General features: G+C 38.7%; 3 protein-coding genes and 1 non-coding gene across 9 annotated transcripts in view; 3 read left to right on the plus strand and 1 right to left on the minus strand.

Annotated features, from left to right (window-relative positions):
* The first annotated feature begins 4,439 nt into the window (after nucleotides 1-4,439).
* Nucleotides 4,440-4,512, plus strand: Trnas-gga (transfer RNA serine (anticodon GGA)). Its single transcript has one exon. It is a non-coding gene; the product is annotated as a tRNA-Ser (tRNA).
* Nucleotides 4,513-4,696: 184 nt separating this feature from the next.
* LOC146453822 (structural maintenance of chromosomes protein 6-like) lies at nucleotides 4,697-36,609 on the minus strand. The gene is made up of 30 exons (XM_085096152.1): nucleotides 36,207-36,609; nucleotides 34,655-34,769; nucleotides 34,034-34,139; nucleotides 32,517-32,653; nucleotides 31,980-32,041; nucleotides 30,793-30,873; nucleotides 28,804-28,905; nucleotides 28,192-28,329; nucleotides 27,445-27,525; nucleotides 26,700-26,846; nucleotides 25,804-25,892; nucleotides 24,271-24,435; nucleotides 23,068-23,246; nucleotides 22,070-22,245; nucleotides 20,662-20,688; nucleotides 17,154-17,234; nucleotides 16,832-16,918; nucleotides 15,625-15,734; nucleotides 14,801-14,894; nucleotides 13,890-13,955; nucleotides 13,451-13,507; nucleotides 13,226-13,276; nucleotides 12,311-12,430; nucleotides 11,360-11,497; nucleotides 10,192-10,307; nucleotides 9,449-9,548; nucleotides 8,551-8,709; nucleotides 7,555-7,707; nucleotides 6,440-6,537; nucleotides 4,697-5,658 (listed from the first exon to the last, which is right to left on the minus strand). Exons 1-30 carry the CDS (start codon nucleotides 36,402-36,404, stop codon nucleotides 5,565-5,567), a joined length of 3,327 nt encoding a protein of 1,108 aa, XP_084952278.1. The 5' UTR covers nucleotides 36,405-36,609; the 3' UTR covers nucleotides 4,697-5,564.
* A 42-nt stretch (nucleotides 36,610-36,651) lies between these two features.
* LOC146453823 (uncharacterized) lies at nucleotides 36,652-50,070 on the plus strand. The gene is made up of 13 exons (XM_085096194.1): nucleotides 36,652-36,806; nucleotides 37,260-37,304; nucleotides 39,923-40,591; nucleotides 41,694-41,876; nucleotides 42,373-42,474; nucleotides 42,857-42,934; nucleotides 43,162-43,269; nucleotides 44,592-44,684; nucleotides 45,430-45,498; nucleotides 46,110-46,196; nucleotides 46,678-46,767; nucleotides 47,576-47,689; nucleotides 48,752-50,070. Exons 1-13 carry the CDS (start codon nucleotides 36,756-36,758, stop codon nucleotides 48,890-48,892), a joined length of 1,830 nt encoding a protein of 609 aa, XP_084952320.1. The 5' UTR covers nucleotides 36,652-36,755; the 3' UTR covers nucleotides 48,893-50,070.
* Nucleotides 50,071-61,718: 11,648 nt separating this feature from the next.
* The window catches only part of LOC146453824 (solute carrier family 28 member 3-like), a 32,766-nt gene continuing 22,395 nt past the window's right edge, over nucleotides 61,719-72,089 (plus strand). For 2 of the 6 annotated variants that reach the window (XM_085096229.1, XM_085096230.1), the window contains exons 1-5: nucleotides 64,256-64,547; nucleotides 64,735-64,881; nucleotides 69,018-69,400; nucleotides 70,066-70,207; nucleotides 71,260-71,451. In XM_085096229.1, the coding sequence (XP_084952355.1) occupies nucleotides 64,774-64,881; nucleotides 69,018-69,400; nucleotides 70,066-70,207; nucleotides 71,260-71,451 (825 nt within the window). In that variant the 5' untranslated portion in view covers nucleotides 64,256-64,547; nucleotides 64,735-64,773. Of the gene's footprint in view, nucleotides 61,896-64,255; nucleotides 64,548-64,734; nucleotides 64,882-65,182; nucleotides 65,322-69,017; nucleotides 69,401-70,065; nucleotides 70,208-71,259; nucleotides 71,452-72,089 lie in introns of those variants that run through there. The other 4 variants (XM_085096227.1, XM_085096233.1, XM_085096232.1 and 1 more) reach the window with 4 other exon arrangements.

Below are 72,089 nucleotides of genomic sequence, written 5' to 3' on the forward strand. Positions count from 1 at the left end.
ATTATGTCTAAACACTGTCAGCTGCTGATGGTGATAAGGAGGCGTCCCAGATTAGAAAACTATTTATCTACTTAAAATAGAACACCTATAGACAGAATTAGAAGCCCACTGATTGTCTTAAGCCGCGGCCTAAGTTAGGTTCTGTGTTTTGTCTATAAGCATTTGCAATTATTCTATTCTTTTTGTCCAACCAACGGAACCTAATCAATTATGGTAAAATAGGCGATGACCGGTAAAAAAGAATGACTTTTCGACCATTCTTCAGTCATTGTCACGTTCAACGTCCGAATTAATAATAATTAGCATATATTCAGTGGTAAAAGGTTGGAATGCTGACAACGATAGAAACTGAAGTGCTAAAATGTGTGAACAAAGATGTAGGAGAAAGAAAGTAAGAATTGGAAATACTCGTTAGAGAATAGACAAATACGATAGCAAAGACAATGGATCCAATAATGAAATTGAAAGCTTCGAACGTATTGAATCTGATTGAACATTGAGTCTATGAAACTTGTTTTTGCACCTCTTAATAACAACAAATTGTTTGCTAGGATCTTTTGGAGCTAGTGGAGGAAGAATAGCTTTTTCATGCTCCTCAATGCGTTGTTTGTACTCCGAGTATTTCAGTCGAGAAACTTTCCAAAAATAAGATTATTAGAGTCACCTCGATGGTCGATACAAACTCGGTATGTTGAAAACCATGCACGATCATGTATTTCGATCATCTTCCTTTTGCTATGAAATCGAAAACAACCGAAAAACCTCGCAAGACGATCTTTGATAAAACTGTAAAAGAAATGTTCACATTCTAAAGAAAGCATCCATAGAAAAACGATTAGTCAAGAAATTCTTCTCGGGACAAGTTTTTTTTTTCCTCTCTGAGTGACGGGACAACTTTGCTCATGTTCCATGCAGCCTGAGAATGAAAACGACAGTTTTCACACTACCCCAGACGGCGAAAATTTATTTCTGCCACCGCCCCCTCCCTCCTGGAGGCGAATTATCTTCCCTGCAAATTACAACATTTTATACGAGGATTGGTATGAAAGTCAAGATTTGGTAACGTGAAGGCTGCAGAAAATGTTCGGATGATGTTTATCGAAAAATTCATTTACACAGCAAAAATGCTCGCTTCGATTAATAATTATTCGTTTTCAAAGTATTCTCATTCGATTGCGGATATTTTGTTGGTAAACATCAAAAAGAATCCGGTACCAAACAGAAATCATTTGTCGTTGGGTTCCCATACATTTTTGGTACGTTGACCAACAATTCAAAATGGCGGCCAATGCGCGTGAAATGTGTTAGTTCTTTTTCTCCAGCATTTTACAAAATTGGAAAACAAAAATTCTTGTGTTTGAGGAGTGTTGGGAATGGAAGGGACAAAGGACCTAATTTTCTTTGAAAACGGTGTGATGATTGAAAAATAAATATTCTCATATAAAATTTTATCTATTGTTTCCAACTCCATGGAAACACGATACGACCTTGTCACTGGTAATACCCAAGCATCAATCTCGTTCCCCATAGCCTCCCACGCAGACGTTCTTAGGGGTTCGTCACGCGTTCCTGCCAGGAACGCGTGACGAACCCCTAAGAACGTCTGCGTGGGAGGCTACGTTCCCCTAGTACATAAATACTTCAAAAACTCATTAATAATTCATAAGCCCATTGGCCTATCAAATGGTCGATAATACATCACGTGCAGTATCTTTATATCGATAAACCTCCTCCTTATTAGTATGCGGTGTTTTATCAGCTGTCACTCCTCATGAGTATATGGCGTTTTTCTCGTATGCTAATTTCCAACGTTCACAAAAGCATCATTGTTATGAACTCTCTTGACACACGCTTTTCCAGGAATGTTCTTGAGGCCGTTCAAAAAACGCGCAGCACGTGTTTTGTCAGGTTTAAAACCACTCGGCTGCGCCTCGTGTTTTTAAATCCCGATAAAACACCCTGTTGTTATAAACATTACGTAATCTTTATTTAAACACGATAGGGGTCATATGTTTACGCCTAAACTAACCTAATCTACGATACTTTAAAATTTTTCAGATATAGCGAATACAATGGTTAATAGTAGACAAAATTCCGTTGTCTGTAACGTGTGGGTAGATGCAGACATACAGTCAGACTTAAAATCAAAATAGTTCTTAGTGCTAACCCGCTTCCTGAGATCGTTAAGAAGTTCGGGGACCTGCCTCTCTCCTTGCCATTGTAATTAACAAAATTCCATAAAGATGAGCCTCTATATGAGAGAGAATCTTTCATATATCTTGACTCGCACTTTGGTACGAGGAGACAGTTCTACTCTAAACTGTGAAATAAGTGTTAACGCGGTTTTGACATATAGTCTTGGACAGCGTATCAGGTAAAGACTCGCTATGAGCCTTAAAAAAAGTCTGAGAACGACCTGAACGTATAGTAAAGAAAAAAGGTGAGCCACTGAACGCGCCTAAGGCTCAGAAGCCATATCCTTTGGTAAATTATAGATTATACGTGCTGTCCTACAGTGTAGTCTCTCTATTGAATTAAAAAGGTCGGAATTACAATACCAGCCCCACAAAACTAAACCGTACTTTAAAACAACTGGAAGAATCACTTTAAAATAAAAGTCTTTTAAAATGCCTCTTATCAAAAAACGAGATCGTTTAAGCAAATCAAGTTGTTAGCGAAGGTTCTCTTTGTCTCAAGCACGTTGGCTACCCAGGTGAATTTCTGGTCCACTATCAGTCCTAATAATCTCGTCTTAGTGACCAAACGTAACGGCTGAATTTCCTAAGTACACAGCGGCGATGAGTCCCATCGGCGTCCCCTTTTTGAAAAGAATGACCTTGTTCTTGCTAGGATAAGGAGTCAACCGGTTGTCTAGGCACCAGGGCCCAGTTGCTCGAAGCATGGTTAGCGCTACCCCGGCTTAAATACCATAACAACCTATAGGTTTTAATACCTCTTAACCAATGGTTAGCACTAACCATGCTTCGAGCAACTCAGCCCAGTTGTAAAACTCTCGTAAGGCCTTATTTAGTTTCGCAATCGCCAAATCAGCTGTTTCACCAATACAAAATATGGTGGTGTCATCCCCGTACACGTAGACGGATCCGGTAGGTACCGAAGAAGGTAAATCGTTCGTAAATAACACGAACAGCGTTGGTCCTAGGACTGATCTTTGTGGGATCCCCATGGACAAGGGTAACAGTTCTGACTTTACACTGTTTAGCACAGTGAATTGCTGTCTGCCACTGAGGTGATTGCTTATTAGGTTAAGGAGAGAACCGGTAACTCCAAATTCGCGGTTCAGTCTCGTCAACATGGTAACATTTACAAAGGCATAATCACTGATACAGTGCAACTTTGGCTATGTGAATCAACATTGTTCTAAGTTAGCTTGTAAAGGTTTTTATATATTCAGTTTCTAATGAGAAATTACGCTATTTAAGTTATTTAAAAAAATAATAATTGCTCATTTTACAGTTGTGTGCTTAGTGACCTGGCCTTGGATTGGAAGCGAGGCTGGGGGTGACCTTGTCCAACCTGTATAAAGTGAGGCAAGCTGTTCTCGGACATGCAACTCGCAAAATATACGAGGCGAGGTATCGTTAAACCTGTCCCACGATTTTGCCGCCAAATCATTTACCTTGAAATGGTTATTTTGGAACTATCCAAACATCTTTGAGAAGTAAGAAGTAACGCGGACACCCAGATCACGAACCAAGGCAACTTGTCTCTAATGACCTACACACAACCACTTCACCACCTAGCCTTGCGCCTCTTTCCTATTTTACAACTAATTATCTGGGCCGGGTTGTTCGAAAGCAGATTAACGCTAATCCACGATTAAAAGTTAACCGAGGTTTTCATCTCGCTCATTAAAAGTGGTTTTTGAAAGATGCTTAAGACATGTCTAAGTCAAACCCGAGGGACAAAATTCTTGGCAGAACCTCAAATAATTAGTCATTAAACTAAAATCAAAGTTTGGGTGCGTTTCTTTGGGAATATCCGAATCCATATTTTTGAATCCTAAAACGGATTTTGCGTTTCAAGTTACTAAGATCAATGATCCAAGATCACTCGGATCATGGTGCATCAAAGAAACCGATGAATCCTTACCCAGAGTGGATTCGTCGGTTCCTTTGATGCACCGTGGTCCGAGTGATCTTGGAACATTGATCTTAGTAAAGAAACGCAAAATCCATTTAAGGATTCAAAAATCCGGATTCGGATTTCCCAAAGAAACATACCCAAAGTTCACGTTAATCCAGGGTTAATTTAATCGAGCTTTGAACAACTGGGCCCTGGTCCTTTGACTAGTAACCCAACCGCCCTAATTTATTAACTTTCGTCTGCCGTTCAAATATATGAATTTCATATATTTCACTGCCCTCTCGTCACTTTTACGGGTTTAATACGAATCCACAAAATGACCAGCTCCCATTGGCTGGATAGCTCAGTTGGTAGAGCACTGCACCGGAATCGCAGAGGTCATGGGTTCGAATCCCGTTCAAACCTGATTTCTCTTCGCAGTTGCTTAAGTGCGATGGTCATTTATCGTAATTCTGTTCGCCTAATGTAAGCATACTATGGCCCTGGGTGGTAATCAAGCCCACGTTTTTAATTTTTAACCGCGAAACAAACTTGTTAGGGCACAATTGCCAAAAAAGAAGCCAGGGGTAAAAAGAGTAACAGACGACAATCAGTTTGACAACTGTTTAATCATCCTTAAAACGCACATCGTAAAAACAACACATACGTGCTGTGTTTGAATCAATTTGCAATTTTCTCGTTATCGTGGTAAACAGAGGCCTTTAAAGGGACTGTGTCACCCCAGGCGCATGCGCGCGTTGATGAGAAGGCCCAACCTTTTCAAAACCCGTCTGAGTGTTCAGGAAGCTGTTTTCATCTGTTCAAATCGCGTTCATCTCCGGAAAGTTAGCTGAATTTATTATTTGCAAACGTTCTTTACTTATTACAGAAGCTGTTTGCTGCGATATTTTTTAAAGCTTTTGCAATGGCGGAAAAGCAAAAATTCCCCGACGAGTTGTGACTCTACTGTGCATGTGCCCCAGCTGACACAGCCGCTTTGACTGAGCCCTTCAGTGGTTTTCGTGGCAGTCGTCAGAACTGTCCTGGATTAGAAACCATTCGTCAAATGTGTTCAACAAATATGCTTTTTAATTTCGTCACATTGTGCCACTGATTTAATTCTTTCCCTATATATTCTTGCTTTGATGTTTTTATAAATTTGAACTTCCATTAAAAAGGAACTATAACGAAATGTACATAAACTCTGGATTTAAAAACTATAACAGTAACTATAATAAGCTAGTATGACTGGAAATTTGGGGCCGATTAATTGGTCAAAGTTTAAGTGTATATATAAATAGACTAGTGTAAGTATTCCTAGTCTGTATAACATTCTGTCTGTAAATATTCTGCTCCAGCTTGCCTGATTAAAATTGTAGTAGACCATGGTTTTGTTAAAAAACCTTCCCTAAACTTCGATTAAACAATCGAGGGTTAATTCCAATATGAATCATCCTGGTGGTCCGCGCTGAACTGCTTCATGACTGGGAACCCTGGAAGTTTAATGTCGTCTGCCCTCTTTCGGGATCTTGAAGTCTGAATATCCTCACACTTTGGCTGCTTCCTATGGCACTGTAAACAACAAAAAAAGATATAGATTTTACAGTAACTCAGAATTCTCGCGCGCTGATGGGCTCGTAGCTACTGTCCATAAGAGTACAGACAATAAAAATGACGTCAGATGTAACGCGAGCGCTTTCTCAACGGAAAATAAAGTCAATTCCACTTGTAGTTTTTCCATGTTATTGTACAAAACAAATCGATGGTAGTTTTCTATGGTCTATACTCTTACAGACCAACATTTGGCAGTGAAACCACTCGCTTGCGGCTCGCGGCTCCACTTGAGTTTTGAACATTTTAAGACGTCATTTCAAGGTGTATAAGAGTACTGACCATAGAAAACTGCCGTCGATTTGATTATTAGACAACTAGAAAAAATACTTGCTTGACCATTGCAGTGCAAGCTAAGTCAAAGGTCTTTCTTTAGGAACCAACAGAGCTTACATACAATATATTTCCGTTGGTCAGTGCGTTCATATCGTGACGTATCGAATGGGAGAAGAGGTCGATTGTGGATGAGATCCCACAGTGTGACCATTCAAATGAAAACCATCGAATTAATTTACTTTGAAGCTATTAATGACGATGTGTAGGATGAATATACATGTACTTTTTGATTCTGTGAATGACATCGTAAAATGTAACCACTCAAATGAACGCTTTTGAGCGGAACCTTCTGATCAAAATTTTCCATTTCGTTAAATTTTCCTTCGCCTGCGAGAGCTAAAAGAGAAGCCATTTCCTTTTCTGTACAAAAAACAAACAAAGTAGAAGGCCTGAGAATCACAGATACCTCATGTCTTGGGGCGTGAGAAGAATGAACTGTCTTTCTTGCTGTTCTTTTGCGACCTTTAACATCATTTCCATGCTAATCCGCCTGTTTACCATGTCCTGACGAAACAAAAGATAACAGAAAAGTGTGAATCGTGTGGAGAATTTTGCAGCAAGGGAAATGTTCGAAATAGCAATAGTTCATTAACATCCATTTAAAGAATTAAAATACAATGGATCCAAATAGAAATAACGGGAAAATGCAAAGATACAGTTAGGGTACAACTTCAAAATCTACTAAAAGGTAAAAGATACGTATTCTGTAGGTTGATTGCATGTTACGTCATGGCGGCCATGTTGGTGGTTACGAACAATAACCTTTTTTCTTCTCTGGGAGCTAACTGCCATTTTTATGCGAACTATGTAAGCAAATTTTCTTTTCTTTTGGCACCAACATGGCGGCAATGCAATCAACCTATATCGTTAAGATTAGAGGCGAAGTGCTCTTGAAACAAAGCTATTGCTGTGGCGTTCCGTTACAAAGATGGGCAATTGTTCATATGTTCTCTTATGCCTGAGGTTGAGATCGTGGTTAAACTCTGGTATACGCTGGTGTGTAGAGGGTGACTACTGAATGTCATTCGTTATATCATCCAGATCTCTGGCTGTAGCTACATCAAATGATAAAAGTTTAACGGATGCGTGGCACTTGTACTTATAAACAGTGAAAGGTAAAATATAGTTCTCGAATACGAGTGTTGAGTGCCATTATATTGAAATAAGTCCAAACGTTTCGGGCTTAGCCCTTCATCAGTGGAAAAGTCAAAGATTTACGTTAAAAAGCTGGCTTGCGCCATGAAGCTAAGGCAGGAAGGTGATCTTTATGGGGCGTGTGACAATAGAGTTGCTCTGAACCTCATTACGAAAGCGAGGCTAAGTGCACAGTTTTTCATGTAAAGTTTATAGTTTTGTTTGCACTTGAATGGCAGCCAATCTTCATAATAAAAACTATGCACGAAGCCTGGTTTTCGGAAGGAGGGGTGAGAAAGGACGAAAATAAAAAGCCTCTCAGCAGACCAGATACATCGTAAAATCCATCTCAGCTTATCTTCTTCTAATTGAATCTATCAAACTCACCATGAAAACGTCAAATTCATCTAGGCATCTAAATGGTGACTCCATAGCTTCCCAAAGCGCCATGATGAAGGATACAGTAGAAAAGGAACGCTCTCCTCCAGACAGCGAGCGCGTATCCTTGGCAACCCTTTTGGTGCCACTTTCAACGTTTACCTGGAGATACAACACACCAAGTTATCGATATCTAGAGCGGTTTGCAATTGGCGTTCGTAAAACCAAGCCCGCAGTAATCACTCTGGCCAATCAAAACGAAGGCTCCTAACATGATGACACTGTAGAACTCAAAGCAAATGCAATAGTCAACAAGCACAGGAAAAGGTGTGCGCCAATGATGTAATTTCCTTTTTTGTTTTCCTTCTAATTGGCTGAGAAAGTGGCACGAGTTTTTGTCAGTCATGCAAAGACGAAATCAGTGAAATGAGTAAGGTTGAAAACAACTCACAAACGTTTTCAACGCGTCACCAAAATTTCTTCAACTACACGTCTAAAAGCGACGATCTGAAACGTTACCCGCCTCCCTACTAAGCTGTTACGAGACAGTACATGTTACAGTTTAAAAAGTAAGTGCTTGAACAAAGACGGGTCTCCGCCGAAAAAAAAGCACATTTTATGAATATGGTATAAAAGCTGCGCATGTTGTCAAATCTTTCATGGATTTCTAATGTTGGATCTGCCTACATATCTGTATATGTTACAGATTTAAGCGAGTCGGAAGTAACAATAATAAAGGGCTTTTCAATTTGAAAGGACGCGAGCGCCTTTACTCAAGAACCTTAACTTGCGTTGTCCCATAACATGGGAAGGTTCATGGAACAACTGCTGATGAATTCGCAATCAGCTTTCTCCTTTGGTCTCTGTTCAACGCATTGATCTGAGAACACACAAACTCCAAATCTGTCCCTTCTTTTCAGAACTTAACCGTGTCAAAAAAATTGCTTGGCTATACTGAAAACCAGGTCAAACTGAAAAAAAAAAAAGGTACAGAAATAAACCAACCTGGAGCCCAAGACTTTCGTTGCCATGATCAAAGACCATCTTTCCGTTGTAACCTCTCTGAGAAAGCATCATTTGGAAGAAGTATTTCGCGCGAATAGCAATGAAGTGACGGTAATTCACAAACGCTTTTGCTCTTTCTTCCATGACTCCTCTTAGACGCTATAATGAAGAACAAAGGAAAAACAAACGACAAACTTACATCCAAACGATTTCACAATTGAAGGTTCAATATAATGCATTTTACTTTCCCAGTTTCAGAATTCCCGAAATTATTAAATACTGGATCATTGTATAATGCAATTACAGGGATTTGATTGGCTTAGCAGCCACAGTATATCAGCCATTATCCCATGCCCGAGAAATAGCGACCATTAAATTGTCTTCTGCTCGTTCATAGTTTTTGATAATTTAACAATTTTATTTCGCCCACGCTTGTTGGATATGAGATGATTATAGCAAATCGTTGGCTATCTACCATCTCATATCCAACGCGCTCTCGTGGAATAGTTGTTAATTATACAAAAAGGGTGGGTAAGATTTTCTCCATATTCGGATTCATGGAGGAATGAAAAGTTACAAAGAAGTGTCCTCTTTTACGACCTCTAGGTAATACTTTTTATAATGTAGGAGGAGGGCGGGGAGGGGTGACTCACGTAACAGTTTCCGCCAACTTACACCTTCCAATCCCAAATTTAATTGCACTCCTCCTCCCCCATAAGGTCCTGGCCGGTTGTTCAAAGAGTAGATAACTCTATCCAGTGGATAAATCGCTATCCAGCGGATAAAATGTACTCCAACTTATCCGCTCTTTAAAGAACTAGGACTTGGATCCGCCCCTTAGCTTCGCCAATCCACATGTATGTAGTAACGCATCACATGGCATAGAAAAAGGCCTTACCTTGCTGTACTTTTTCAGATTCTTCAGTGATTTGTTGATACCCTCGTAACGCGTCTTTGCTTCGAAATATTCTCTTGTGATATCTTCGTGTTTACCTTTGCTGAAAATAAATGATAAAAAAGAAAATAATAATCACTGTTCACAGATATGTGTTGTTTCAGCCACAACGACCAGAAACACTTGCACAACATACAGACAATTGTTCCTCTCTCCAACAGACACAGAGCTATCAGATGCATTTTTTCAGTTAGTGACACAGAAAATCCAAGTCCTCCCAAAAGGAGTCAAACCTATGACCTTCCGATTACTAGTTCGGATGCTCTACCACTGAGCTACAGGAGACCCGTGGGAGCTAAGGCCGTTAAACTAGGTTCATGGGACAAACATTCTGCATACTGTCAGGATTTGAATATCGATTAGTGGTATATGCGAAAGAAATGTGATGTTATATTTTAAGCCTTCGGTCAAAGACACAGGCACAGAGCTGTTGTTGTAAAATCAAACTGCCTAATCTGGCCTATTACGACAAACGCCAACAACGGAAATAACAAATCACAACACGAGACAAAACAACAATAACAACAACGAACAAACAAAAATTCTTGCAAATGCCAAGAAGTGGGCACTCTCGTCTTTTGAAAATGATTTGCATTAATGCGACAAAATTCACTGGGGTGCTTTGAGCAACATCAAAACATTTGGACATTAAATTTTACTGTACGTGAAATGAGTACTGTATTTACTTTTTTTCTTCTGTCTGTATTCGTCTGGTTTTTTGGATGATCTCAGATTCAAGGCTATTCACAGTTCTTCTGGTATTAACACGCTCACAAAACCGACTGGCTTGTTCGGTCTTTTCCTGTAAAGGAAGCAATTTTGATGACCATTTCAGCATCAATAATGTCGCCATATACAGTAATCAGACAGCATCATTTTTGCTACACAACAGCTTATTTCTAGCTTTGTTCAGAGTTACAAAAGTGGCTAAAACGAATCGGAGACCGGGTGTTTGCTAAACGTTATTTTGTAAAGATGTTTAGGTATACCCCTTTTAACTCCTGAGTCAAAGTAGTTCTTACTTTTGAGTCTGTGGATATATCCTAAGGTGCACTCACCCAAATGAAAGCTAGTGAGCAGTAGCCAGAACCTGATGATAATTTCAGGACATATAAGATAAACGATAGACCGAGTAGATTCATCGTGTCTTTAAATTTGAGCAGTGAGCAGTATTCTCCTGTGGTACTGATAATTATATTCATTATCGAACAAGTTATGTGCAGTAGGACATGCCACACCCTGCATTAACCCTTTAAGCCCTAAAAGTGATCAGAATGTAATTTCTCCTTACAATGTTACTAGTTGATTAAGCATATGGGTCATGAGAATAAACAAAACGGTCAGCAAAGATAAGCTGCCTTGATTTTTAAACAAACTCTCCCAACTAGAAGCATAAAATTACAGGGAGAACAGTGTGGAGAACGTGTATGTTGATATTGGGAATTAAAAGGGTCAAAGCAACAAAGTGCCAGAAAAAGGGAACAGAACACCATGTATACGTTAGGAAACCTTTCCAGATGTCATCACAAATTATCGTGAAAAAACTTAGGGTCAGTTAGTAAAAGACAGTTTAGACGGTGTTTAACAAAAACCACGTTCTAAGCCGTTTTCAATTCTGCCACCAATCAGATCTAAACATTGTCTGCTGTTGACGGTAGCAAGAAGGCTTGCATCCCTGACTAGAAAACTATTTATCAACTTAAAATAAAACACTTCTAAACAGATTTGGAAGCCCACTGATTGTCTTAAGCTGCAGCCTGAGTTAGACTTTGTTTAAATAACTGGCCCTTAGAATCTATTCCGTTTGCTCTTCTTCCAGAATATGTTCAATCAAACAGCGCCTAACACACTCACCCTCACGAGTTTCTGCATGTTTTCATGTTCTTTTTCTGCTTTCTTGATCAAATTCTGAAGTTCTTTTAGACGCGTTTCAAAGTGCTTCCTGTGGCTCTTTTGAGTCTCAATCTTTACTTCAATGTCGTGTTGTTGGGTCTGTAGGAATCCAAAAATTTTTTAAACTATATTCTAAGTAGTGAGATGTGGTATGGCTCTGTGCTCACAGGGTTAGGGTTGTCTTTCAGAGGTTCCACAACTGACTCCCGCTATTGATAATGATATGGCCTTGAAACGTAAAGTTGAGAGTATAACTGTTGGCCAAAAACAAAGTGGACTGTTTGACTCTTTTGAAGAATTTCTGATCAAAACCCTCCTCTGGGTCAAATTGTAGTTTTCCAATAAAGCTGGTATAAAAATACCTACCAATGCTGGGTATTTAACTCCCTTTCAGTAATATAAAATTATTATAATTATAGTCTGGGGCCTCACTGGTCATTACATGAATTCTACAGTCAAATAAATAAAATAAATAATAATATAAATTAATAATAAATAAATGGGAATTTCAGTGGCACATCCATGGAGTGGCTATTCGCCCGCTGTTTCCAAGTCAAATTGGAATTTGGAAATGTTGGTTTATGTGGAGGGAGGAAAACCGGAGTACCCGGAGAAAAACCCTCAGAGCAGGGACGAGAACCAGCAGCAAACTCAGCCCATATGTGGTGTCAACTCTGGGAATTAAACCCGGGGCACATTGATTGGAGGCGAGTGCTCTCACCACTGCGCTACCTGTACTCCCTTAAAATTCTTAATGCTCCAGAGTGGGGGAGGGAATGAAAATATGCCCCACATCCACAAGGGTCCCACCACCCTCCCCCTCAAGCTTATCAGTGATCAGTACATGATGCTCCTCTTGGACCAAGCTTTTTACAATGTGACTAAACTGCAGGATCAGAGTTCATTACCCACCCTAAAAGGATCTGCCTTCTCCAACAAACTCTGAATCTTTTCCTTGTGTTGCTGCTCCTTAAGCTGCTGTTTGCTCAGTGCATCCTGTGCTTTTTCAACCTCCTCTTCAAACACAACACTCTGCATTCACATAAAACACTTCTTTCAGCATTTGGTTAACTTTGAAATTCTACATGCATGCACATATACTTCATTACAGGCAAACGGGGTCTCTTCTAGAAAGTGGCCTCTGGGGGTCTAACAGGGCCTCATAGAGAGGGGCCTTGAGAACCCTTCCGAGATTACAAAGTGTCTTTTTTTTTCACAAAAATGGACCAAGATATTTCAACCTTTATTATTACTCATTAATTTTTTGCATTTTTCATCATTTTATATTTTGGGAGCTGTTACTTTTAAGAGATTTTTTGTATTGATCATATAACCAGCTCTCATTTGCCAAACAGACTCATTCAGGGAGGCAGTGTGGTCTAGCAGTTGGGGTGCTTGACTTGTAATCTGGAGGTCCTGGGTTCAAATCATGCCCTGGCCGTAAGTTGAATTGGTTTCTTGGTAGCCCCGAGTTGAACCCCTCGGCCACATTTCTAAATAGCCAGCTGGTTTGCCTTCTACCAGTTGAGAAACAAAGCATTATATTCTCTTTTAACCTTGTACTTGTTCCAAGTCTATTTCTTTTATCTTGAGGCTTGATTCGAAGAACTATCGTACAAGATTCTGCTGGTCTTGGTTAATTAAATTAATGGAAGCAACAACAAATGCATAACCTTATCCTTGAGAAAAAATACGGAAGCTTCATTCTAACATGACAATTAATCGACTGTATGTGAAAGTAGAACTAATGTGGAGCAATTTGGATTTGATTTTCCCAGCCAAATTTCCACTTAGCAAAGTTTGACTGAGACCTTAAATTATCTGTACCTGTTGCTCCAAGTCTTCCAGCTGTTGAGTATAATGTTCAACTTCTTCTTCCTAAAAACGGAAATTGGAAAAATGTGCAACCTTCATTGTCTCCAAAAATCAAGCTGGTAGACACATAAATTGAGCAAATTTGTTTCACGATTATCCAAGGATTTTGGCTTTGAACATGCACAGATAAATACCGTATGTGCTGTTTTTTTTTTGTTCAAACAATCTTTAACTTACCAATGTCGTCACATCTGGAAGGTCTTCCTCTTCATAATTTTCAAGTTCTGTTATTTCCTGTGTTTGATGTCAATAATAACTTAAGAACATTTTTCCACAATAAAAAGGTAGACACAAATAGGCTTTAAAAGAAAGCCAAAACGAGCAAAAAATGAAAATCAACTTGGACCCCATCAGTTTAAATCATGATAAAATAATAATTATTAATTGATTAAAAAACAGTGGAATCCTGTTAATAGGCCATGAAATTTTGGTTAAATCGAGGGTTGGTAGTAATAACGGAGTAACATCAGAATAGATGGAAGTAGAGGGGAAAAATAACATATTTATTATTACTAAAGGCTGAATGGTTAAAATGATCATTTATGCTACCCTTTTCGACCAGTCTCGTAAGTGTGTTCCACTTAATAAACAAATGAACAAAGAATTTCGTACTTACACCCAGACATTTGTTAACTGCTTCCTGTTCGCGAAATGCTTTTTGTTTTGCTTTTTGAAGCTCCCTCTAAAATGTTCAAAGAAAAAAAAAAACACCAACATTGATGTGAAGCTACTTCTCAACTACATTTAAAATGAATAATTGTCTTCTTAGCCTTCCAGACTATTTTACAAAATGATGTAGCAAAAGGATTAAGTATAGCATGGACAAATTCATGTTTGCGACTCAGGGGTGACTTTTTTAGTGACATAATTATAAAGTCAATTAGCCACATACATTAATTAATAAAGGATTAATTCAAACAAAAAGAAACAGCTAAAAAGCAGTGATTGAAAACTTGAAGCACAGTACAAGTACTTGTAAAGTATATGCATAGCATTCCTGAATGAGCACTAACACCATTTTTCAAGAAATCATACTTAAGGCAATGCATGGTCACACTAGGGCCACAGGCTACCTATGCTGCCACAGCTTAACCAGGTTTCTGTGGCAGGAAACAACTGCATGTAGGATAATGCTCCTCCCTAATGGATGGGATGAAAATCCTCTGCACAGTCCTCCTAATGGTCCACCGCCTGGGCGGGGAGAGACCATCTTAGACCAAAGTTTCCTGTCTAACGAACCAACAGAACTGGTCAAGAACTCTATCTACAGTGGAACCCCGATTTTACAATCATTGAACTAACAATATTCCCGATTTAACGATCAACATTCTGTGCCCCGAAAAAATTATTTATAAATCGGGAGTTTGTTTACAATGATATCCCGATTTAAACCATGATTTTGCTGTCCCCTTCCCACTGAGGTTCCACTGTACAGCCCTCAAGTCAGAGCCATTAAATAATACACCACTTGAACCCCGAAGTAAAGGGAGAGATATGAATTTTAATAAGAAGAGACCAGTTGCCTACCGAGCTGTCTCTGATTGTTCTATCCACTTCATTAAGGTCATTCTGACACTGCTGCTGTTGTTGTCTTTTGTGCTCAATCTCCTGCTCAAGACCCCTGGAAGAGCAACACTACTGTTCTTTTCTCAGTTGACAGAAACAACATGAGGAAGTTTGATGTGGATAATTAGTTTGTGGATCAAAGGCTAAACACATGCAATGGGCCAGTTATTGCAGGTCCACAACACAAACATTATACTAGGAAACTAAAAACAGTTCATAACCCTTGTGAAGTTACAAGCTAAGTTGCATGAAGTACATGTGGAGTTAAAAGATCAAGGGTCTTGAGGGTCGTAGGAGACTTGGACAGCTCGTGCGTAGTAACTGTTCAGAACATCTTTGACTGAACCTAGAGAACAGGTTTTTTTTTAATGTAGATCTAGGGTATTCCATATCTTTGTTGTTATGTTCCAGAAAGACCCATAAATTCACATTGTGCAGTTCCAGAAAAAATTAAAAAAATGAAAAAGTTCCAGAAAAAATACATACCCACCCCATGGAAGGTCATCGGAAATTCTAAGGGGGAGGGGGGGGGGGGGGTCTTAAAAGCCAAAATTCTAGGAGCAAAGTATGAAGCTAAACTGGAATTTCCTGGGGGGAGGGGGTGCAAAACCAAAAACCCTCCCTGGGGGGAGTGTAGATATTTTTTGGAACTGCACATTGTCAGAGAAAAACAAAAGAAGAAAGGCACAACAAGAGAATATTATTAACAGCATTTCTGGACTATAATAATTTTATTTATTAAGCTTAATGGCAAACTGAAATTTCTGCTCTTTTTTGTAATTCACCTGATATCTGCTTCAATATCTTTCTGTAAGTATTTGGCCTGGGTGGCCATGGAAGCATATGATTTTGCTGTCTTTCCTCCAAACAGCTGATCTCCGTTCATGGCATAAGCCTAAAACAAAAGTTGAGCTTTTTAAGATAAGATAATGGGTTTGTTTGACTTTGAAGATATGTCTTTCTATTGACATAATCTATGCCAGGCTGTCAGTTAGAGTCAGGCATTGTGGATTTCCTCTGGCAATTAAGGCTTACAAACTATTTAAGATGTTTCTTTGAGGGGGCGGGGGGGGGGGGGGGGGGAATGATAAAGACATCTCAAGGGTCGTTTACACAAACACAAAAAACACTGATAAATTGTATCAACCCCATAGAGCCAGCAGGCAGGAGACAATTCTTATAAAGGTTACAACTTTTTTTTAGAGTAAACAAGTTTCAGATGAAACTTCATCCAGAACCTGTTATCTGTACTGAAGATGGAAGACGTTTCGTTTGAAACATGTTTACCCTAAAAAAGCCATAACCTTTATAAAAGTGATAACTTTTTGTAAACCCATGCCATTCTGGGTCCATTGACACCAACGTACCCTGGTTTTAGTCTTGGCTCCACAATACTATGAGCATTTCACAAGCCTGTCCTGCAAAATGCCAACAGTAGCAAACTGACGGCATGCAGCAGTATTCACAAGGTTAAATTTGATTAAAAATTTATTGCACTCTTTAGTTACTCAGGGGTTTCATTATGATTTTGAAAAGAACAGACAAGAGATACATGTAAGTGCACCCAGGCAAGAGAGTTAACTGGGATAATGTTATTTTATGGAAAAAGTTGGTCGAGACGTTAATAAATAAAAATAAAATAAATGGCTTTATTTAAGTGTCGAACAGAAGTATTTACCCCTGTAGCGCTAATTGGGGACACTATAAACCAGTGAAATAAATATGCAAACTGAAAATACATTTGTTAAAAATCCCAACTGGTGGGAGGCAAAGCGTGGCCTTGGAGCGGGACTTAAACCTGGGGCCTCCAGATAACACGTCCGGCGCCCCTAACCACTATGCCACGCCGCCTCCCGACGTTCAAAGAAATTGGGCAAATAAAGTCGTGTTCAGAGGCAGTCAATTTGTCCAGTGCCTGACCCTTAATTAATGAAACCCCTGGTTACCCAAGGCAAGAAATATTTTTATTGTTGTAGAACAAAATAGACTCACCATTCTTGCTCTTGCTGGAGGTCTATAAAACATAACATCACGAGCTACTTTTGGGTCTTCTATGAGCAAGATTGTCTCAATACCAACCTAGAAATGGAATTTAATTATGCCTTTTATTTACACTTGCATTTGAAAAAAGGAGGGTTTGTGAACATTTTTCATATTAGTCGAACTAGACAATCAGGGGTGTCAGTGTTTTTTAGAATGGATTTGCTACATCACTGCACCCCAACAATACTTTCAGCTTTCCTTCTGTTTGCTTCCTTTTAATGAGCGTGCCTCCATAAAGATAATACATGTAAGACAACCTGTGCACACATACCTGATCAATAAGGCAGTTTGTTACAATAGGACTGTCAATTATCAGCATGTCAAGCACTGTTGGAAACTCACATCTTGGTTTCTGCAAACAAAATTATAAAGCACAGCACATTAACCAAAAATAATCAATTCTCTGCATGAGGATAGCCAATGCATGTAGAACAAAGTTGCTACACGTACATGAAGAGATATCATTTAAAAAATGCAAGTTTATAATGACTAGTGTATACGAGTATCCAAGGAAAAAGAACTTCTAAGTGTATATTGAAGACAGCAAGTCTTGTTTCAGGAAGCACTATAAAGGGTTTTTCAACTCTTGCTTTGCGGACACCTCACTATTACAGACATCCCAATAATATGGACAGCAGCTAAATCCCATGCAAAAATAAATTACAGACGTTTGACTGAAATAAATTCCTGCTATTAAGGACTGTTGCTGTTAAGGACACAACTCACGGTCCTGAGGGTGTCTACAATAAAGAGAGTTGACTGTATACTGTATTTACAATAATCTGTTCATGTTGTCCTTCAGCAGCATGGTTAAAAATATATAAAAACTGTTCAATTGAGGCCTTACACTGCTGTTTAAAAACTAAAAACTGAAATCCAAGCTTTCGCCGATCAACGGCATCATCAGGGATAAGAAAATATTCTGCGCACGCTATATATATATATATATATATATATATATATATATATATATATATCTTACAAAGAGAGTGTAGGGTGAAGGGTGAAATGTGTAAAAAATGTGACGTATGTGTGAAAGCTATAGAAATAAACTGCGAGCGTTATACAAGGTTCTAATGATGGATTGTAGTGTCTAAAATTAAATATTAAAATAGCAGTTCCACAAATTCAGTACATTCTTCTCGGGAATTGAGTGTCGGCTTGTATTTTCTGATATAAAATGCTTCGTAGAGGCGTAGATTAGCGGGATCGTTTTCGCTCATAATAATTTTGATGTTAATGCCTTTATGGTCGTTGTTCTGGCAGGAAGAGATGTGTTTTTTGACGGAAGAGCTATCGTTATAGATGTGTTCTCTTACGCGGTCATGGATGAAGCGTGTTGTGCTACCAATGTAATGTTGATCACAGCTGTTGCACATGAGCTGGTACACTGCATTTCTTCGTAAACACAATCCGGTGTTAGCGATGGGGCATTTGTCTCTGGTACATTTGCACTCCGTGGAGGTGTGGGATAGGGCTTGTCTGAGCGTGTAGGACTTGTGGGCAACGCGTACTGGGATGTTTTCCTTTCTAAAAATCACACAATCACGAGCATCAATATCGCATTCTACAGACTAGCAAACCAAATAAGATGGAAACGCCATCGCGAGTCAAACCCTCAAAGGTCAGATTTTCTCACCTATCCACAAACCAGACACATCTACAGACCCCAGTCTGAAGACAAACTTGAGAACAAGTTGCAGAGGATACATCATAAACTCCAAGTCACTCTCAAAGCACTACAGCCCCAACGGAAATGGTCAAATATTGACAAAACAGACAAGAAAACTATAAAAGAACTTAAAGAGAAGAACTACATATGCCTTCCAAGCGATAAAGGTACTGAATTCTGTGTCATACAACAGGACACATACACACGGGTCGCCCTTGACCATCTTAATGACGCCAACACCTACCAAAAAGTGTCCCGCATGTCAGCCAAGACAGTCGAAAATAAAGTAAACACAGCCTGGAAGAAGATCTGCAGACAAAATGAATTCCCTCCCTTTGTCCAAAAGAGCTTCCTTGCGTCAAACACAGACCTGCCCAAATTCTACCATCTCATCAAGACCCACAAAGCAGGTCCCGATATCAAAATACGACCTATTGTATCCAATGTCAACGGACCCACCCAACGGATTTCATGGCTTCTTGCCAACGCCCTCAAACCTACGCTAAAAAATGTCCCAGCCCATTTAGAAAACAGTCTCGAACTTATTAGATGCATCCAAGCTGGCGATCTCACCACAAACAAAGCGCTACCTTATCCATGTAGCCTCGATGTGGTGTCCTTATACACCACAATACCTATACAAGAAGCCATCACCAACGCTACAAACAGAATCCAAAACCCAGTACTCCACCTCTCCAAACAAGACGTCTCAGACCTCCTCCAAGTCACGCTAAACAACATGTACTTCTCCTTCAGAGATCAAGTTTTTCGCCAAAGTGAAGGCCTACCTATGGGTTCTAGCATTTCAAGCATATTGGCCATCCTATTTATGGATAAACTTGAATCCATCGCCCTCTCCTCGCACCTAATGATAAACCCTTACAAGAGATATGTAGACGACATCTATCTCCAAACGACTAATGAAGAAACAGCTGACCACTTCCACAAGATAATAAACAATGTGCACCCTAACTTGAAATTTGAAATCGAAAAACCACAAGCAACACCGAATGGCCTGTCGCTGTCGTTGCTGGACTCCAAAGTCACCATATCACAGGATGGCAACAGCTCTTTTGAATTCTACAAAAAGCCAGCCAAGAAACCACTATTTGTCCACTATCAGTCAGCCATGCCAACCAAATCCAAACTCAACTTCATTCGCAACGAGAGAAAACGCATTGAAGACAGATGCTCCTCAAACACATCCACAAAACAACACCTGGGAGCATTCGATGACATCCTTCGCCTTAACGGTTACCCAGAAAATAGTATAGAGCAAACTAAATGCCCACAAAATCTTCAACGCAACTCTCAGCCTACCGGCATGGAGTGGTCGTACCTTAAGATCCCTTACATTTCTGAGCGACCCAATCACAAGATCACTAACATTTTTAGAAAGGAAAACATCCCAGTACGCGTTGCTCACAAGTCCTACATGCTCAGACAAGCCCTATCCCACACCTCCACGGAGTGCAAATGCACCCGAGACAAATGCCCCATCGCTAACACCGGATTGTGTTTACGAAGAAATGCAGTGTACCAGCTCATGTGCAACAGCTGTGATCAACATTACATTGGTAGCACAACACGCTTCATCCATGACCGCGTAAGAGAACACATCCATAACGATAGCTCCTCCGTCAAAAAAACACATCTCTTCCTGCCAGAACAACGACCATAAAGGCATTAACATCAAAATTATTATGAGCGAAAACGATCCCGCTAATCTACGCCTCTACGAAGCATTTTATATCAGAAAATACAAGCCGACACTCAATTCCCGAGAACAATGTAATTTGTGGAACTGCTATTTTAATATTTAATTTTAGACACTACAATCCATCATTAGAACCTTGTATAACGCTCGCAGTTTATTTCTATAGCTTTCACACATATGTCACATTTTTTACACATTTCACCCTTCACCCTACACTCTCTTTGTATATATATATATATAGCGCGCGCGGAATATTTTCTCATCCCTGATGATGCCGTTGATCGGCGAAAGCTTGGATTTCAGTTTTTAGTTTTTAAACAGCAGTGTAAGGCCTCAATTGAACAGTTTTTATATACTGTATTTACAATTAACAAAAAGGCTATCACTTACATTAGCTGATACATCATGGACTTCATTCTGTAGGAGAAAAAGATGACTTACTATGTTTCACAGCACATTTATAGATAATGGTTAACAAATGAAACTGAAACCTTCTGCTCAAAGCTTGCACTTTTAAGTGAAACATGATTTCTCTAGCTGGGTGTCATTTTCTTTAACAAGTTTATGCATCTGGTAACTTGCTTGTTTATTAAAAATACAGTACTCAGTCAGAATAGCATTACTCAGCAGGCATGAAGAATAATTTTCAAGCCACTACTTGCAGGTATATTGTTCACACAGGACAAATTTATGTTTTGAGTGAAATTTGACAAAACAATGCATTGCTAAATGGTGGTTGGGAGCATTTTGTACTGTAATAAAGGCAAAGGTAAATACTGTATGATCATTACAGAAATTACTTTGATTCACAGAATTCTTATGACTGCCAAGTTTTTCACATCCAATTAATTCTGAGAAGGTATGAACACTGTACAACCATAACATAATTTGCAAAGTCCTCTGTTTTGGCCATCCTCCCATTAAAACAGCCATCTCGTTATAATACAATAATGTGTTATTTTGGGCAAAAAAAAAAAAACTTCATGCAGTCATTGTCTCATTTGAAAATACCATTAATGTGACCACACTGTCATTACATTACAAACAAACTTTTGTGGTCTATATATAAGTGGTTCAACTGATGTTAAAAGTAACATTACATCAACATCAGTTCTACAAGTATACATTTGGGTTTTCTTAAGTTTTTTAATCAGTAGGGCAAATAATTTGTTTTCCTTAGCTGACAATAATTTTTTAACTAACCTTGTGCTATGTCAAGTACTTTTGATGCACATAAAAGATCAAGAGTATAGTTGGTCAATTTGCCAGGAGCAGTGCAGCCCCTGTACTAACTGTGAAAATCAAAGGCTCCTGTGAGCCAACTTGTGACTGTAGAAGTAAATACTGGTAATCAGACTAAGAGGTAATATTTTACTGCATTAACCATATTGAAAACAACATTTTCTGTAATGTAGCATTTTCCATTCCAGAGTCCACACTTTGGTCAGTAATAGTTCAAGAACTTGTGTAGTTCATCAAATTGAGATTCTCAAAATCCCTAATATCCTCATTTTCAGCGGTCGAGTGTTCTAATTTAGGCTATTTCTTTTAATTTGGAACTTCAAAAACGTGTATTTTAAGTTGAAGGAAGAGAGAACTTAAGCAAGCCGTGACAGTATGCCATAATTATTTCCTTAAAGTTTACAGCCAAATGAGTGACTAATGGAATGACTAAGCAAGTGATATTTCCCATACACTATGATAACTCATTCATTGCGCATGCATGCATTCACTAGTTAAAAATCACTGTTAAGCCTGTCATTATTGTTTCTGTTGCTGTAATGTTAAAAACACAAACCAGAAATCTGCTGACAATGATTGGTGGTACATTGTCACTAGGGCACACTTGCAAGAGAAGCTGCTTTAGAACTTGTTGGTCATGGTTATCATGGCAACAGAATGCCCATCCAAGCCTTTTAATACACGACTCCACAGCTAAACCAAATCTTTGGTCCTTCAAAGCTAAATGGGCTCCTTAAACAAGAACAACAAGAACATATCACAAAAAGGTAAACTACTACATTAATAGAGACAGTGACTTCCTTGAAACAAACAAGGATGTTCTAGATAAAGTTTAGATTAAGACATTTGTAACTCAGTATCTTTTTCCTCCTTTAAATCTAGCCTTAAACAATATATCTACAGCAACTACTAAATCTGTATCTTTTTTTTTTACCTTGCATGCTATTTTTTTCTCAAACGTTTAATAATCGTTTCCAGCTACTCGTTTCAACTGTAATTGTATCAACCGTCCCAAAGTCTTCAAACATTATATGTAACAACTCTGTAATGATCGAGGAAGCCTTATTCTGTAAGCCCTAATGTTTCTCCTAAGGCTTCCTCACCACTTTCCCTGTAATATTTATTTTTCTACTCTTATTTTGCTTTTTTTGTAATGTGTGGTGAAATAAACAAACAATCTTCAAACAATCTGTTCTACAACGTAACACTTTATTTTTTGTATGTCATACATGTATGTCGAGTTGAAAACATGCGAGGTAAAGTTTGAAATCTCAGGCGGTGAGTGGCAAAATACTGGACAAGTAATGCAAGTCACTTGCCATTCAACCAAAACTTCTGGAAATTTTAATACTAAATTGAAAGGATCAGTTTGGTCGGCAGACGTACATCTATACTGCTATGGAAACTTCTTGCAAAGATTCTTGAAAAAAGCTCCTGATTTCAAACTGTGAGGTTTTTTGAAAATTTTAGTTTGAAGTTTTATCAACTCAACACTACATAAACTGTACCCATGCCCCCTTTGACATAAAGTAGAACAATAAAGTATTTCTCTACCAATGGGACCAACAGGCGCATGATGAAACTTTCCTCGTCTTGCTGCCTGCTCCACCCTTTGGCGAAGCTCAGGCACCCAAGAGCCAAACAGTTTAAGTTTGTTCTGACGGCTTCCTTGCAGATCTCTTAACTGCCGCTCAACAGCACTGACTCTTTGATTAGCATCATTCAAATCTGTTCTGGAGGTACAAAATAAGAATAAAAAAATCAACAACATCTCAACACAAAGTAAAAAGTAAAGTAGAGTAAAGTAAACTTATTTACGCACGATAAGATTTAAAGCTAGAGGCTTGTGGGGCTGTGTAATCAAACAAATATTTTAAACAGAAGAGAAACTCTCTAAAAATCCCAACTGGCAGGGAGGATTACCAGTGGCTATTTGGTACCGTCGTTCATTGAATAATGAAGCATAACACAGACAACTAGCTTTCTTTGAAATACACATTTAGCAAGAGTTAGTCATATTTCAAATTAATTTTTACTTGCAGATTGCGTGGACTAGACTACAAAGGAAAAATTTCACGCATTATGTCGGGCATGAAATGTAATGTGATACTTTTTTCAAAGGATTTCCTTTTCTGAGATCAGCTTGTAAAACAGCTTTTGATTCACAGTAATTTTGTAATTTTAATTCCCCAAAAAAACTTTACTTGCCCGGATGGGCTAGTGATGGTCAGAATCCACCAGCCCAATCGCACAACCCACAAGTCCCAGGCTACCGGACACAACTTTCTTTGTACGTTGTCCCTGTCAAGTTAAATTTGGTCCCAACCCCAATCAAATATTTAACAAAAACCATGTTTGACTGGGAAAATTTTACTGGGTTGCTTGAGAGAGGTGGTCAGACTCGCAGGTTTAACTGAATTTAGTTGAGAACACATGTGACTGATTGCGTTGCGTCTTGCGATGCAAGAGTCATGTCTGGATTCGCATCTCACAAGAGGGTGGTAACTTGAGGCCCATTTAAACAGTTTCAACATTTGCTTCAACATGTGTTCAACACAGTTGTTGAACAGGTGGTTCAACATTGTTGAAAGCATAAAAAAATGTTGTTCTTGAAAGTGTTGAATGGCATTGAAACTGTTTCAACACTTCATTCATCCAACATCCGCTCAACTTTTGTTGAACGAATGTTGGGCAAATGTTGAAACCGTTTAAACGGACCTTTACTTTTACTTTTGAGCAGTACTGTAACTACAATACCTTAGCTGGTAGGTCCTTTCCTTTGCCCTGGAAATAGCTTGTTCAAGCTGCCCATGATGGTGGTTAGTGGTTGAAAGCTGACTCTCCCTTGCTTTCAGCTCATCCCTTTTCTGCTGAAGGGCTTCCTGTCTTTGCCGCCTTTCAGATTCAAGGTCGCGAATAGCTCTACAAATAAAGAAGATCTAATGTTCCAACTGACTGCCCTTAAATTACATGTAATTGGTGACACGGACAATCACTTCACATCAGGTTTGCAGATACTAATGTATCAGTCAATTCCAAGCGCGATCATTCCCCCCCCCCCCCCCCGGGCAACCCCCCGGCATTTGACCCCTGTTTGGCTCCGCATAGTGGGGCATTTGACGCGAATAGAAACCCGACCCATCAGGCATTTGACCCGTCGAAAAAATGCTGTCACGTTTAAAAATGATTTGTACTCCATGTAACATGTCACAAATCCTCGTGGTTTACGACAAAATTTATGTTGATATATGCAAGCTCCAGCGTATTAAAATATTCGGAAATATGCCTTTTAAATTTATAGGTAAACGTAAACGCCCATTGTATTGCAACAAGAGATGGTTATCATCCAGTTTATTTAATCAATGCGTAAACTATTTAACAAATCATGCAGTCAAATATTCTGCGAAAAATGGACACGTCTTTGCAAACTTCATGTACATTTAATATAAAAGAAAAGCGAGTATCGGTACATATATCGTTAAACTCTCTGTTAGTTGACTTTCACATGTGATGTTATGCATTATCTTTAATAATAAATTGTTTTAAATTTATGAATGTATCAATTTCGTTGATTTTTATATAAATAGAGCTAGCGAATACAAAAAAAACCAACACAATGACTTTTCAGCCCCAAACAGTGGGGCATTGGACCTAGAAATCGGCCCATATAGCGGGGAATTTGATCAGGCATTTTTAAAAAAATCAAATGCCGGAGGGGAGGAATGATCGCTTTTGGAATTGACCCAGACATAAGTATGGTATACTGAAGCTTAAATGAGTATCAATATCTTTGTCATCTTTGTGTGATGCATTGTACTCACGGTGAAAACTGAAGATTAATGGTAAGAGCACACTACATCAAACAAAGCAACTCTGCCATAAGATTTTACGTTCCTCAGGCCATCCAAGACTGCCCACAAACTAATCTGCCTAACACTTCTGAACATACATGGGGTGACCCTGGGAGAAACACATTCTTGCATCATGGCTTCAACAGTTGTCATCCTTATTAACTTTTTGAGCATTAGATATTCCACAATTTCCACAAACTTTCCCAAGACCTCACACGCTTTAGAATTTCCATGACCAAATAGTTGGCCAGTTGTTTTCAAAAACTACTACCAAGATTTGTTTCCTAATTTGCTGAATCAATAAAATTGTTTACTTGTTTATTCCCCCTACATATACTGTCAGTATATTTTGTGTACTGAACATCACAGTTTATTTTTATTAGTGACCCACACACTTTACAGGACTACAAATTCCACAACTGTCCAGATCAACACTTACGTTTGTTTGATCTCCTGAATTCTATCCGTTAACTGCTTTTGGTCATTCTCTGCTGTTTTCTTTTCCTGCATTAATTTTCTATACCTAGACTGAAATTAAACAGGAAGTTCTGGTATAAAAGGGGCCTGGCCAGGCCATTCCCACCTTCAGTTGTCAATCAACCATCAGAGCATACACAACTGACAAACAACACGTGCCTTCTTCTTCGGCTTTTACCAATAAAATTGGCTTCGTTTTCATAACTCTTGTTAAACAAATTAGAACTTGACATCTTATATTGCTGTGGTGATGTTAAAATTTGAGGAATATTTTTTAGAGGACGCTTGAGTCAACAACTTGTCACAACTGAGCAGCATCTAAATTTGCATCTCATGCCCGCAAAGGTGTGAAATGAAGGAGGGGCTTGCCCTTTTATAGCGGAGCTTTTGTTTTTAAGGGGTACAAATGAGTACATTGGTTAATATGCTCCTTGAGGAAGAATTTTAGGTTTAGACCAGCGGAGGGGATCTGCTTGTGAATTGCAGAAATAATTGTTATGGCAGGTACATTTACACCATTCCAAATGGCAACATGCTGAAGCAAACTCACTTTTTAAGGGGTTGGTTAAGTGCTGACTGTAGGTTTTCTATTGGCCAGCAGTAAAATAAATGACTTTATTTAATTGCCAAAGTATTTACCACTGCAGCACTAATTGGGGACACTATAAACCAGTGTAATAAATATGCAAAGTGAAAATAACATTGTTAAAAATCCCAACTGGTGGGAGGCAAATCAGTTGGCTATTTACGAAGCATGGCCTTGAACCTGGGGCCTCCAGATTACATGTCCGCAGCCCCTAACCACTGGGCCACGCCGCCTCCCAGCAATACCATTATTTGGTACTAGCTCAAACCTACCTGTTTTTCTCTGTAGGTGTTTTTCATTTTCCTAAGGTCACCACATATATCTTGCTGTTCTTTGTTGAGTACTTTGCCCTCCTCGGTGATGGCATGCAGCTGCTCACTGACTGATGTCCAATCTTGTTCCAACTTTTTCACCTCTTCCTACATTCAAGTTGAACAAACAGTGCAAGTTTGTTGGCAGCTGTGTTTCTATCCAAATATGCTTTCAGCACAACTTTCAGAAGTTTAACACGGCTTTGACAGGAATTGAGGTCATAAACATTTGTCCTTTGCCCAGATGACTTTCAGAGCCAGTAGAAATTACATAATTTTTAACAACTTCTGATAAAGTCCCTTCCCTAAATTGGGTGCTTTCTCAAAATGTTTCTTCCCTTACTTCGTATTGTGTGATGCTGAATTGAACAAACTGTCACACCAAGGTTTCAGCCAGGATAGCGTGATGGGTTTAAAAAAACAGTAAAAATGACAGTTTTACACTGTATCCTGCCGTGCAGTTCCCTCAGCCCACCAAACCAACACTGCAGTTCAGTGGGTCCCTTAGCTGTCGGCACACTAACAATGTAATACAGTGTCAGTACTGTGTGCGCAAGGATGATATCATCATTGGGAACACAAAAGAAATAATCGGCATGAACTAGTTCACAATAATATGGGCTATTTTATTAACAGTCTGCAACCAAAACAGCTGATGTCAGAGAACAAGAAGAGAAATACAATTGTCAGAAGTGAACCACTGTACCTCACAACCTTTCACTCTTTCATCATATCTGGGTAGCTTTTCCTTCTGTGCTTCCTCCTCACTTGCCAGCGGACCCAGTTTCTAAAGTAAGGTAAGAAAAGTAGGCCACACAATAATTAAAGAAGATAAGGCCCTTGTATCTACTACCACAAATGATGCTTTTTCATCTAATTAAATTGAATTTTGGAATATTCCACGTACTGTGAAGACCTGAGTGTTCCCTCAGCCCACCAGACTAATACTGCAGTTCAGTGGGTCCCTTAGCTGTCGGCACACTAACAATGTAATACAGTGTCAGTACTGTGTGCGCAAGGATGATCTCATCATTGGGAACATATAATTAATGACAAAAAGGCAAGTTATGGGTAAAAGAGTTGCATTTCAAGCTCAAGTGGTCGATACAGTCAGAGCTTAAACCTGGTTTCTGTAGCACGAAGCAACTAAGGTCGGAGTACTGCTACTCCCCCAGGATGGGATGCTAACCTTGTTTACAAATAGAAAACCAACTGTAATCAAGTGAAAATTATACACATGTGTCAATGATGTGAAAATACAGTATGCCTAGTCCCTGCAAGTTTATGCAGTGGGGTGCCAGGGGGAATCCCAAGTTTTGGGGAATTTCTTTTTACACTACCCTTTTGTGAAAAATATGTATAGACACCAGAAACACCTCCCTTGGATTCCCAATTTTCAAAACACGTGAAACCCTGCCCTGACGCCTCTTCATCACTACCACAATGTGTATACCTTTTCAGCATCTATAACCTCTGCCCAAACTCTCTCCTTCTTTAGTTCTTCAACCCGTTCCTTCATGGTTTTCAACTGTGCAATGTCTTTGTACTTCTCCTCAAGTACCTGCACTTGACGCTGCATAGCAGGAAGGGTCTGTGAAACACAACAGACATGGGACAGTCTCATGGAACTATTCTAGTATTACAGTTAGCCAGGGGTTTAAGTACACGCAAGTTTAGTTGTACTGGCTGCCAGTGGTACTGTAGGCAGCCGTGGATTCCCTTTCAGGGGGATGCTCCCCTAGAGGCTCGGAAATGCAATTTCCAGCATTCTGGGCATACAATTGAGTGATACTATAAATGCTCATTTGTATAAGCACAGTTCACAGGCTTTGTTGTTTAATATTGCCATTTTTCTGCTTCTATATATTTAACATATTTTTTTAAAATCATATATCTAGTAAGTATCGATGAAAAGCATTGTAGGCGGCAGTACACCGTCGGTAGCTGGCTTCAAATGAAAACCCTGGTTAGCTGCTTGAACAACAGGGTAAATGGAAGATAAATTCACAAAAGAATGGCAGAGATTTTTTTCCTCATTTGTACCAGTACGTGCATGAATACATACCTCTTGTTTTCTGTCCAAAGTATTTTTGATAATATCTTGTTGTTCAATAATTAGCTGGTAATCTGAACTCATTTGCTCTAGCTGGGTAGCTTTGAGAAAAAACTGAAAAAAAAAGGAAGAATACAATGAAGTACCAAAATGGACTCAGCAAAGTAACATGTATGCTATAGCTAAATGAATGACTATAATTAATAGCAAACTACATATACGTTAAAGTAAATGGGTCTGTCGTTAAAAGACAGTTTAGATGGTGTTTAACAGAACCATGTTCTAAGCCATTTTTAACTCGTGAATGCGCGCATGCGCAATGAACGAGTTATAGCGATAGCTGACTCTCGACTTGGTCGGTCGATCAGTCGATCAGTCGGTTTTGTCGTTAACTTTCGGGCGTGCGCAGTGAATGAGTTTTAAATTCAATTAGTGGAAAAAAACACGCGAACATTTGTTGTTCATGGCGCATCAGGAAATTCTTATTCAATATGTAGAGAATAATTTGACGATCATTTAGTGCAAGAATGGAGATTTTTCGTTCAATCTGAGCAAAGTTTCAAGTTTTTTCAGTTTTTCAGAAAGTCCGGTGTCGTAAACTCAATTAGTGAAAAAAAAAAAAACGTGAAAATTTGTTTCACGACGCGTCAGAATTCTCTCATTCATTCTGTAGAGAATAATTTGACAATCATTTTAGTGTAAGAATGGAGATTTTTCGTTGAATCTGAGCAAAGTTATAGGATTTTTTCGTTTTTTTCTACGGAGTGCGGTTTCTTTGAAGAATTAAAAATAATTTAATTTAGAAATAATTTAATTAAAAAATAATTTAATTTGTCAGTTTTCACGCGAAAGTGGAACGTGCCATGTCACGCATCATTGACGTCGTAAACAAAATTATGCAAATGAACACTTTAAGATCTTGTCAGCTTTCATAGAGGTTTCAAAGGGAAAAAATGTTTCATTTTCGAAATTTACAACTGGTAATTTATGGGAAAGCAAAAGGACGCGGTCGATAAATAATTCTTATTTAGCAAGAGCTTGTCATACTTCATTATTTTTACTTGACGATTGCGTGGACTGAACTCCAAAGGAAAAATTTCACGCATTTATGTCGGGCATGAAATGTAATGCGATACTTTGTTGAACATATTTCCCTTTGTGAGATCGGCTTGCCCTACAGTGATTTTGTAATTTTAATTCCCAAAAAAACTTCACTTGCCGGGCAAGTGATGGTCAGAATCCACTAGCCCGATCGCAAAATCCAGTAGCCCCGGACTATCGGGGACACGAATTTGCATGACGTAGCCGCACATGGCGTGCTTCTATGAACTTTGAAAAAAAAAAAGAGACGTGATTTTTTTTTTTAATCGGCGCATCAAAATAATCTTATTAAATCTGTAGAGAACAGTTTGACAATCATTTTTATAGTACAAGAATGGTTATTTTTCGTTACATAATCGGGCAAAGATATAATTTCTTTTAGCTTTCAAGGAAGTTTCCGTAGCCGTCTAAATTTCAATTACTATGTGTCATCTGCATTCACGAGTTGGCTCACAGGAGCCTTTGATCAATTTTGCCAACAGTCTTATCTAAACATCGTATGCTGCTGATGGTAACAAGAAAACTCGCATCCCAGACTAGAAAAGTATTTATCTACTTAAAATCAACCACTTAATTATATGAACAGATTTCAAGACCCACTGCTTGTCTTAAGCCATGGCCTAAGTTAGACTCTGTTTAAATAACTGGCCCAATGAGTTCTGAAAAATAAAATCTTCCTTTAAAATCACATTTCATTGCACTTATCACTATCTACTCCATAACTTCCAAAGTCTGATTAAAACTAAGTTTAGGGAGTCAAAACTGGGAGAAAAATGAAGTGGTAAAAAGAAGAACTGACTGGCCAATCTTTTCTTGCTTTTGACAATCTGTAGCTTGCTAGCCTCCAAGCCAGTGTACGTAATTATGTTTTGCTATGGACTAAAATCAATAGACATTTACCTTATATTTATCCTTAGGATCTGAGGAGTTTAAAAAATTCCGGCTGGTGTCTTGAGTTAACACAGATACTGGATTATCCACCTAATAAACAAACAACAACAAAAAAACTGACCATAAGATTTCCAACAGGACGAAACAAGCAGGATTTTGCTACTAAAATAATGTAACTGACCAAGTACTAACTACAGCAATGCCCCAACTAGCACAGAGCACAACCTTGGACAATTTGAAACTATTTTCATCTATCACAAATTACTCCAAATTAAGCACAAGAACATGTTGTTTTGATGTATGGTGAACCCACTCAAGGTCACTGTCCACTAACACCTTCCAGTGCGCTGCTGATGTGATCATGAAGTACTTAAGAACAGTGCCTCCTCCTAATAAAGTATTTTACGCTGCTTATGAACATACGTGAAATGCAGATCTTAGCAAGGGCTATTGAAATCCAAAGAGAAAATTGGGGTAACCATGCATTTTTCCAAAAAAATACACCCAAACCCTGCTTCATAAAAAAAAAAAAAATTAGAGACCATGAGTGGAAAGAAAAATAGTGTATCGATCCACGTACCTTCCGCAGTCAGCATTCCACTCGCTTAACCGAGTGTAATGGTAATGGTAATGGTAATGCATTTATATATCGAGTGTGCCACGGTGGCATATCCTAGTTGGTTCTGTTGCAATAACGGTTTATAATACCATTGTTATTCATATCGAACTTCAAATTTCTTGGTTGATTTTACGAAACAAAGAACTTATATTAATCGGTTTCTTTTGTTTCAAAGAGCGCTGACGCGTTTTTTGCTAAAGGTTTTTCTTCAAAATGAAGCAGAAATTTGCAAAAAAAAAATAAATAAAATACAGGGCAATGTTTTTCTTTTAAATCAAAGACCACATGCAAAAATTCAGCTCATTTGGATGACATTTAAAAAACGGCCAAAATCGTCACTTATGATAGTTTTACATAAAACCCTTCAATTAAGCAACAACAATTTTAGAAAGCTAAAATACTTAACAACATATGACATTTTTTTGGCTACCACAAAATATTAATTTTCTTGTTGGATTTCAATAGCCCTTGCTTTGAATTAGTAGGCACCATCCAAAGGAATTCAGAGTTTCCTGAAAATTCCTGAATGCCCAGTAGCAAAAGGGAACCATCCAAGGGTAACAAATGGTCAACTTACCTGAATATTAAATTGGTCCAGAATGTGATTAAGCTCATCCTTCTTTTGAGAGACTACTTTTCCTGCAAAAGCATATCAACATTCACAAAGGGCCAATCTCGATCAAGAAAGATTTCCAAAAGGCACCGACAGGAGAAACTTGGATTTTTTTTCACATAGTTACGTAATTTCTCAAAAACAAAGTAGAAACCAGCGAAAAAAATACAGAGCAATGTTTCTTAACTGAAATGAAGTCCACATGTCAAATTTCAGTTACTTTTGACCAAACCAAAAAAAACAACCAAAAATGCTGGTGGACATTCTTGCCCAGAGCCCTTCAATTAATCAAACAACAAACTCCAGCATAATGTTTAACACACATTTAAATAGTTTAATTTGCCATCAATCAATAATTTTTAATTTTTTCACAGCAATCAACGATCAGTTGTCAAAAATTTCCAATAAATTGAGTCACAATAATTACGGTCTACATATACACGACAAGTGATTTCTTTCAACATTGTCAACTCTGAAGTAGAGCTTGTTATGTCTGCATACCATCTTTAGCCTTAAGCTTGTAAGACCCACTGCCATCACTGCTGATCCTTCGTTCCACAATAATACAATCTCCATACTCTTTTGGTCTGTATGCATCTTGGCCTCTGTTTCGTAACTTGATTGACACCTGGGCATAACTTCAAGGAACAAAGAAAAAATAATGATAACTCAAATTATTATCTCAGTGAAATTACATGTATTCATGAAAGATTAGATCACTTTCATTCTTACCCGTACCACTTATTTTACTTCTTACCTCTCAATTTCCATTTCTTATTGGTACAAAAATCAGACTAAAAAAACAAACACAGTTGTGCACCGTCTGTTTAGTTTATTTACCAAGGAACATTGGACGCTTTCTTTCCACATAGGTTATTAGGTGCATGGTAATGCAGACAGATTCCCTAAGCTTGCAGTGCAGTTCAGAATTAGGCAAACAACGCAGACCAAGACACAATGCAGACCTGACATGGTAGACACGTTTTCTCTGATGCGTCTAAAAGTGCGCATCTTCTGATAACATTGTTATAATATTCATTACCATAAGTTTTCTTTGTGTGGAATTGTCAAATTAACAAAGAATATATGGGGTATTAGAGAGGAAGTATCGTGGGTTTTTTTTACCTCTTTTGTTAAAACTAGTGAAATAAAACCTTCAGTTAGCTACGAAATAATTCTAGAACAACGAGAGGGAAGAAATCAACTCAATTCTTGAAAGGAACAACTCGTGATCTGTTCTAGCACATTTTGGAAACAAAAATGTGAGAGCTTGAAAAATGTTAGGCTAACATTATTCAAGTTTCAATCCATGCCAACCTACTCTGTCTGTTGCCAGAGGCACTAATCGACAGTTTTATTGCACTGGGGTAATAATTTATAACAAAACTAGACAATTATTATATTTTCTCTGTTGAAAGACAAACAGTTGGATTTTTGAAATGGTATCAAATTTACATAATACTTCCCCTTCAAGGACGGTGCTTACTATTGTTACTGCGCATATGTTCTCTGCATCTTGAGATACTCGGGTTTCCTATGGGTGGTGCCTACTAATACAGGGATATTTTTGTGCGGTTTAAAACTATGCGGAGAAAGCAGAACATAGCAAGTGCTTTTGGTATCGAAAGAGAAAAATGGGGGTGACCATGCATCTTTTAGAGATAATAAAGCTTCAATTTGGAAAAAACGCCATACATCGCTTTGTATTTTACTATTTTTTAGAATAATTGTCGCTAAGTTATCTCTAAAAAATGCGTGGTCACCCCCAATTTTCTTTTTGGATTCCAATAGCCCTTGCTAAAATCTACTTTTCCCATATAGTCATAAACAGCGCAAAAATACTTCCTTATTGGTAGGCACCGTCCTTAAGGATCTGAGTTTTTGATCTCATCATGATCACCCTACATTCGTCTTATGAGACGATGGGATGCATCTTGTTGCAGAACATCTGTGGTGTCTATGTTGTCCTATCCTTGAGTTTTTGGTCCATTCACTTGTTAAACTGATCAAATTGTTACCTGCACTTGTTCTTAATGAATCCCTTGAGAGAATTTCCTCTGTTTGTTGTGGTGGCCTTTCCTCCCAAACCTACGACTAATGCTGTCATTATTGCACTTTTCCCGCCTGTATAACAGCAACACAGAACAAAATAAATTATTGGTAACATCATTTAAATGTGGCTAAATGTAATTTAGGCTAAGTTAAACTCGAGACAGTGCTGGCCAGCCATTTCCGTTCAAATTATTTGGGGTGGCCGCATACATTACAGGGGCTGTCGGGAATTTACAGCTCCCCTGTTGAGGTCAGATCATTTCGTTCGTGTTGCTTCACGTTGCACACACTCGCAAAGTTGCTCTTCAGCATAAATTAATAACCAAGTTACAGTGCAACGTGCCTTACCGTGGCCACCCAACAAACTTTTTTTAAAAGTTAGCCAATCATGATATCTTCCTCCTTGTTCATAAAATACAAAATGACATGTTTTCAATAATTCATTGTTGTGTCACTTGTCTGTCAGACTTTGCAAGGAGGCGTGACCCTTTATCAAATTCACGTATCTTGATTGGCAAACTTGTAAATTACACAACTTTGCACTGAATAACCTCTTTATATTCACTTCAGGCATTGATGAAACTTACTTCCATTCCTGCCGATGATAAAATTAACATTAGGACCAAGAGGTACTTCTAACATGGTGTGGCACATGAAGTTCACCAGGGTTACCTTCTCAATAATTCCAACTTCCGCCTCAGACTACGAAAAAAAATAAATAAAATAAAATGCTCCCCATATAAACACACTGTCAAACCAGTGCTAAGTAAGTAGTTGAAATAATAACCCATGGTTCAAGACTAACAGTAGCCACAGAGTGGTAAAAATTCAGTTTTGCTGTTTCGTGAAATCAGACCTGTTACTAGCCACAGGAATACAGTAACAACCTGCAACTAAGAACCTACATTTTTGGGAAGTAGCCTAAACAGGTTCTTATATAAATGGTAGTTAACACAATTTTAGGCTACTTGGGTTCTTAAAATAGGTTCTTAATTCTGGAGAAAAGCAAATAAAACTCAGCTGCAAAACAAGATGGTTATTGGCCCATTTTGTATCTTCTACCCCTGCCCCCACCCCTCCCCCCCCAAAAAAAGACACCTTAATTTTTAAGAATATCAACGCATGCATTCACATTAGTGATATATTTTGTAATGTCCTAATATGATTTTAGAAAATAAGAACCTGTTTTCAATTTTAGGCTTAATAGGTTCTTGTTTATAGGGGGTATAAAATCCAAATTTTAGGCTAACAGGGTCTTAATTTTCAGTTCTTAGTTGCAGGTTTTTACTGTAGTGAGCTAAAAAGTTAGTCTCGAGCCGTAAAATCCATAGTGGGGAAAAAACAGTTCTTTGTTTTGATCTCTGGTAAATCTCTAAATTCTGGACTTTTTTCTGATAAGCCAAGAAACAATACCATTATATATTGATTGATGTTAAAAATCAATGGCAATCGATAAAAGGTCACACAAATCTTCTTCATCGATTGGTTATCGATTATCAATATCAATCGATTTAAGGACGGTGCCTACTATTGTTACTACGTGTACGTTCTGTGCATCTGGAGATACTCGAGTTTCCTATGGGTGGTGCCTACTAATACAGGGATATTTTTGCGCGGGTTAAAACTATACGAGAAAAGCAAAACTTAGCAAATGCTTTTGGTATCTCAAAAGAAAATTGGGGGTAACCAGGCATTTTTCAGAGATAATTAAGCTTCAATTTAGGAAAAAATCCCATACATTGCTTTATATTTTGGCGTCTTTTAGAGATATTATTGCTTAAGTATCTCTGAAAAATGCCTGGTTACCTCCAATTTTCTTTTTGGATTCCAATAGGCCTTGCTGAGATCTGCTTTTCCCGCATAGTCATAAGCCGCACAAAAATACTTCGGTATTAGTGGGCACCGTCCTTAATTGATATCGATTGTTAAGGATTACCATCGATTGTCATCGATCATCGGTTTCCGATGACCTTCCTTAATCCCGGCCCAGTTTTAATTACTTAAGAAAACAACTTTCAGACAACGTGCAAGCTCTCCAAGGTGGCGGAATTATTAAGAATTCACGACTAATTTGGCCAGACTATACTGTAATCAACGCAGACGTCAGAAGCAACACCTCGCAAAGCAGCATTGACTTACCGACGATACTGTAAAATCTGGCATTTGGGAGCAATTAAAACCATTTTCTTCCATATCCTCCGTATTATCGTCATCTTTAGCTGACGAAACTCGCTTTTTCTTGGGGCGAGATGACGACTCTACATCGTCTTTGTCTTGAGTTTCCACATCGTCTTCTTCGCCTTCGCTATCTGATGTCAATCTTCTCTTTCGCGCCATTGCGTCTTCCCCACTCTCCAATACAAATAAAACCAAGAAGTACTGCGTTAATTTGGAACTCTATAAAAATCTCCGAGTGCTAAATACAGATCTATCCGATAAAATAACGACTTCACGCTCAAATACAAATTAAAATGCAAGTTTTAAAACGCATTCAAAACCCGTCCAAAGAACACATTCAAAATGGCGCCAAAGTCTCGGGATCACGTGACCCGTTGAGAACTGGCTGATGGGAACGCTTTGGAATGCCTGGTTAAAAATCGACAGTTCCTGGTTGGTTGTCTTTCCTTTCTCGATTCCTTTCGTTTTTAGTTTTACTTCATTTAATGGGAAAAGAGAAAGGAAACCGTAATGGAAGGAGATAGTTGGGCAGATTTTGGTTCAGCAACCACAAAAAGCCAGGTAATCAAAATGGATAAATTTTACACGTGAGCTTGCTTAATATCAGTCATTTAATTACGTACGTACAAGACTAAATGAATCGAACAGAAGGTCCACATGCGTGATCGTAAACACACGTGAGCTGATAAGTTCTTATATCTATGGTTTAAATTCAGTTTTGGTTTCAAGTTTCTAAAACCATTTTAACTTTTTTTAAAAGATCACCCTTGTTTATAAATTTGAAACAACGACACTGAAAATTATACTGACGGGTTAAATTTGTTTCACGTACTAGTTTGCATGACATTAATTAAATTATTTTTATTATTATTATATTTATTATTTATTTTTTTATTTGTTGATTCATGGCAGCTTCTCCTGTATGGGGTTCTGGACTCTTTTGCATGCCTTCAATGGTTTTCTCCTTTTGAATTCTACTTTGTTTTTTAATCTTCATATTTTTACCTGTTTCAGGTTGATGATGATGCCGATGACTGGGCTGATTTTGGAGGTTTTGAGGTAAGGTGTATGAGGTTATGTTTGGCCAGCTAGTCATATAACCTGGCTTCAATTGTTCAGTATTTTTGTATGACAATGTTAGATACCAATCTTGGATATATAAACATCCCTTTCAATTTTTTTGTAGCTGTACTACAAAAGGATAATTATTTCCTTATGTATTTATGTATGTAGTCAACATGCTTGAGTGCTTATGGTGCCGGTCTTCAAATCCAGTTGTTCTTGATTCAAAGCCTGCTCTAACTACTATAAACTAGAGTTGACTTTCACAGAATTCAAATCCTTGGCCATGCTTGTAAAATACTCATTTGAAGTGATGTGTGGAAAATGGCCCCAATAGACTTTCTCAAAGTCGCTCGCTCGCTTCTCATTGAATGGACCTGGCGCGAGCGACTTTTATCACTTGCAGCGCGCCAAATTTACAGGAGGAATTTTCCTCCTGTAGCATTATCCAATCAGAATCAGCGATATGAAAGTACACGTACATCAAGCCAGATACGCGCGGAGCTGTTCGAATATACAACACTAGCTCTTCGATAGCGATTGTTATTTCGGTCTACGACCAAGAACTTCTAAATTCTTCGCACTGATTATACGTTCATTTAACGATGCAATTCGTGTATGGGTTGAAAAAAGCAAAGTACAGAGATCAGCGCAAAGTAATCGAAAGTCACTGTTGTGGAAAGGACGTGTTTTTATCGGCGCCTACAGGATGATCGGGAAAGAAAGCTTGACCTTTGAGGTGGCCCCATCCGTTTTCGATTTTCTAGGTTACGGCGAAAGAAAAGAGGTTATGCCGTTTGCTTGGTTCCGGTTAAACGGACATCAACATCAAGAGGCGATGGATCGGTATCTTGTGGCTTATACTGATCGAGTTATATGCTGCATTTTTATTGAGTGTTTTGATAATATCGAGATAAGCCTCAACCTTGTTTGGTATATAGCAAGCATTTTTCGGCCGTTAACTTGTTCGTTTCTTGTATACCGATACGGATTCGGCCGTTATCCCAAACGAGTTAACGGCCGAATTTCGTTCGGTATATAAGATGAATCCCAGATTCGGCCGTTATCCTAAACGAGTTAACGGCCGAATTTCGTTCGGTATATAATAGGAAACCCATTAGAGCCGATACATTTGATGTTGTTTTCCAGGTTTTTCCGTCAAGACAGCACTCTGCATGTCATGCTGTGTAGCGCTTTCATTTTAAAATTTATTATTGCAGTAGCAGCGCTAGCAGTAGCTGGTATTATTATTATTATTATTATTATTATTATTATTATTATTATTATTATTATTACTCGCACATTCGAAGTAAAGCATTTTAAAAATCTTCGCGAAGCGAATCGACATAATTTCTGCAGTCTTCAAAATGTAAACAAAATCTTCGCATGAACAGTGTGTAGTACGATACAGTCGTTTCGCGGGGCTGATTAAGAAAATGACTTGGTCGTTTCACTGTTCAAATGCGTTGTCAACGTTTGAAAATGTTTTGCAAATTCGTTGGCCCAATTTTTAAATGATTTTCAACGTATTTCGGTTTCGTTCGGAAACATTCCCAACACTTTGAAACGCATTGAGAAAGTTTTCCAATGCAATTGTCGACATTTCCAAAGATGCGTTTGAATGACAGAACTGACAAGAATGCATTGAGTTGACAGTTTGACAACTTCGCACCCTGAAAAGTTCGCGCCAAAATGACGTCACTTGATTCGATTTCCAGCAAGGGAAACAAGTCGAGCTCTCGTTCGCTCGCGCTCCGCGCTCGCTTGCTCGAGCTCTAACGATCGCGCTTCGCGCTCTCTAAGCTCGACTTGTAAGCAAGTCTATGGCCCCAAGTGACCCTTGATCTCACCTTAAATTCTCCCCCTTTTTGCAAGGAAACATAAAGTAATTTGGAAGGAGAATCTAGCAGTTTATCAGGGGTCACTTCAGGCACCCCTTCAATTGGTCTGTCTCCTAGCTATCACCTGGGATTCTTAATTTGTAATGTTCCAATTTTCCAATATTTATTTCTGATGACCTGTTTGTTTTATTATCCTTGAAAAATCCCTCATGGGGGGAGGCCAATAATAATAATAATAATAATAATAATAATAATAATAATAATAATAATAATAATAATAATTCTCTCTAAGACTGCTCAAGTCTTAGAGAGAGTGCAGAAGGCGGTTTTATCGGCGACGCTGAACATTGCAAGAAATTTCAAAGTAGTAACATGATAATGTTATATTATACCAAGATTGATAGACCAGACTATTTTAAGTTTCACTTGGCTCACAGGTTACGCTATGCGCCCTGTGTTGCTCTCTGTTACTGTGCATACAGATAGTTTTACTACGCATAATAATTAAGAAATTGTTATTATAACCAGTAAAGATTTATTTGTGATCATTGAAAAGTCAGGGTGCTTTTCTTGATGTGTGGCAACCCTGTGACAGTTTCATTAGAATCCAAATTTCTTTAAGGACGGTGCCTCCATTTGCTACTGTGCATCTCAGGATGGTCTGAGAAATTTCTTCACTTTTGTGGAGAAATTTGATTTTTGGAGCTACACTGTAAGTCATTATAAAGCCCTTATTTACTGTCATTTTAACAATAGTACATTTTTGTCTTTTAGTCTGCCACTCCCACGTCAAATGGTAGCAGCCAAACAGGATCACTGATTACATGGGCAGCAGTTGGAGTTCCACCACCTGCGTCACCCAGTCAAACATCATTCAACCAGTCAACAGCTCATATGACTTCCTCACCTGATCCTGTGTCATCTTTTTCACCCCAGTTCTCTCTGAGCTCAAACACCACTACTGGATCCAGTAAAACTTCAAATTCACCAAAGCCAAAACCAGATGATCATGCAGATTTTATAAATTCATTCCTTTCAAGTAACGAAGACTTCTCCTCTCCACTGACATCTGCTTCACCACTAACAACAGCTACAGAGGAAGACAAGTCAAATGAACAAACCGAATATGATAGTTTTCATACTGATTTTGCGTCATTCCTTAGAGAAGCCATAAATGAACCATCCCAATCCCTTTCAAGTTTGTCTGAACGTGTTGATGACGTAGCAAAAGATTCTAGTTCTGTTGATAGGACCAGCAAAGATCCAGGGATCTTTGTTTCTCAGAGGGAGAACGATCAGCCAAATGTTAAACAGTCGACAATGGCAAATGGTGATTCAGCAGGGCCAAACATCAAAGCAGTTCAGCAACAGTTGCAAGAAAATGCTTCTGGTGGATTTGAAAGCCTGGACAATGAAGTTTCATCAGCTCAAGACATACTATCTGTATGTAAAAATTTTTGTTGTAGGTCTCAATAGAATAAGTCTTTTGATTATAATAGGTTGTTAATACATATTTTATAATGATAAAACGTTCTCTGGTCCCTGTTGTCTTCAACGGATAGAAAAATGTGACTGTATGTAGGATGAATACAGTCATATTTTTCTATCTGTTGAAGACAAAAGGACGGTTGTCAAAAGCTCATAGATTTTTAAACTTTTAACCAGAGAACATTTTATCATTATAACTTTGAATCCTGGTTACAAATCTGTTGATTTTCCTTCTTTGATTTTCTTTTGCATGTTATAAAGTTGCATATTATTCAAGTACTACAAAGTGTGTGAGCCGCATAGCACCCATGCAATGCAATAGAAATGGAATGAAATGACTGGGCTTCTGCCCTTATAGTTCCCTGTTGCTTGCTAGCCCTATGAAAGAAATTTGGTCAATGATTTTTCTTACTCTTATTCAGCTAGGATCTCAGTCTAGTAAGGTAACATAGTTAAAACAAGTGCAGTGTACATTTGTGTAACGTGATTAATTTTTGCCTAGTTTGGAAATCAAATAGTAAGTGCAAAAATTGAATTTAGCCTTGTGCTGGGCTCTAGCTCAAGGAAAGACAGCTTGAAGAAACATGAGCAGGGTTTTGTTTGAGGCTGGATGCCAGACATAACGGCAAATCTTTTGCCACACAAGGTCTGTAACTTTCACCTAAAATAATGAAAGGTAACATTGGAGGGACTGTGCATAGATTTATAAAGAAAGCTGAGGATGTTATAAATTATAATTGCTTTTTAATATATTAAAAGAAATGTTAAATATTTAAGTTTCTTTATGGGTAAACACTTTCCAATCCAGTGAATGAGAGAATGGCATTTTCAGAGTACAATAAAATTTCTGGAGAAATCAAACCCCCAGACCTACATGTACTGTGAGTTGAAGCTCTTTCAATCAGGTCAAGTAAAATTGCTTAAATTTTAAAATTAGGAACTTTCAAATTTAAGGGAACCTCCAATCACATTTTGATTTGATGACTATTAGTAATTTTCCCCCAGTAATGCCATCATTGTTTTGTTGTTGATCTGTGTGTACATACATGTTTACTAGGTAATCATGGCTCAGCAGCAACCAACAAATGTGCTGTTTGATAAGCGAATGAACAACAGACATGGTGAACTTTCCCAACAACTACAAGATGCTACTGAAGCAAAAGAGAAACTTGAAGAAACCATGAATGGACTGGAAGGGAGAGTTTCCATTGCAGAGCAAGAAAAACTGCAGCTGCAAAAGGTCAATATTGCACTGAACTTCATATAATAATACTCAATTTTGAAGTATTTTCTTGAACAAAATGGCAAAGCTGTTAGTAAAATCAAGGCACACATGAAGCTTGGATAGAACATACAGTACCTTTTAATCCAGTCCATAAATAAAACTAACGCAAAGTGATTTTCATGCATATATGTAGTATATCATCCAGAAATTTTCAGAGAATATTAAGTTTTCCAAGCTCTTTCAATTTATAGGGTGTACTCATTTGTAGCTTGTTTTGTTGTTTACGTTAATGAGACATGTAAACAAAGATCCTTGACCTGTACCTTCAGTTCAATGTTGTTGTTGTTGTTGTTGTTTGTTGTAGTTTCTCCAAAGGTAGCAGACCTATGAAATTATTGTGAGTCATGATATCAGCTGTGAAACCGGCATTTGTTGAAATTGTGCCACAGTTCAGATCTGTTGTCTCAACAAGGAATACTTAATTATCCATGTGTTTTAATCATCTCTGAAGGAACATGATGTGCTTTTAGAAAAGAACAAGACTCTTGAAGACGCAACAAAGAATCTCAAAGAAACCCTTGCTAAGCAGAAAGAGAAATATGAACAACTTCAGGTACAGTGTACATAACATGAGACAAAGAAATGATCATCACAGATACATTAAACAAAGAAAAATAATTTATCTGAAAAATAACAAACAGGGGACTAAATCTTTTACATTCAGGGTATCCATGCATGCAAACCAGATTTCTTGTAAGATACTGCCCAGCAGAATTCAGATGCACACACACATGTATGTAAATAATAATTAATTTATTTTATTCTATTATAATTGCATACCTGCCAACCGTCCCAGTTTAGTTGGAATTACCCTGATGTTTGTGCTTCCAAAATTAATGTAAAAATAATAAAAAAAATAATAATAATAATAAAAAATCGGAGCATTCCGATTTTGTGTGAAAAACATTGCCTAATCGGCTTTGGTATTCTTGCAGGAACAGCATCAAGATCAGATAAAGGAAATTCGAAAAGCAGGGCATGACGCTTTAGCTGTTATTGTTGAAGAGTATAAGGTACCCTATGTTGTGTTTGAATTTGTTTTTGGTTTGAACTAAGGTTTCAAACCATAATATGGAGAAAGAAAGAAATTAAAACTCAAACTTGTTTGTAAAGGTATAAATAAAAGACAAGTTACTTTTAAAACCACGGCTGTTAGTTTCACAAAGCCCGACCATCCCTTTGTACATCTTGCAAAGCAAAACAGTACTGCATTTTTAGACACTGTAATTTCTTGTCATAGGAATTATCTAGAAAAGCTGTCCTAGAACAACAGGAGGAAAACAAAATTCAGATGGAAAAAGTTTTGGAAGATCAACAAAAGAAATTCCAGGACTTCCTTCAAGATCAGGTAAACTGTCAAAAGTCTTAAATATTCAGTGGACAGACTGTGAGGGGCAGTCTGCTCTTGTCTTGTCTAGCATAAGAAAGTTCTTAACATAATTATGACAACTGTGTACATGTACAAGTGAATTCCAAGCATACCACCAACCCTCCCCCCCACACAACTCCCCCACCCATCTCTCTATGAGTTATGCATTGGGAATTTTGCTTTACAAAGCCTGCAATGTCGTGATCATTTAATATTAATATCACTGACTCATATTTTCTAGTCTAACGACAAAGCTCCTAAAAAGTGGCTTATTATGAGAGCCTGAAGTAAGTCAGGATCATTCATTGTCTTCTGCAAAAAAATATTATAATAACCAAAATAATAAGAAAAGAAAGAGAAAATAATAATAATAATAATAATAATAGTAATAATAAAAGTAATAATAATAATAATAATAATAATAATAATAATAATAATAATAGTGATGATGATGATGATGATGATGATACAGTTGACTATAAAAATAAGCAAAAAAACGGAATGATGTTTTGGTTTCCATGTTTAAACACCCAGTCAGACTCACACGAAACTATTTGTCTAACCCAGTGAACGGACATAACTCTCACTTTATAACACCTCACTGAATGAATACCGGACAGTTACTTTTAGTCTTAATTTAATTTATTCTTAGACTATTTCACACCTTTACTTTCTGTATATTAAATTGTCTTTTCTGTTACATTCTTTACTTGATAATGGTGCCAAGATGACACCGAAACATTGTTCCGTTTTTTTTTTCCCTTATTTTTATAGTCAACTGTATTTCTAAATTTAATCTTATTTGTAATAATTAAATAATAATAATGATAATAATAATAATAATGATAATAATAAGTAATGAAATAATACATTTTCTATAGCACCTTTCCATGGGAATGATGTAAGTGCTAATTTACACGATAAATATATGACATGTAAATTATAAGAAGAGAAATTAAAGATGAAAATACGAAACTAGAAACAAAAAATAAAGAAAAAGAAAAGGAGAAAAAAAATTGTCACTTACTGGCAGTCGATTGAATGTCAGCTCTCCATGCTTAAAGCTTTAATTCATGACAGCTTCTTGCATATGAACCTTTATTCATTGAGTGATGACTGGCCATGGAATTTTATCATAGTGCATACATTACATTCAGATGTGCAGAAGGTAAGTGGCAAGAACATTGCAAAGCAACTCGAGCAACTCGCTTGGTTTATTATCTACCTCATGAGTATTGGTACACCACTTTTGTAGCCTGTTAAACCCTGGAGAACTAATACTTTTTTTTCTTATCTGTTAGCAAGAAAGTTTTGAAAGAATGCTACAAGGGGAGAGAAGAAATAGTGAACAGAGAGCAACGAATTTAATGGAAGAGCAAAAACAATGCCACAAGGTGTGATAATATTTTTAAAATGATTATTAATCTTTTATTATTGTGTTTTGTAGCATACTGCTATAGGCGCGGATCCAGACTGTTTTATGGAAAGCGTTTGGAGTTTTGGCAATAAATAGATATTTATAGAAAAAAGAAAATTCACAGGTTTAACTATGGAAAATTTCTGTCAGAGCGACTGGCAATATTACTTTCAGGAGTTAAAATTTTAAAACAATTCCCTAGGGACCATGCCCCCAAACCTCCTAGACCATCAGGCCTTCAGTGCTCGTGTTGTCAGAAAACGGTCACATTTTTGCCTGGATCTGCGCCGGTTTCATGTAATGTAGCCACAGTCCCGGGGGGGGGGGGGGGGGGGGTACTTGGATTCAGTTTTGCCGGGTATGTGCCGCTGGCCTCTCAGAGCCCCTGCCCCATTATAGTCTTTTTTGGGGGCCAGTTATAGACCCCATCTTAGTCACTTTTTGGGAAAATGTAATTTTCGCGATCCCAACTAAGTCACTTTCTATTTATTTATTTTTTCTTACCCCAAAAATCCGAAAATGTGCGACCCCATTCTAGTAACTCTACTGAAAATGCAACCCCATTCTAGTCAATCCAGTCGTGAAAATGCGACCTCATCCAGCGGCACATCCCCATTAGCCTCTTATAAGGGAGTACCCCCCCCCCCCCCCCCGGGGGCCACAGTGCCCTAGCCGTGAAATATTGCTTTATGGTTCATAGACTTTGTTTCCTTTCTTTCCAGGCTGAAATTGAATCCTGTTTGGAGGAAGAGAGGTTAAAGAGCAAAGAAGCTTTAGACAAAGCTGTCGAGGTGCAGTGTGCATGTAGTCCCAGGGGTGGGACTCTCATATGAAAGGGGCGAGGATGCTCGTCGGAACTTTTGAATTAAACCCCTAAAGGAGACCAATCTGGGAGTGGCCCAAGCTTTTTTTTTTTACCCCTAAGAGAGACCATTTTAAAACACAGACAAATATAATATTGTTATATTTCCGGCTCGCGTGCAACCATAAACGAGACCTTCATAGCTAAATATAATGGAGTTTTCCCCAGAACACCCTAAGTGAGACCAAAATCCGAAATTTACATACCTAAGCGAGACGACGAGCATCCCCGCTCCTTTCATAAAATTCTACTATAATGGTTTTATTCCAGTGTAAAGCACACAGGCGAAGAAGGTTTTTGCACATTTAGATGACAGTTCTTTCTCGTCGTATACTGCGCTGTTTCTGTGCATCAAAAGCTGTCTTACGTTATTTTTCCGTTTTGCGCCCCTCCCGTCGCGCGTGACTCGTGCTTGCCTCCGCTCGCTTGAAAAACGCAAAAAAAAAAAACGCCTGTTCTGCAGGCTACCCTTTACAGGACTACACACTTTAAATAAAGTGAATAAACGTTGAATAAAGACTGTTATCGTGTTCAAAACAGGATGCAAGACAGCAAGGTTTGGAAGCTGTAGAAATGGCAAGAAAAGAGGAAAGGCAGAAATATGACGAGTTCATTACAGAACATAAGGTGGGTGCTGATTTAATTCTTTAATTCTTCCCGGCATCCCATAAAAACAACAGTTTAAGTCTGAGGGTGATGTTACGACCTCGATTTTTTAATTATAAACATCCAAGGATTTTTAACGCAACAATCCTCGTCCCTCATAAAAGAGTATGGATGAATCAGTCAGGGTTTTTGAATAACACCTGATGCCTTCCCGATCCTGCCCTTGTTATCCTACTGTATCTTATGTCTCAGCGATGGTAGAGGAAGCGAAACGCACTGGTCAGCGTGCGCGAAACTCGTCTTCCGCGAGGAGACGCGCGCGATGTGCGGGAAAAGAGAAAAAAGTTTCGCGCGCGCTCGCGTGTTCGGTTCGCCTTTTACTTTCCTTCAGAAATATAAGAGACCACTCAGAGATTTTTCCCCGACCCTGTACGTGCTGTGAGCTCTTTATAGCAGGTCAAATCCTACAGCAAACCTCAAACTGTTTTACTTATATCTGTAGGAGGCAATAAAAACGTTGACAGATCAAGAGGCAAAACGGTTACAAACGCTTCTGGAGGAGGCGATCAAGGAAGAGAAAGACAGAAATCAAGTAAGCAACATTGAAATGTGGAAACTAACTTTTATTACAGTTGACAATGTTCTGAAAACGGGCCACTGGAATACTACGTAGTTCAGTAATTCTCGCTCACCACCGATTTCTAGGGCAAACTGAAGCTTAACAAGCATGCTCACCTTTCCACTGCAGAACCCTACTTTAGTAACCTGTTCCAGACTCTCAGATAGAAGGATAGGGGGTTAGTTTCTAAAGGAACTGCGGTGCTGCGTCGGTGCGGGGAGTAGAAACGAATGTTTGGTTTATCAGGAGAGTTGATAACTAAAGGTAACGAATTTGGCCATTGTAAAGAGACAGCTGAAGAGATTCGAGTGCTGACGTTTCGAGCGTTAGACCTTCGTCAGAACGAATGACGAAGGAACGGAACAGAAAATATATACTGAGTTACGGTTTTGTTTACTCAGTAAATATTTTCTATTCCATTTCTTATTATCGTCACGCCGTAATTAGGTATATTTTTACTTTTCTTGTCACGTTGTAATTAGTTGTATGCTCTATTTTTATTGTCACGTTGTAAGTAGCTATATTGTATCCTTCTTGTATTTATATCACACCCACTAACAGGTCTGTACTGAAGATGGATGAAGCTTCATCCGAAACATGTTTACTCTAAAAACAATCGTAACCTTCATAAAAATTATTTCCTGTCTGCTGGCTCTACGGAAATTTGGTAATGTTCTTTTCACTCTCTATTTAATTTTCACAACGTATTGAAAGTGTATCTTCTATGGAGAAACTGGGAGTTGATCACTCATGAGATTGTCTGTTCATCGAACTTGTTTAGGTGGCACTAGAGAATGCCTTAACGGAAGAAAGGAAAAGAGGGCGAGAGTTTGCTCAGGAAATAAAGGAAGAAACCATGAAAGAAATGGCGGAATACTCAAGACTGAAACAAGAGGTAAGAAAGGATCAGGGGCGCGTTTTTCGAAAGGCCCGATAACTTTCTTGGCATGCGTTTCTCAAATGTGCCCTGAAAGTCGTCCGTGCGTCCATGTTATTAGGCATCAACGTTTCGCGCAACATCGTTTAGCTAAAAGCCGTCGTATATGGCTTTAGATTGGTTTCGTGAAAAGCGAAGTTATCGTCGAATTCTTATTGAGTAGTCGAGCTCACCGCAATATTAGAATTTACAAGAAGTTCTCTCTTCGGTGCATAGAATTGTAACAAAGCTTCTGTTAGATTTGGTTTGTTATATTCTTAACGTTTACACTGTTCTTGCAATTAACACTAAAGTGTCATGCGGCGACACTCAATAAAAGTGACCCAGTTGTCTTTTCCCATAGACTTGACTTTCTCAAGGTTTTTTCATTGATAAGACCAGGCGGAAACAAATCTTGAGTATAGGTTCAGTTAACTTGTCATGAGAAAAAATGTTTCCGCGCATTTTTTTTTCCGCGTGCAATTGCCCTCTGCAGAAACTGTGAAAAGACTGGTACGAGGAAAGGGTTGTGAGATTGTTTGGGTCGACGGATGGACATCGCACCGACGAATGTGCATTTTTGGCATTTTCTCGGGGTAGCGTAGCTCTTGTCAAATAGTTTTCACCTAAAAGAGTATTTCCTATACAACTGACTGCCGAGAAATAGACCCTATCCCAAAATGGCCGACGTTTTTTAAAATATTCTTTTCTTTGCATTCAAATTAGCCTTACTAACCTCGTTCTTGAGTTCAAAAATCAAAGGAATATTTCACCTGGAACGAGGTTAGTCAGGCTAATTTGAATGCAGACAAAAGAATATTAAAATGTCAGACATTTTTGCATAGGGTCTATGCACTTGGGAACTCATCGATGCAATTTCCATCCTTCTACCCAAGCGATCCCATAATCCCTCACTCACACCAGTCTCCCCCATTCCTGGAGTGGAGAATTCGTCTATCAATTTCCTTGCTAAAAAAAAATCCCCCACGCACACAATACAACCTTCACCTGACGTTTTCATGTGGCCCTTTATTCTAACAGGCTGACAAAGTTGCTCGACAAAAGCACCTTCATGGCTTGGACCTGTTCTTAGAGAGTGCAAGGACTCAACTAAAAGCGCTGATGGAGGACCAACTTGAGAAAGACCCAGACGAGCCGAATGGGCTGCAGTGTGTCTCATAGGAAAAGGCAAACAAAGGCCCGTAATACGTGCAGAGGCGATACCTTATGCTGACGTACCATAAGTAATCCTCGTTCTCCACAGATTTAATCGAAGATGGGGCCCGTTTCTCAAAACCCCCTTTCTTTCCGGACCCCTGAGTATTTTTTTAAATCTGTTCTTTTCATTGATTGTTGGTAATTTCTCTAGGTGTTCCACAAAATTGTGCATATTTCAAAACCAGTAAAGGTTGATTCTCTGCTGGGGACCTTTTAATACATAACATAATTTCCGGTGGGTCCGGTAAGTTATCGGGACTTTAGAGAAACGGGCCCATGGTCTGTGAATGCGCGCTCTGCCGTTTGTAGTTGGGGTTTCGAGTTGCGTCTGACTTTACAGAAGAACGCGGACATTTGTTTTCTCTTTTCTGCCCCTTTTCTTCCTCGTCTTCTACCACTACCACCTGTTCCACCTCTACAACTCCCTCGTCCTCCTCCTTCTCCTCTTTTGTCTCCTTTCCCTTCCACCTCTTCGTCCTCGTCCTCCTCTTGGCCCCAGCTTCCTCTCTCCTCTTTCTGCTCGTCGTCGTCGTCCTCCTCTCTCGTCCTCCTTCTTCTCCTCCTCCTCTCTCCTCGTCCTCTCCTCCTTATTCTCCTCCCTCTTTATCGTCCTTCTAGTTGTCAGTTTCTCCTGTCGCCTTGAGCCAGTTGTGTTAAATCAACGTTTAGACTATTCAAGTAGTGACTCTTTTTTCAAATGACGCGCCCAAATAGAAAAGGACAAAAATGTCCATATGTACATGGGCTCGCATTTTCGCGTCTCACTCCACGTTGAAAAAGGACAAGTTCTCGTAAACTGCTACAGACTTCAGACCTATTATTATATCCCCTATTACAACTGCAATCATAAGCTCCAAAGGAGATGTAAATTTTTAGTACTTTTATCACCCTCTTTTAATCTCCAAACCGTTGCATTTCCCCTAAAAGGGGAATTTGTAATAAGAGTCACGTTTAACATCACGATAATAGTGAATATAATCTGAATGTGCTGTTGTTGTTAGACAGGATCGTTTTTATGTGGATTATGTATTAGGAATGTGAACGGACGCTTTAAAAATAAATATAATAAGTGTTTTTTGGTAGCACCAGTTTAAAATGAATGTGTAAATTATTGACGGTTGTAATAAAAATTAATGAAAGTACCAACGGGTAAACAAGATTTTGATCATGTAGTTTGATAGTGTAATGATTCCAGTGGCGTGGTCTGTTATTCAATCCTCGGTAAAACTGGCAAAACTTTCGACCCCATCCACATGTATCCGGTTTCGTTTGTAACAGGGGCTATTGGGGGGAATTTTAATAGCTCTGTGGCTGAGCAAGAGGTGCCTTGTTAGCTTCCGAAATCTTTGTTACATCAAGGGACCATAACTTTAAGGAACATAATGTTTATTGCAGATCTTGAGCTTGACTCCTGTTACAGGTAGAACTCAAAAGCTTTTAGTGAAGGATATACGTTATATACGACCCACAGCCAATAGTATTTCGACAACTCAATTTTATTCAAGTTGAGCAAATGGGGGAAATTCTAAAGCTATCACCGTTTTGTGCCTTTACAAACTGAAGCTCATTTCTTATTCAAAAGAACAACAGGTCTTTAAACAGGTCTTTTTTGGCTGGTCACAGTGTATATAGTTCTATAAGAATGTTTATTGTGAAAAGAAGTAAAATAAAGATTGTTACCATTCTTCAAAAAAAAAGGCTACGCCACTACCTAAACTGAATGAGATCTCAGTACTTTTACTGTTTACTGTTTTTTCACCGTTTCGTGCCTTTACAAACTGAAGCTCATTTCTTATTCAAAAGAACAACAGGTCTTTCAACACGTCTTTTTTGGCTGGTCACAGTGTATATAGTTCTATAACAATGTTTATTGTGAAAAGAAGTAAAATAAAGATTGTTACCATTCTTAAAAGAAAAAAAAAGGCTACGCCACTACCTAAACTAAGTGAGATCTCAGTACTTTTACTGAAAAATGTCCCGTAACACATTTGAAAACGCAGAAGTATTTTCCGTTTTGCCTGCCGTCCATACCTATGTAATAAATACGGTAGCCGTTTACGAAAGCGAACGTTGAACGTCATCGAAAGTTCCGTTTTCAGGTGTCCACACGTGAACACGAAAACGGCGCTTTTAGAAAAGTTTTTACCACGGAGAGCGTTCTTGAGAAATTGTGTTTGCGGTGGCCGTTTTTACCGAATACGGCTGTACGGTTGGCCAATCCGAAAAGAAAAGTGTTTTCAAACAAAATCGGATACGTATTGCATTACACTATTAGAGCGGTTTTCAACTGAGTGTCGAAAGTAATTGCGTTTTTGCATTGGTTTTGCATTACTACGTTCTGTGATTGGTTGAAAAAACTCGCGCCACTTTCTCAACCAATAAGATGTAAAACCAAAACCAATCCTGCCTTGCTCGCACGCGTTTTCCCGCGCTTGGCGTCGGTTACATGTATTTGATTTGAATTCTGATTAGTTCATTGCTCTGTTTGCGTCTGTTGTGATTGGCCAGAGTAATAACTTTGGTTTTGGTTTTTCGCCACTCAACTGAAAACTGTTCTATTTCACAATGCTAAACTTCTCTTTATTGGCACATGCGCGTGTAGTTTTCCATTGTACTTGATGGAGGCTGGTGGTGGCCAGCCAAATTTGTACCAAACATGATCAATTTTTAAATACTACGTTCTATTGACGTAGCGCTTTTTTTTTTTCTCTAATCTAGACACATTTTTAGACTCAAATAGCGAAGTTTAAGTTTTATACTTTAATAACACTTTGTCATGAACAATATTACTACAGACCAACAACAACAACAACAATCTTTATTTTCTTATTTTTTAACTATTTACAATTGGACTGGCCCGCAGGTAGCTTGTGCTAGTCTTGGCGGGCCTGTCTATATAATCCTGTTTCTATGCATGTGTGTTTGTGGTATATAAGGTATATTATTTTTCTTTCGTTCTCTTTTTCTTTTTGTTAATTCTTCCGTTAAAAAGCGATAATTTAACCATCAGAGTTTAACTATTTTTTTGCCCTTTCTCTATCACATTTACACATTTTTTTCTCTTTCTGTTAATAATTATTACGGTTCTAATGTGTTATGTGGAGAGTGATAAATATACTAATACAGTCTAGAGTAAGGGGAAGGGACTTAATGACTGGAGAATAATTGGGGGAAATTGAATTCCCATACAAAGATCATTCTCCAATATTAAAAATCTTTAGATGATACTTGTAACAAAAAAATAAAAGTAATAATAAAAACAAAAATTATTCGTAATTACAATTACTACACATTCTCGACCCTATAGCTCTTCCCTTTTGCGCATGACTGATGGCGGGACGTAGTCAAGCTGGGAGGCTCTGGGGTCGAGGATGACAGCTCCCCGGATAGCCAGTATCTTACGCATGCGCACAGCCAATGGGTCAATGGAGAGCTGTGTCTCCCAGGCTCCTGTTCGACCCGAGAGCAGTTTGCAGGCGCCCCGTAGAACGCTTGCTCCATATTATCAGTAGCTGGTAATGGAGACCATACTAAATCAGCCCCAAAACTAAACAAGCAACACGAACACGCACCTCGATCGTTGGTCATAAGCTCGTGTGCGAACAAGTGAGTTCGTGGAATATTCAATGTCAACAAAGAGACTTAGAATCGCGTTTACGGCAAATGGCTAAGGCGAGATTGGCCTTTATGTTTTCTTGAAAAAATGGGTACATAGATGAGAATGGTGCAAAACAATTCTGGCCTTTGGTGCTGATTGGAAAACTACTGGATTTTGCATGGCCAAGAAGCGGCAACTGAAGGATATGGTCACGTGGTCATTTCTGCATGCCGTTTGCTGTTTGCCGTCTACGTAATTGTAAATCTCTCTATAAACAATATAACAACGGCCACAACATAAAATGATACCCATATTTTGTTGTTTGATAGTCACCGATAGTTAGCAAGTGTTTGCGTCAACATAGGGCTCAATTCACGCGTGGGCCTAGGTATAAAACAATTGTATCGGCCTTCTATTGCTGAAATTTCAATACAAGCCCTTAAGTCGAAAGTTGAAAGTTCCAGTTTCTTGTGACTAAGTCGTTTCCCCTAGAAACAATCTCGTTGTCATATTATTTCTACATTCATTTATACACGACAGGCTGCTACTAGGTCTTCCCGTGAAATCCGGTAAGTTCAATTTACAACGAACCTGAGCTTTCTGTGTTAATGCATGACAATAAGTTTCTTCAGAAGTAGGTAAGAAATGCTCACCTGGTTTCTCCTAATGTCTGTTTAGCTCTTAAGAGGAAATGTTTTGTGAAACATAACTTCCATTGGGAAAATTTGAAAAGTTGGAACAGCACCACAAATACTGTTTAAAGTGTCAAAATTACAGAAAAAAGGGATGTTCTCTAGACCATGGGGCTAGTTTCTAAAGAAACTCGGTGATGTTGCGTCGGTGGGGAGTGGAAACGAACGTTTGGTTTTACTGACAGGGTTGAGGTTAGGTAGTTTGGCCACCGTGAGGAGGCTTCGAGCGTTAACCCTTCGTCAGATTTGCTCTCACTAAGGGCTAACGCTCGAAACGTCAACATTCGAATCTCTTTACAGTGGCCAAATCACCTTTAGTTCTCAACTTCGTTGATAAAACCAAGATTGGTTTTTCTAGGTCTCAAAATAATTAATGTAGTCATTAATTTTCTCGCGATGTTTTTTCTACAATTTGTTTATATTTTTCGCTTGTCGCGTTGCATGTACTTGCGCAGTTATACTAACCACGCGTTGTCGACGAAAAAGGTGTTCAAAAAATTCGAGTCGCATGCGTGAAGACTCTGCAGCCCGTTGGCTTTTTTTGTTCGAGTGTTGGTTTGTTTTCCTGGAGTAGGACTAGTTCAGCATCAGCTTGTAGCTCTAAGACAGCAGTATGCCTGAATATGCACCCTTGCGCTTTTAACATTTCAGCTCGAGAGTATTTCGAGAGAGTATATTTTTATTACAATCAGCACAACATTCCAGCCTCGGCGCCACTTCTTCAATACTGATCGAATTCTTGTTGATATACTGGCTGCACTGGATTTCGAGGATCACTGTCGGCCATGCCCATTTATAGCGCGACCGACACAATATTGTTTGAAAAAAAAAGAGAGAGAGGAGAAAAAGGAAACACAGTCTGACTTCCGTTGCTTACTCCTTATTTCTCGTATTCCCAAGAACAAAATGTTTTGTATTCGCCTTTAAATTACTCTGACATCTAAATCAGCCCTTATAACGACGTCTTCAAACATTCTGAGAGCGACAGAGCTTCGGTTACAAAATGGAAATCGCGGCGAATATACTAAGGCAATTAGAACTCGCTTAACAGTTATTTATTTGCTTGTCAATCTTTCTTTTCGCAGCTTTACTACTTCTTCTTCTTCTATTTTACCAACCGACCGACCCGCTGTCACAAGACAGGGAGCGATGGACGGCGGGAAGCGACACATCTCATGGGAACGGCCTAATAGATGTAGTCCTTACCCCTAGCCCTCCCTCTTCCCCTCCCCCCAAAATAAATTCGCACGGCCGGTTATACAGTGGAACCCCACCATACGACCACCCCTTTATTACGACCGCTTTTTTATGGCCCGAACAAAAGCCCACACATTCTCCTATCTGAAAACCTCGTTAAACCTACCACCCCGTTATTACGACCAACGACCACCTTTAAGGGTACTCACTCCTTATTTTCGTTAAAAAATTACCCCGTTCATACGACCGGTTAAATTGACTGGTGTGGAAGCTGAATGAAGACAGATCTCGCAAAAGTTATTGATTCTGTACAAAGTGATTGGCTCAAGCCAAGGCGAAGTCAATCGGAAGCTCACAGACTTTTTTCAGAACCGTTTGAACTTGCTAATGCGTAACGTGCTGTAAGCTACAATATAAAGAACGGCTCTTCCGGACATTTCACAAGAGGCTATATCCTGTTGAGGAACTGAAAGACGTCATTGTTTATCTTTCGCATTACGTGTACTCGGTTTTGTTCAGTTGTAATGAATTGCTGTTGTAAGGCTGAAAAATAAACGTAAAAAGGTTGATTTAAAGAAGAATTAAAGGTATTCATGTGCAATACATGTTTAAAGCGTGTTGCATCATCATGTGACCCTACCTCGTTAACACGACCAATTTTCCATGGCCCGAAGGTGGTCGTATTAAAGAGGTTCCACTGTACACCCAATTCCATACGCTCATTTCACATGATATCTGTTCGGAAGACCCTTAATCGCCTCAGAATTCGGACTCAGTTTTTGAGAAAATCTACAGTTTCGGAAAAATGTCAGCTCTAAAATCTCGTGATACTGGAAAGCTAACTCCTTTCATTTTCGGAGGGAGAAATATCTCGTTAAAATGCCAATTGAATCAAGGTCAGCTAGCATTTTCGTAGAGCCAATAACAACTCATAAATCCAGGAAATAAGATTATGTTTCCTAAACTTGCTACGACTTGAGTTTCAGCTATTAAAAGTATCCCAACAGGTCAAACCGCTGTATTAGCGCATATAGCTGACGCATATATGCCTTTAAAAGGGCATAAAACGATCTCGGAACACGGGAGATGCGGACATTTGAAGTGTTTTGCATACTTTAATGTCTTGTACGTTGGCTGCTCCTGATAAAGCAACTACTGTTATTAGGAGATCTAGAGTATTTCTTATTCGGCATTCGTTATAACCGCAGGGACAATACGCCATTGCTAAACAAGAAAGCTTCCAGTCACATTTTTACAGACAATATGTTATTTAGGCTATGCCTACACTATGCTGGATAGCATTTTATGCCGTTCTGAAAAAATACTCCAGCCTGGTGTGAACAGAAGTGGCTCAAACCGCCGCCATCTTTCCACTAGAATCCAATCCTCGCTCCTCGTTGTTGACTTCCGTTTCGGTTCGATTCTCTGTTCACACTACTCAAGAAAGCGTCAAGAAAACCTATCAGATATATATGTGACGATTCACTTTCAATACCGAAGCAGTGCAGCATCGCTCCGGCACAAAACTCAATTCGAAATCGGCGTTTTGTATGTGAATAAAGCCCTATCCGATATGTTTTTGGTGCCGGCACAAGAGCTATCCGATATATTGTAGCCATATAGCTTTCGAAATAAATGCCATTAGATCCTGACGTATAAAGCAACTATAGAAAAATACTTCTAATCCGGTTATCAGTGCAGCAGGGACAATAGAGTGTTTTCATGACGGCCATGTTGGAGGGAGCCAAACAATAAGAGATACATGCAGAAAAATACAATTTATTTCCCAAAGGAAAATCGTTCTATTGTTTCGCTCCTCAATATGGAAATAGGCTATTTGCCAAACAGGAAAATTTCTAGTTCCAGTATTTATAAACAGTACTTAATTTAAGCATAAACAGGTATTATTACGTTTAAGAAAAAAAGCAGTTACTGCATGTGGCTTGAAAGTTGCAATTGGCATAAATAATAAAAGGCAATGGTTATGAAGCCTGAAAAACTTCTTTGTTATATGTTTTTGTTAGCATTTTTGGCCTTGACTGTGCACAAACTACAATAGATTTTGAAATGTGTCGGAGCAACTGACCAATCGAAGCGTTGTCCACGGTCGCGGCCCTTCCAACATAAATTGCAGCACCATTTTTTTCATAAGGCAAGGTTTCATAGTCACTCCCTCAATTAACTATGTAATTGGCTACGGAGGATGAAAACCGGACTCACAAAACGGCTGTAAATCGAGCCTAGTTACGGTCGTGATCGTTTCAGGAACTGTCATAGCCGAAGTCTTTCACACAGGTGTCTGTTAAAACTTTCCGTGACAGTACTAAAGGCGTTCCAACTTAACTTACAGCTACCGAATTAAAAGCAATTAAATTGAACTGTCACAACACTTAATTAAGTTGTATCAACGGTATTGTATTTCCTTAGCTTGTATGTTAGCTTTGTAACTATTTCTCTGTAACTCTTCATTAGAAGTGAAATAAATTAAAAAAAAAAAAAAAAAACACCTAATTTAGTCCATTTGGATTTTGGAATCGGTTCAAGTTTGGTTTTATTTTAAGTTGCATCACTAATGGGGAGTGTAAAATAGAGTTCCCGGACATGTTTGTTCACGGGCTTAATTGCTTGTCAGCGCTGTACTTCACGATGATGACACGGAATGGTCCTAAATATCGTTCCGTTGCGTCATGGAAATGGCAAAGTCTTAGACGCAGCTTAGAGCTGAGAGTGTCAACTTGCTAGTTTTGGAGAGGCACGGGTTCTGTGGGGTACTCCCCTATATACCCTTTATAGGAAATGAACGCTCCATTAAATTAACGCGAATTGTGAAAATTCGCGTTAATTCAAGTCGCGTTGATTTTTGTGAGCGTTCATCTCCGCGTTGTTGGAGACATTTCCATCATTTTAATCCCAAATTCTGGATCCAATCCAGACCGCATTCTTGACAATTAGAAAACGACGGCTTTCTTTTTTCTGCATACTGCGCAGTTCGTGTCTTTCACAAATTAAGCTGGGTAAATCGTTGGCAATATTTATGGTTCATGGTAGCTCAGTCAACATCTGCCTCTTGCATGGATTTCAGCCAACTTGATTTTAAGTCGTCAACACAATATTTCTTCAAGGACAACGAGACCTCTTCTGTTTTCCTTTTCTAATTTCCAGGGTTCTTGAATCACTCCACTCGACAACAAAGATCATTGGCATTTCAAAGCTTCCTTCAATCAATGAGTGGGGATCTTTTCGGCTTCACTGAAATAACTTCTCCGGCAAATTTGGCACCTTGTCAAGTTAATCATGCTAATTAATCTCCCTCAATTTTGAAATTTTACACCCTTTTACGCGTTAATTTTTGCTTTCACACACTTGGAAGTAATTTTTTCGTCTATTCGCGGTTAATTTACTATGTAGTAACACAAGCGTTAATTTCCTATAATAAGGTAAGCTATTTATAGGCATGTGCCTCCCCAAAGGGTATGGTTTTTCACCAGTTTTGGTCTGAAATAGGGTATAGATTTTAACAGATGATGTTGGTCTGAAAGTATGAAAATGGGTATGGCTTCTAGAAACCAGGTCTGAAAATGGGTAGGAATTTGAGAGGCCAGGGGCCCGTTTCTCGAAAGTCCCGGTAACTTACCGGGTCCGATAAAAAACTTTTTAAAAATGTTTTTTTCGCCGATTACACAGCGATTACAGACATGGTACTTGGCCAATGTTTTCATAGAATTGTAAGATTTTAAAATTCAATATTCAAAGCTAACAAAAATTGAATTCTGCTAAGAAACATTTATCACCAAAGACACTTATCGGGCCCGGTAAGTTACCGGGACTTTCGAGAAACGGGCCCCAGGTCTGAAAAAGGGTACCGGAAAATTATATATTTCAAGAGAGGATATTTATATGTATTTTGGTCTAAAATAAGGTCACGGTTTGGAGAACCGAGCATCACCCCCCCCCCCCCCTCCCTCCTTAGCCCCTGGGGCAATTCAAGCGGTACTCATCCTTTTTGGCAGCCTGTCAAGAGATATAATTTATGACTGTAAATTATTGTTACAATGCCACGAAAACTAATTCATTTTCATTTAAGTAGCTGAGACCTTTTACCGTTCAGGTGATTCAAGAATCAGTGGATTCTGGAAAAAGCTTAAAACCTTCACGATTATATCGTCACTCCTGTATAATTAAAGCCGGGTCGGTAAGTTTAATATAGTTATGCAGGAGATATATACACTTGTAGGAATTTTTAAAACGAACAAAAGGTTTCCGACGCATGCAAGCATTGTTTTATTAGTTCATCTCAAACATTATTTTCTCCCGGACTGTTTAGCAGTTATTTGATTATTTTTTGAATAATGTTGCCTTAACATTCCAGTTTTATTCCGCCTATGGTATTTTGGCAGATGCCCATAGTCTCTAGGTACTTTTAAATTTCATGATAACCCTGTTCAATCAACGGTCATTTTTTTTAATTACATCCATTCAAAATAATTTGTTTTACGCGTAAAGTGTTGAAACAAGCCGAATTTATTTTCGGAGTTGTGTATAATAGATTGTTTGCTAACTCCTATTTTGGAAAACAAAACGACAGCTAGCATTGACATCTCTCAACTCTTTATTAAGAAACTTGAATGCTTTTCTACCTTAACCAGTCTTGACGATATTCAATCATTGCCTGCAAATGTTAGTTTCAAACTTTTCCTCCGTCCAAGCTGTATGCTATAATTATATTAATTCTTAACCTAAAAGTAATTCCTTTTTTAACTAGCCTAACAGTTGCTGTGAGTTCCTGTCGTTAGGTCTCCAGGCAGGACTGAATCTTGTTTTCGTGCTAAGACTTCCTTAATAGACTTTAAGACTTCCTCAACTGAGGATGTCTTATTAGAAAACGGGTCCCCATTTATGTGCTATAATTCATTTTCCGAATGTCTCTTCTAAATGCTTTCTGTGCTCAAGCTTATTAAAAATTCATGATATTGGCGACAGTGTTGTTGAATATGTAAAAAACAAATAAAGGCGAGTGCTTCGTCAGGTTATCTCGGAAACACCGAGAAACAGACGAAAGCAGAGGCCTCAGGCAACCCTCGCTTCAGTCATGATTATTAATGAGTTTGAGAAATTCTGTTAAAAGTAACTCCGGCGTGGCTGTTCATGATGTGAATATTGTCAGGTAATCGCATGCAAGTTTTTTTATCTGGCGCCGCCTGAAAAAAACTCGCATGGAATTGTATCAAGAGACTCATAGTCTCTTGATTGTATGCGATGCAAGGAAACATTTTTCCACATACAAATGAGCAATTTTAATTACAACCAAGGATGCATAACCTGGGGATTGTAGTCGTGACTTTTACCCGCTTCATGACCTGATGTTAGCAGCACTAGACAGGAAACAGTCGAACTTATTTAGAAATCATAGCAATAATAATAACTTAATTAATATAGCGCACATGATCCTAAATTTGGCGCCGTACATCACTGTTGGATCCTAACAAGGCAAAATGCTTAGAATATACAAGCCGAAATTAATGTTTACATCACCAGGTAAAAGCTAATAAAACGACTAATAAAAAGGCAGCCGAAATAAATAAGTCTTAACTGATCACGCTTAAAGGAAAGCAGGTCCACTGCAAGTCTCAAATGATCAGGTAGGCTGCTCCAAAGTGTTGGAGCACAAACGGAAAAAATCTATCACCATCGACTTAGAATTGGACCGAGGAACCTTCAGGAGACTCTAAAACTGAACATGGTTATGACCGCGGTGGCACAAATAGTTGTCCAACAAATCGGCAGTTACATACATTGGAGCAAGCTAATAAAGCGCCCAGAAACATACCTGTACATACTTAAGGCTGGTTTTCACATACGACGCAAGCATAAGGATAAGCACAAGCATAAGCACAATAAACCTACGTGTAAACCGGTGCGACGCGCAAGCATAAGCTTTTTTTTTACGGTGCTTGCGCTTGTGCTTATGCTTACGTCGTCCCAGTTTACACGTACGACGCAACGACGCATGCATAAGCACAAGAGAATGGAACGATTTCCATTCTCTTGTGCTTGTGCTTGCGTCGTCGCTTCGTACGTGTAAACCGGGACGACGCAAGCATAAGCACAAGCGCAAGGAAGGAAACTGAAAAACGGTGACAAGTTGTCAGAGTACATTCTAGTCCGCCATGTTGGAATAAAATCTTGCGCCAAAAGGTAGTTCGGCCGTGCGATTGTGCCAAATCAAGTTATGCTTCTGCGCTTGCGTATGTCACCTTATATTATGGTTATCCTTATCGCACGTGTAAACATCCATGTGCTTATGCTTGTGTTTATGCTTGCGTCGTGTAAACCAGGCTTTTGGCACGAGGGCAACATTTAAGACGGGCTGCGAGGTGGTCTCGGCCCGTCTAAATTTTTCAGCACGTGTGCCAAAAAAATTGCGTTTGCACGGCAAAAGTCATGCGGGCCGTGCCCTAAACTATGGGCCCGCGTACCAAAATTTAGGAGTGGCGGACCCAAATGCATGTCGAGTTGAATGGGCCTAACAATCACTCCTTCCTCAAGTAATTGTGGGTGCAAGGTTCATTCCAAATCTAGCGCGCATGAACATGATGGTGTATAATTATATGCATGTTTGTTATGATGCGGCGTGACGCCACGTTACGCAGCGAACTTCACGTGGAATTGGGTATCTTCCCTCCGGCTAATTTTGTGTTGATACCAGCACCTAGTGGAGGTTTCTCTTTGTTGTTTCTGTGTTCTTTTGTTTTCATATTTTGTCGTTTTTGTTTCCTTTCCTCTCCCACAGTGAAGACAAGAGAAACCTCAGCTGCTAGTAAGGTCAAAGCTAGGAAACTACCTTGTTTGAAAAAGAGCAAGTTATACAGCTGTGCCGAACCGTACAAAAAGGGCACGAAGTTGTGTGCTTTCAAAATACAAAGTATCATGTTCTGTTCAGTTTTATTCTCTTTCTCAATTTGAGTTAAACTGAGCACATATATTATTACTTGCGGACATAAAAACCTTCATAATTTTCCAGTTAACTATAGCCAGGATAGGCGCGGATCAGTAGACAGATCATCACAGTCTTCGATAGTTAACACCCATTGAGTGAGTTAAAACACCAGTTTTATTCAGCAACGTAGCGTGACCACTTATTAGAGCGGGGTGGTACATTGAACTCAGTCGCGGTCTGAAGCAACACGCCATTGTTATATTGATCATATGCGTATCAGCTGCCTAAATTAAAAAAAAAAAACCCTAGAGAAAACGGTAGTTTACTGGGTAATAAGCAGTCACTTAAGCAAAACAAACACAGTAGAGTTAAGACTGGTGTCTTCCTTTCCATCGTTCCAGGAAGTCCATTTCTGTTTTCGTCTACTGAATTCAGCCTTCACTCCTTGTAGCTTATGATGATAATGATGAAGACAAACATTCGTCTTTGATAAACGAAGTCAGAATATTTGAAGCGAGGCATTTTGGCTTTACCTGTATTTCGGTAAGTCAATAGATTTATTTGTTCACAATTGTTACGCCGCAAAATGAAAAACGAACGCAAAATTTTCAAGTAAAACAGTTAATGCACCGATGGATCATTTTGTCAGAAAAAGGCGGTTGACATATATCGATTACATTTGTAGAATACGGTCGTAGAACAGGCAAAAGTTCAATACAGGAGCACTCGGATTTTTTTGGAGTATTCCTGCGTCATTTATATTGATTAATACATCATTCTCAGGAGTTCAATAATTAGATGAGCAGAATTATATTTCGCACAAGGGAATACCTGATGTGAAACTCCAATGTTGGAGATACTTTTTTACAATCTATAGTTATAAACTTCAAACCCGGGATATCATGAAAGAAATCTCGTGTCTTTTATATTGCCCCATCCAATATCTATGCAGACTGTTTACAAAGTTAAATAAAGCTCTAAGTCTGATATGAATTCAGGATAGGGCTTTGAAATTACAAATTAAAATAAAAGCGCACGCCTTATTATCTTCAGTGAAAGGAGCACAACAATTTGGACGCAAGAAATTATACCACAAGTGCTACAAAAACCCGTAGACTGTTCTTCCTCTTGCACGAAACAGAATATAATTGGAAGTGGCTACACTGGACTGGACTTTCACAATTGTGGATTCGAATTTTTTTCAAAGTACCCAAAGGATTTAACCTTCTACTCAGACACTCAATGAGCTTGTCAAGCATTTGTAGGAGCGGCTAACAAAGGATATTATTAACCTGGTTGTGGAAAAAAATTAACAGTAAAAATTACCCAAAATCACTCGCATAAAATTCATTTTAAATAATACAAAAAACGTTTTCATTGTATATTTGTGCTAGTTTTTTATTGTTTATACAAAAAATACTGAAGTGTAAAAAGGATAGTTTAGCATTGTTATCTTAAAAGCTTTTCAGTTTGCGCAAATTCTATCTTTTATTTTTTTCTTACTTGTATTTATTGTTATTACTTTCATTTTCCTTGCTGTTGAATTGTTACATCCCTGCAGGGCACCGAAAAGTTACCAGTTTCCTTGGGAACCACCGGGGGAGAAGTTGGTCTACTTGATAGATAGCACTTCTCTATCGGCCGCTCCCCGTAGGGAGCCGGATCTTTTGTAATTCTTCTATGCCTCCGGCCCGTGTAGTTTTCCAGGCCTTTAGGGACAGTTTCCGCTTCGAGTCCCACATCCTTGCGACTTCAATTTCTGAGACTTTGACAGTTTTTTTCTTCACTTTCACTGAGGAATTTCCTTCTGCAGGGATAGCCACGCCAATGAGCAGGCATTTCTTCTGCTCTTGGGCTATGACAATGGCGTCAGGCCTGTTTGTTTTGACTGTTTGCATGAGTGATCTCGTCCCGGGACGAGTTCCATCTTACGAGATAAGTTTCGGCATCTTTGCTTCTTAAATTATTCCTGGTCGAAATGTGTTCTTTCCGGAATGATCTTAACCCTGTCTTCAGCACCGGCATGAAAATTTCATCCTGTGATAAAAAAAATAGCTAACAGCTATGAAAACACGATATTTTCCCTACCCTTTGGTTGCTAAAGGCTTCTCTTGTGCAGTTTTAGGTTCCGCTCGACCCCCCCCCCCCCCCCCTCCCCTGCTAGTCTTGCTATCCGGCTTATCATGAACTGCACGGAAAGCTTGTTTCTCAAAAGTTTTTTTTTTGGGCACTTCGCCGCTCGTTGGCCGACGCCAATTGGCTTCTGGTCGGTCCTTGGTAGCCAGGGTATATTTCCCAGGATGAAATTTCGACGAAAACATAGTTTTTAATCCCAATTGCATCGTGTCTACAACAGCAAACAAAACTTTTGCCCAAGAAACCGCAAAATGTTCAACCTGTTTTAAAGTCAGACGCATCCTCACCTTTATCGGGCTCCACTTAGTTCTATGCATTTGAACACATTTCATCTTGAGCAAGATTGATCAACTTTGTCTTGGGCAAGATGAACTGGCCCAGGACGAAACATCTGCGCGTGCAGACAAAAAAATGAATTTTCAACGCGACGCGGCCTACTGAAGCTAAGAAGATCATAGGCTTCGCACGCAAACTGAAGCAAAGGCGTTACTGGGACTCTTTCATCGAGGTTCCATTGACGTATCTTTTGTCGCCGTAGGCGAATATGTTTATGGAACTTAGTCATTAATTTGAGACCGTCTGTTTATACGGAAAGTTCCACGAGAGTACAAAAAGACCAATTTATTTGCACGATTAATTTCACTAATCGCAATTCCTTGCCTTTCTTTAAATTACAATTATCTTGCACTTGTTGGAGACGAGATCAGAGTCCAATCCACGTTTAGATCGTTTATGAATTCCTCACCTGATTGACACGACGATCGTAAATTAGGTACTTGCGAATCGTGATTGGTTTTCGCGGGTAATACGCAGCACGTGCACTACATCGAGTCTTCTAATTGGCTAATTCAATCTTCGCGCCAGAACTAAATATACTTGAAACAAGTTACTCACAGCAGTCTTCAGCGAGTCCGTCCTGTTCTAAGCAACTTTCTACGCAAACTTCTTCCTTTTAGTCTGTTGGTTGGTCTACTTTTTTTGCAGGAAACCACCGATTCAACGACATTTTAGTTTAAGTTTAACCCGTCCAGAAGTCTGAAATCCTCTCATTGATTTTTGGTGAGTAAATCGCGTAGTAACCGTACGATGTTTTGTCTGCGTTGGCGCCAAATTATAGCGCGCCGTTTACATGCTTTCGTGTAATTTCAGTTTTCAAGGCAACGAAGCCGAAAAGTCTGTCGTTTTAGTTAGCATGTGGCACGAAATGGACCATATTTACTATCGATTATCTCTGTCTTTTTCCAAGCTGATCTAACTTCGAAGACTCGCTCTATCGCCATCAACAATGGAAAGCCCGCCAAAGAAAAACGCGGTAAATCTCGAAGACAGTGGTTGTATCGTCGATGGACTGCGAAACGGCTTTGGTGATGGGGAAGATGAAAACTCGACAATGGTTAGTCTAATTTTGTAGTACATGCAGCTTGGTGGATTCTAATTTCATGTTAAATTTTGTGATCTCATCTTCCATTTGTTTATGTTCGGCGGAGCACGAGGAGTGTAACGCACAAGTGTTTTATTCCGGGATTTTCGAGGCGCTAAATTCTTAGTTTGTCACCTTTGACGACTGAACATATCATTAAGTGAGTAATAACGTTTTTCCTCTCCACGAAACATCGATGTGATTTTTTGTCGTATTTTCGATCAATTGTTCTTTTCGTGACTCCATTCAACAATTCAATGAATGAACTGCTTATGATGCGTGACGTCATGACGCGTAGGATCTTCTTTCCCCGCTCTCGCTTCCAACACGTGCTTGGTCCGAGTTAATGTTTATAAAAGTTGTCCTGGCTTTCCAATTCCCTCTGAAACACCGCGCCTACAAGAATGACATCGGTGAGTTGAACTTGACTAACAGTTTCTGTACCATTTGCTACGAAGCCTTCGCATCGTCTTTCAATATTCTTTTGTGCGGAAATTTGAGTTGAATTAGGATAGATCTAAAGCTTACACTCCATACTGATCTCGTCCGATTCAGGCGGTATCGCGCGGGATGGCTTGCAGTGAGTTTTGGCTTTCAACCAGTTAATGTAAATGCTGGCAATTTCTGGCCAAGCACGCTGTATTGTCAATTGGATAGACGTCGTTGAGCTACCATACCATGTTGCAGTGATCGTATGCACAGCATATTGTTCTTTTTTGTACATATGGTTTTCACAAGGATTTGCGTATTTCGATCAAGTTTCAGACATATACTCGTAGCGTTACAGAATGAAGCCCCGAAATAGCATTCACGGCTAGTTTTCTCGCTCACTAAAATGAAGTGTGTCCTTAGTTTTCAGTTCTATATTTGCCCGCAAGTTTGAAACTGTATAATTAATTGCGTAATTTGGAGTTATCGAAGCAGTGAGTATCTAATTTTGCAAGCGATATCATTCCCTAATAAAGTTGATAACTCGCTGCGTCCGCCAAATGGGCCTTACGTTTTGGGAAACAAATATTTTTATAAGCAGACATAACAAACATGTTCGAAACGCTCGTAAAATCTTCGATTCACGGATTGTTTGACCAAAGCGTCGCTGTTTCCGCATGATCGCGTTGCCACCAAGCGAGGCATTCTTCACAAAATAGCTGTAAAACCCGATGCATGCTGCAATCACTAGTCTTAGAGGAGTGAAGTCTAAATACTTTAATGCACTGTACCTAGCACCTTAACTCCTGATTTGTAAATCTGTACTGGGCAATCAAAAATATATAATGGCATGCGAAACAAAATTGATTTCTGACTATTGTTTACAAGTCACACATGCATATCAAAGTTCACTGCTTGCACGGTATGCAGACAAGGAGAGTGAAGGAAGGTCAGAGGTTGAAGAAGAGATTATCGTGAATACCCTGGGCTTTAGCATTTAACTTCCTTATTACTTCTTGATTGCATCCTCAGTGTATTTAATTTTGATCAGCACTCTCTTTCTTAAAGCCGTTTATTACTTGTAGCTGTCTTCTTTCCTATGGCTGTATTTAGTTCTGATGCATACCATACTTCACCCTTCTTTCTACCCCTCTTAAGTTGTGCCTGTTCTGGACTTTCATAAAACATTTTGAGAATACACATTAGCTCTCTTTAAAATATATTTGGTCAGTTGTCAAGCCATCTTTTCTATTTGAACACTGCATGGACCAAGGAAATCATATCTGTTGATTTTCAACTCACACAATTGAGGGGATTATTGTTCAAATCTGATTATGTTATGGCATTGACACAACATATGCTTTTTATTGGGAATTCAAGAAACCATATATCATTTCTTTGCTATCTCCATAATTATAAGCAGCTGGCAAACAGGTATTATGGCTGGCAATAGTGACGAAGCAATAATTAATTGACTTCTTAATAATTTATTTGCAATTATGACACTTAGATTTTATTCATGCTTCTTGATCCAGTTATTGATTTTTAATTTAATTCACAATTTAAAGGTTCCAGAACACAAGTTTTGTTAATTAATATGCAGCCCACATGATACATATTAAGTTAAACTGTCTAAAACTGAAAACTAGAACATCATACTTCCATTTGTTATACAGATTAAAATAATCTTTAGCTCAGGTCAATCCAGGTCAGACTCCAGGTTTTCTATGAATGACAGACACTAATTGAAAATATGAAACTGAAAGCAGAACTGCAGACATACAAAATACTCACCAACTGTGTCTAAGTAAATCAACAAGAAACAGGCTTATGCATCCAGACAGTCTGCCTGAGTTCAGCAGAGTTCAAAAATATGGTGACAGACAAAATGCTTTGTTCCTTACTAGTCATGTGACTTAGGGTAACAAGATGCCCCTAGTGGCATTTTCGCAGAATGCTTTATGTGGCCTCATTTATTCCCATTGTATGTTTCACAGATTTATAAAACTATCCTAGCTAATGGAGTAGTTTGAGTCAGAAAGATAGCGTGATGTTAACGTTGTTTCGGTATTCCCTTGTGTTAATACCGGAAATTGCATTACCGTAACGTGTACTGACTCACGTTCTTTCCTGGTTATGAAATTTCAATAAAAGTGTAAGATTACAAATTGTTCTCGTTTCACAAAAAAAAGGAAGGAAACAGGCAGGGTTCAAAACAGGCCGCTTCAAAAGGGTTAATTTTCTTTTTGAAAACCGCATAGTTGAGTCTAAAACATGTAAACAATATGGCCAACACAATAGCGATAGAAACATCCCCTCTAGGGGGAGAGAGGAATTTAATCCAGGTTTAATGAATAAATCAAATGATTTGAAGTCACTCAGGTAGGGATGAGGGGGTCCCCTCCTTTGTGATATATGCGCCAATAATGGATTTTCATTGGGAAGCTTTTGTTGAAGACATTCAGAACAATACATCCCTACTAAGAGAGGGCAGAGTTTAATGAATAAATTAATGTGCAGATTTAAAGTTACCATAAAAAAAAAAATACGGAGCCCATTTTTAGACATGGAATGCCCTTAGAGCATCCGGCGTCAAAAATAAAGGTCTGCAATGGTAGCTTTATTAATGTTCTTAATTTTAACTGAGCTAGCATCAAGGCCATGTTCCTTGTCTTAAAATCCAAAAGATGTTGTCAAAGCATGAGTAATTGGTGTTCCATCTACCTGTGCATCCCACATCTACATGTAAAATGCACAAATTTATCAAAGGATGAGCAAATCACTTCTAGATGTATACAAAAGCTGTAACACTACCATTGCAATTCTTTAGAGAATGTCTTGGTGAATCCGTCTTCTAGAATCCATCTTGTAGACAAGTAGGTATTTTGTTAGACTTTCTCAATGCTTGTTTTTGTGGGAGTCTAGTCAGATGGGAAGCAGACTTTACTTACCTGCAGTGCGCCATTTTTACAGACCAGACTTTAGGGTGGGGGTGTGTCAGCAATAATCTCCAATCAGAAACGCTCAAGTTGAATTACGTCATTTTCTAGGAAACCTGACCACACTCTCCATGCTTGCTCACGGAGGCAAAAATGAAAAATGAATGTGCAAGAAGCTATAAATTTTAGTTTAAATAAGCTTGATTTTGTGGATAATCTTGAGAATTCAAATTCATCGTGAAATTATCCAGTCATTTGAGAACTGTTTATTTCACATGGGGCGTGATCCATGACATTGCAGCTGTATTTTCCCGCCAACAATATGCAAATTAAATTTTTGAATCCATGTTTCGTCACTCGTTGGTCACTCTTGGTGCATAAGAAGGCGACTTGACGCAAGTCTTGTATTTTGTTCAAAAATGCTTGTTACACTTCAGCATGTATCAAATAAAGGATCATGAAGATTGCTCTTCCCCTACCATGGAATAAAGGCTTAACGTTTCTCTTGAAGACTCCCTTCATTTCTGGTTGTTGTTTACTTTTTATAACTGGCTTTTTTCCCCTCGTTCTTTGAACCACCACTGCCATTTTTTTTTTTCAGTCAAATCATGCATTTAACTAATGCTATCACTTGTTTTCCATGCATGGAAATGCAATCTTGTTGGTTTACCTGGTTTACCATGCTATCATAAAATCATCTCTGTCAATTAATTGCTTATATGTACTTGTGTACATTTACAGCTTGATCATTTAGAAATGTCGGGCATGAACGAGTCCAAATCCAGTCTAAAGGCTGCCGACAGTCCGACTCAGGAGAAGAGGTTTCACGTCATTGTTGCCAAATGGGAGGAGTCACCAGAGCGGAACAAGTTGAACGAACTGTGGGATCGACATGGTTTAACCATTGCCATCATATGTATCACTGTAATCTTGCTGATATACAGTATTGTAGCCATTGCTATTAGTGGATTTGAGCAGGCCAAGTGGCTGTTCGCCATAACAATGTTTCTTTGGTTCTGTATGACGTACATGTTCATCCGTGACCACTGTGGGGATGCTATCTACCGAAGGTGCATGGAACCAGTTATCAATGCAGTGAACAGCCAGTGGCGATATTTGAAATGGTAACAAAAATTTTCCCTATGAAGTTATTATTAATACAAACAATTGTCTCCAGCTCTCTATCATCCATCAAATTCTCAGTTACGAGCCTCACAACGAAGGTGAATGTAGAGAAACAGTCAGCAAAACACAAGTTTTTTAGTTATTTTCTTAATGAGAAATCCTCCATGAAAAAGCTAATTTGAGTTTAAAAAACTAATTCTGAAAATATGTCTTGTTCCCAAGTTCGTTCCCAAGTACACACTCAGATGGTGAGAAACCCTTTTGCTAAGGTCTACAGAGGGAGCACAAATGGCTTCTTCTAGTGTATCAGGCTGTCACTAACTAATGAAGTAGCCAGGGATTTTTAAAGGAGTATTTGTCACAGCTTCCCTTTTTTCCATCAAAGTTACCAGTTATCAAGCCCTTAACAGCCAGAGAACTTCCAAGGCTGTTGCCTAAGAAAAATTTCAAGGATACCACAAGGCCAAAAGGCAAGAAGTTAGGAGCCCAACATGTGAAGTGTTCTAGCTAGGTACTGGTGCAAAATATTTAGGCGCCCAAAGCAATTTCTTGGGTACCCCAGGCTGATGGGCTTCTGTTAAGCAGCAGCCTTGGACTTCATGCCTTTAAGCTGGGTTCAGTGAATATTTAAGCTAACCTTGTTGTACCTTTTCGTTCATTCCAGGATTTGTCTTGCCCTTGTTGTGGTGGCCCTCGGATTTTTCTTTGGCCTCGATACCGCCAAACAACCTGTCCGTTTTATCTCTATTGCTGGGTTAGTGGTCAATGTCCTGTTTTGTTGGGTCTTTTCCAAACACCGCAGCAAGGTAGGGTGTGAATTTACTTCACTGATCATTATTTTCAATTGCTGTACATGTACCTTGGTGGCTCCCATTTTTATGGGTCATACTTTAGTAATGCTAAGTTACATCTCCTTAAATACAGCTCAGTAAGCCATTCATTTGGAGAATACACACTTTAGGATTTCATTCAAAATACAGTACGCCCAAGGCACAGTGTTAAAACAGTTCCACAGGAAAGAAATGGTTAATAGAATTCATTTAACTTTGGGAGGTCACCACAATGTATAAGCAACCCAGTCTCTTTTTGTGACCTTAAGGATGGTGACTTTTGTTACTGCGTATATGTTCTGCGCATCTTGAGATACTCAGGTTTCCTATGGGTGGTGCCTGCTAATACAGGGATATTTTTGCGTGGTTTAAAACTATGCGGAGAAAGCAGAACTATGCAAGTGCTCTTGATATTCACGAAGAAAATTAGGGGTAATCATGCATTTTCCAGACATAATAAAGCTTTAATTTGGAAAAAAATGCCATTCATTGCTTTGTATTTTACTGTTTATTTAGAATAACAATTATTGTTGCATGGTTACCCCCAATTTTTCTTTTTGGATTTCAATAGCCCTTGCTAAGATCTGCTGTCCCTGCATAGTCATAAACTACACAAAAAATACTTCCTTATTAGTAGGCACGGTCCTTAACAATAATAAGATGTATGATTTTGACATTTCGCTTTTTTTAATTATATGGCTTTTTTTCAATCAAGTAATCAATCGGTTTTTGCTTGAGTGATCAAACTTCAGAATTTAAAAGTTGGTACAATATTAATGAAATGATTAAAAATTACTTTCACTTTTGCTCAGGTTGTCAAAATGCCAGTCAGTGTCACCAACAACAGACCTTCTCAGGAATTGACACTCAACTTGCAATTAGTTCCTTGATGGTGCAGAGCAACTGCATTGATTTGTTAGTTTGTTTTCAAAAAATGTTATTGCATTAATGGGCTTTACTCAATCACTGTGCACTGGAAAGGCTTGTCCATGTATCGGCCTAATACATTCTGATATGTTCTTTTTTAGGTCAAATGGCGCCCTGTCCTCTGGGGTCTTGCCTTGCAGTTTATTTTTGGTCTTCTTATCTTGCGCACTAAAATTGGCTTCCAAGCCTTCAAGGGACTTGGGGATCAAGTCTCTATATTCCTTGATTACACCGCCGTGGGAGCTCAATTTGTGTTTGGAGCGGACTACCTTGAACATTTCTTTGCTTTCAAGGTATAGTTTTCTTCAGTTTTGGAGATGAGGAAAGTCAGTGATGTGGTACAAGGAATCCTGTGATCTGTAACTAATTCAAGGCTTGTAAATAACTATTTCAAGTGCACAAATGGGACCATTGGAGTTCAGGAAAAATTCCTCCAACTCTAACCCTAAATGGATTGGGTTTTCTGGATGGGTACTTCTAGCAGAGAGATGGATTTGTTCCTTTTAGGAATGAAGAAGTAGAGCTTTGAAGAAAACTACAAAATAAGTTTTGTCAAAACGTTTGAGCTAGGTGTAGGAGTTTAAAATACAGTTTTTCATTATTTCTTATATTTATCTGTCATAAGAAGTTATTACGGCTTGCAGTGTATGGTACTGAAGGCGACCAGTAATTTGCATTGATTTTAGATGACTTAATGCCACATCTGTGAGAAGCTCTCTTTGGTATTAAACCACCTGCTTTCCTTCTTCTGTACCCAATTAATGTACCTGTAGGTTTTTTCTCGCTGTTCTCTGGACATTTCTTAGGGTACTAGCCAGTAGAAGAATTAGCTTAAAGGGAGGGGTTCACATTTCAGCGCATGTGCATGAATCTAAATGCTTTTATCTCTTTCTTATCAACTTTATGGCCTTAAAAATCCCACTTACATGTA

This window comes from Pavona decussata, unplaced genomic scaffold (genome assembly GCF_977016875.1).
Source record: "Pavona decussata unplaced genomic scaffold, jaPavDecu1.1 SCAFFOLD_322, whole genome shotgun sequence".
NCBI classification, from domain to species: Eukaryota; Metazoa; Cnidaria; class Anthozoa; order Scleractinia; family Agariciidae; genus Pavona; species Pavona decussata.

Bases quoted from the DNA above. Each gene is read 5' to 3' on its own strand.
- LOC146453822 (XM_085096152.1), bottom strand. From the start codon at position 36,404: ATGGCGCGAAAGAGAAGATTGACATCAGATAGCGAAGGCGAAGAAGAC. The intron at 10,308-11,359 runs GTGAGTGTGTTA...CTTCCTTTACAG, and splicing joins ACATGCAGAAACTCGTGAGG to GAAAAGACCGAACAAGCCAG. The intron at 5,659-6,439 runs GTATCTGTGATT...TGTTGTTTACAG, and splicing joins CTCACGCCCCAAGACATGAG to TGCCATAGGAAGCAGCCAAA.
- LOC146453823 (XM_085096194.1), top strand. From the start codon at position 36,756: ATGGAAGGAGATAGTTGGGCAGATTTTGGTTCAGCAACCACAAAAAGC. The intron at 46,197-46,677 runs GTGGGTGCTGAT...TTATATCTGTAG, and splicing joins AGTTCATTACAGAACATAAG to GAGGCAATAAAAACGTTGAC. The intron at 46,768-47,575 runs GTAAGCAACATT...GAACTTGTTTAG, and splicing joins AAGAGAAAGACAGAAATCAA to GTGGCACTAGAGAATGCCTT.